Genomic DNA, 72,089 nt, shown 5'->3' on the forward strand with positions numbered 1-72,089 from the left:
CACTACCTGTATGTCTCCTCTGTCTAGGATCAGTAACCCACACTAACCCACTACCTGTATGTCTCCTCTGTCTAGGATCAGTAACCCACACTAACCCACTACATGTATGTCTCCTCTGTCTAGGATCAGTAACCCACTACCTGTATGTCTCCTCTGTCTAGGATCAGTAACCCACTACCTGTATGTCTCCTCTGTCTAGGATCAGTAACCCACTACCTGTATGTCTCCTCTGTCATGGATCAGTAACCCACACTAACCCACTACCTGTATGTCTCCTCTGTCTAGGATCAGTAACCCACTACCTGTATGTCTCCTCTGTCTAGGATCAGTAACCCACTACCTGTATGTCTCCTCTGTCTAGGATCAGTAACCCACACTAACCCACTACCTGTATGTCTCCTCTGTCTAGGATCAGTAACCCACTACCTGTATGTCTCCTCTGTCTAGGATCAGTAACCCACTACCTGTATGTCTCCTCTGTCTAGGATTAGTAACCCACACTAACCCACTACCTGTATGTCTCCTCTGTCTAGGATCAGTAACCCACACTAACCCACTACCTGTATGTCTCCTCTGTCTAGGATCAGTAACCCACACTAACCCACTACCTGTATGTCTCCTCTGTCTAGGATCAGTAACACACACTAACCCACTACCTGTATGTCTCCTCTGTCTAGGATCAGTAACCCACTACCTGTATGTCTCCTCTGTCTAGGATCAGTAACCCACACTAACCCACTACCTGTATGTCCCCTCTGTCTAGGATCAGTAACCCACACTAACCCACTACCTGTATGTCCCCTCTGTCTAGGATCAGTAACCCACACTAACCCACTACCTGTATGTCCCCTCTGTCTAGGATCAGTAACCCACACTAACCCACTACCTGTATGTCCCCTCTGTCTAGGATCAGTAACCCACACTAACCCACTACCTGTATGTCTCCTCTGTCTAGGATCAGTAACCCACACTAACCCACTACCTGTATGTCCCCTCTGTCTAGGATCAGTAACCCACTACCTGTATGTCTCCTCTGTCTAGGATCAGCAACCCACACTAACCCACTACCTGTATGTCTCCTCTGTCTAGGATCAGTAACCCACACTAACCCACTACCTGTATGTCTCCTCTGTCAATCGGTTTTCTACTCAGAGAATGATGTATAGTTATTAGCTAGTATGTTTCCACTGATACAAACTGTTTTTGTGTAACTTAGTAATGCGGTTAAGAGCAGTTTGGGTGTGACCACAGTAAGTGACATATCCTGTTTGTTGGTATCTGCAAAGGGCACAGCTGGGTGGAGACATGTCAGAGAACAGAAACCAGCTGGAGCAGCAGCACCTAAATATCAGCAGAGAAGAGTACAGACACAGGCAGTTATCACTGGTCTCCACTCTATGTCTCCACCCATGTCTTCACACAGCAGCACCTAAATATCAGCAGAGAAGAGTACAGACACAGGCAGTTATCACTGGTCTGCATTCTATGTCTCCACCCATGTCTTCACACAGCAGCACCTGAATATCAGCAGAGAAGAGTACAGACACAGGCAGTTATCACTTATCTGCACTCTATGTCTCCACCCATGTCTTCACACAGCAGCACCTGAATATCAGCAGAGAAGAGTACAGACACAGGCAGTTATCACTGGTCTCCACTCTATGTCTCCACCCATGTCTTCACACAGCAGCACCTGAATATCAGCAGAGAAGAGTACAGACACAGGCAGTTATCACTGGTCTGCACTCTATGTCTCCACCCATGTCTTCACACAGCTGATAACTGCCATGCAGACAAAGAGGTTGTCCTTTTCTATAAAAGCTGAGACCCAACCCTGTTTGTTGGGCTTTAGACTCTGCACTGTTGAGTGATGGTCAACTGATCCAGACGTTCAAATCTGATAATAAAGTTGCTGTTTGAAGAATCTACCGTCTCTCTCCCTATTGGTTAGAATTTCCATGACAGGCTTCCTGAGTGGTCGGTGTTCTAAGGCACTGCATCGTACTGCTAGCTGTGCCACTAGAGATCCTGGTTTGAGTCCAAGCTCTGTTGCAGCCGGCCGTGACCCGGGAGACCCTTGGGGCGGTGCAAAATTTGCCCAGCGTTGTCCGGGTTAGGGGAGGGTTTGGCCGGCAGGGATGTTCTTGTGCCAATGCACACGAGCGACTCCTGTGGCGGGCCGGGCGCAGTGCACGCTGACACGGTCGCCACATGTACGATGTTTCCTCTGACACATTGGTGCGGCTGGCTTCCGGGTTAAGAGGGCATTGTGTCAAGAAGCAGTGCGGCTTGGTTGGGTTGTGTTTCGGAGGACGCACGGCTCTCGACCTTCGCCTCTCCAGAGTCCTTACAGGAGTTGCAGCGATGAGACAAGATTGTAACTACCAGGAAACCAGGAAAAAAGGGTTAAAAATAAAAGTATTTAGGATTTTTTTTTTTTATACAAAATACATTGGAGTGCAGTTCAGCCCAGTGTAATTCAAACGACAAAATACCCAGAAGTAATTAAAATATTATTTCAAATACATTTAACATAAGTACTGACCAGCTCTGTCTACTACCCAACACACTGTCATACTTCCTTATCAAAGAAACCACACCCCCAGTCCAGTAGGAAGCCACTCCCTGTCCTCTGGTGTAGATTTCCATGAAACAGAAAGTCATCTTTCACACTGCCATTGCTTAACCTACGGGAGAGAGCACCAAAATGGCAGAGAATCAGGAACTGTTCTGTTGCTCCATCTGTCTGGGTCTACTGAAGGATCCGGTGACTACTGCCTGTGGACACAGTTACTGTATGGGATGTATTAAAGAATGCTGGGATCAGGATGATCTGAAAGGTTTCTACAGCTGTCCACAGTGCAGACAGACCTTTAACCCAAGGCCTGTTCTGAACAGGAGCACTGTGCTGGCTGAGGTGGTGGAGAAACACCGCTATGCTGGACCTGGAGATGTGGCGTGTGATGTCTGCACTGGGACCAGAAAGCAGAAAGCCCTCATGTCCTGTCTGGCGTGTCTGGCCTCTTACTGTGAGACTCACCTCCAACCTCACTATGAATCTCCTGCTTTCAAGAAGCACAAGCTGGTCAAAGCCACCGCACAACTACAGGAGAAGATCTGCTCTCATCATGACAAACTGCTGGAGGTTTACTGTCGTACCGATCAGCAGTGTATCTGTATGCTGTGTACAATGGATGAACATAAAGGCCATGATACAGTGTCAGCTGCAGCAGAGAGGACTGAGAAACAGGTAAGACCAGAACAACTTGTTGGTTACTGTCTGATAAACATACCTTTATTTAACTAGGCAAGTTGTTTAAGAACACATTCTTATTTACAATGACAGCCTACCAGGGAACAGCAGGTTAACTGTCTTGTTCAGGGGAGGAACAACAGATATTTACTTTGTCAGCTCAGGGATTCGATCCAGCAACCTTTCAGTTACTGTCCCAACGCTCTAACCACTAGGCTACCTGCCAAACCGATGACGGCCTACTACCGGCCTAACCCTAACTCAGACAATGCTGGGCCAATTGTGCGCCTCCCTTTGGAATGCCCTATCACGGCCGGTTTTGATACAGCCTGGAATCAAACCAGGGTCTGAAGTGATGCTTCTAGCACTGAGATGCAGTGCCTTAGATCACTGTGCCACTCGGGAGATATGATAACCCAGATTCTCCAAATGTATCACATTTTCTAAAGTCCAACACATTATCATATGTTATCAAACACCCAATCAGCTCCCTGACTTGTGTTCTGTTAAAACTATAATAATTCACATCAAATTTCATGTTATTGGTCACAAATATTTAGCAGATGTTATTGAGGGTGTAGCGAAATGCTTGTGTTCCTGGCTCCAACAGTGCAGTAATATCTAACAATGCTTGTGTTCCTGGCTCCAACAGTGCAGTAATATCTAACTAAATGCTTGTGTTCCTAGCTCCAGCAGTGCAGTAATATCTAACTAAATGCTTGTGTTCCTGGCTCCAACAGTGCAGTAATATCTAACTAAATGATTGTGTTCCTGGCTCCAACAGTGCAGTAATATCTAACTAAATGCTTGTGTTCCTGGCTCCAACAGTGCAGTAATATCTAACTAAATGATTGTGTTCCTGGCTCCAACAGTGCAGTAATATCTAACTAAATGATTGTGTTCCTGGTCCAACAGTGCAGTAATATCTAACATTGCTTGTGTTCCTGGCTCCAACAGTGCAGTAATATCTAACATTGCTTGTGTTCCTGGCTCCAACAGTGCAGTAATATCTAACTAAATGCTTGTGTTCCTAGCTCCAACAGTGCAGTAATATCTAACTAAATGATTGTGTTCCTGGCTCCAACAGTGCAGTAATATCTAACATTGCTTGTGTTCCTGGCTCCAGCAGTGCAGTAATATCTAACTAAATGCTTGTGTTCCTAGCTCCAGCAGTGCAGTAATATCTAACTAAATGCTTGTGTTCCTGGCTCCAACAGTGCAGTAATATCTAACATTGCTTGTGTTCCTAGCTCCAACAGTGCAGTAATATCTAACTAAATGCTTGTGTTCCTGGCTCCAACAGTGCAGTAATATCTAACATTGCTTGTGTTCCTGGCTCCAGCAGTGCAGTAATATCTAACTAAATGCTTGTGTTCCTGGCTCCAACAGTGCAGTAATATCTAACTAAATGCTTGTGTTCCTGGCTCCAACAGTGCAGTAATATCTAACATTGCTTGTGTTCCTGACTCCAACAGTGCAGTATAATCTAACTAAATGCTTGTGTTCCTGGCTCCAACAGTGCAGTAATATCTAACAATGCTTGTGTTCCTGGCTCCAACAGTGCAGTAATATCTAACAATGCTTGTGTTCCTGGCTCCAACAGTGCAGTAATATCTAACTAAATGCTTGTGTTCCTGGCTCCAACAGTGCAGTAATATCTAACTAAATGCTTGTGTTCCTGGCTCCAACAGTGCAGTAATATCTAACATTGCTTGTGTTCCTGGCTCCAACAGTGCAGTAATATCTAACAATGCTTGTGTTCCTGGCTCCAACAGTGCAGTAATATCTAACTAAATGCTTGTGTTCCTGGCTCCAACAGTGCAGTAATATCTAACATTGCTTGTGTTCCTGGCTCCAACAGTGTAGTAATATCTAACAATGCTTGTGTTCCTGGCTCCAACAGTGTAGTAATATCTAACAATGCTTGTGTTCCTGGCTCCAACAGTGCAGTAATATCTAACTAAATGCTTGTGTTCCTGGCTCCAACAGTGCAGTAATATCTAACATTGCTTGTGTTCCTGGCTCCAACAGTGCAGTAATATCTAACATTGCTTGTGTTCCTGGCTCCAACAGTGCAGTAATATCGAACAATGCTTGTGTTCCTGGCTCCAACAGTGCAGTAATATCTAACATTGCTTGTGTTCCTGGCTCCAGCAGTGCAGTAATATCTAACATTGCTTGTGTTCCTGGCTCCAACAGTGCAGTAATATCTAACAATGCTTGTGTTCCTGGCTCCAACAGTGCAGTAATATCTAACATTGCTTGTGTTCCTGGCTCCAACAGTGCAGTAATATCTAACAATGCTTGTGTTCCTGGCACCAACAGTGCAGTAATATCTAACTAAATGCTTGTGTTCCTGGCTCCAACAGTGCAGTAATATCTAACATTGCTTGTGTTCCTGGCTCCAGCAGTGCAGTAATATCTAACTAAATGCTTGTGTTCCTGGCTCCAACAGTGCAGTAATATCTAACTAAATGCTTGTGTTCCTGGCTCCAACAGGACAGTAATATCTAACATTGCTTGTGTTCCTAGCTCCAGCAGTGCAGTAATATCTAACTAAATGCTTGTGTTCCTGGCTCCAACAGTGCAGTAATATCTAACATTGCTTGTGTTCCTGGCTCCAGCAGTGCAGTAATATCTAACAATGCTTGTGTTCCTGGCTCCAGCAGTGCAGTAATATCTAACTAAATGCTTGTGTTCCTGGCTCCAACAGTGCAGTAATATCTAACTAAATGCTTGTGTTCCTAGCTCCAACAGTGCAGTAATATCTAACTAAATGCTTGTGTTCCTGGCTCCAACAGTAATATCTAACATTGCTTGTGTTCCTGGCTCCAACAGTGCAGTAATATCTAACTAAATGCTTGTGTTCCTAGCTCCAGCAGTGCAGTAATATCTAACTAAATGCTTGTGTTGCTGGCTCCAGCAGTGCAGTAATATCTAACTAAATGCTTGTGTTCCTAGCTCCAACAGTATTTATAATAATAATAATAATATCTAACAATTCATAGAATAAACACAAATCTAAAGGTGAAAGATTCGAATTAAGAAATATTTCAATTTTAGATCGATGTCGGAGTGGCATTGACTAAAATATAGTAGAATCACATACCAACATTCTAATATAATTTCACACAGTCACTATCTCAACATTTGAATCCCTATCTTCTATGGGTCCTATGTCACATTACTATACTATTGATCTACTGGACTAATAAAGCTTGATAGCTCATTGAAGAGTGATTCTCCACAGAGGCAGCTGGGGATGAGTCAGCAGAAGGTCCAGCAGAGATTCCAGGAGAGAGAGAAGGAGCTGAAGGAGCTCCAACAGGCTGTGGAGTCTTTCAAGGTGAGTATTGTTGACCAGAGGAGACACACCATTTCCCTTCTCTCCTCCAATCAGAGAGAGGGAGAGGGGCCCCTATCCAATCCCACTGACCCCACTGTTGTGAACAGGCTGTCTGGACCCCTTTCAGAGAATAGACTGTTTAATGTAACTGATGGGATATGAACCCAGGTCTACCGTGGGAGAAACCAACATCTTGACCGTTACACCAAGAGGACATTCCCTATTGGACCGACACTGATTTAGAAGTAGCAGGCGGGGCTACCTCATCACATAACCATGAGTAACCATGACTGACTCATGTCCCCTATACATTAACATGGAAATCTTTCTCTATTCAATTCAATTCAAACCGACTCATATTACAGTCATGTTGCAGCAGTTTGTAGGAGGGAGACTCCAAGATGTGGGAAGTGTGCAGGAGGTCATGGGATAGAGGATTATGTAGTTTCAGTGGATAAAGTTGTGTCAACTGTAGGGGTACCCATGTTGCTGGGGATCAGAAGTCTCCGGTGAGAGAGAGGCAGGTTGAGGTGGCTAGAGTCAGAGTAGTGCAGAAGGTGTCGTATGCTGAGGCAGTGAAGAAAGTAGAGGAGGAGGGGTCAAGGGTGAGGGATCCTGAGAGGATCCCTTTGAGTAGTAGATCTGTGCAGCACAGAGGGAAAGGCCAACGAGTGATATATGCTTCAGTAAGGTTGGCTTCTTAGCGTTCATAGCAATGGTTATCAACTGTACCACAGAAATGGAACCTAAATCACAGACAATAGATGTTGTGGTGGCAGCTGCAGAGAAGTATTTGGTCATACGATATTTGACATCAGAAGAGTTACAGGGTGTGTTGAGTGGTGGTGTCCCGTCCTCCCAGGTCGTTGGCATGGTGCAGGAGCAGATAGGGTCAAAGTAGTGGAATGGGGTAGTGGGTTTTTAATGAGTGTAGGGTTAGTTGGCATGGTGCAGGAGCAGATAGGGTCAAAGTAGTGGAATGGGGTAGTGGGTTTTTAATGAGTGTAGGGTTAGTTGGCATGGTGCAGGAGCAGATAGGGTCAAAGTAGTGGAATGGGGTAGTGGGTTTTTAATGAGTGTAGGGTTAGTTGGCATGGTGCAGGAGCAGATAGGGTCAAAGTAGTGAAATGGGGTAGTGGGTTTTTAATGAGTGTAGGGTTAGTTGGCATGGTGCAGGAGCAGATAGGGTCAAAGTAGTGGAATGGGGCAGTGGGTTTTTAATGAGTGTAGGGTTAGTTGGAATGGTGTTACTTAGTATTATCATAATTTCCCCTTTTCCCATTTTGTATCACAAAGTCAAATAGATTTATATTATAGTCCAGTTGGGGGCGATAATGCAACATATTGGATGCCAACCACCGTTAAACTCCAAAGAAGAAGAAACGTTATATTATGTCTATGTACAGTGTTGTAACGATGTCTCTCTCTCTCTCATTCCATCACTTTCGTGGTAGTTGGTTGTGTGGGTCTCTGGTTATGAATGGGGTGCTGACAGACAATCGTTGATGGATATTTATAGAGCTCTGATCAGGACAACAATTGATTACAGGTGTATAGTTTATGGAACAGCAGCAAAGACTTGTCTTCAGAAGCTGGACAGAATCCAGTATATAGCTTTACGGATATGTGTTGGTGCATTTAAATCAACATCTGTATGTGTTTTACTAGTGGAGGCAGGTGAGATGCCTTTGGATATACAACGTAATAAATTGTCATTAGCTTATTGGGTTGAAAGGCTGTGAGGTTGAGCATCCCACTGCTACTGTTCTAGATGACTGTTGGGAATATACTAGTAGACAAGGCAGTGGTTTTGGTTGGCCAGTTGTAGGTATCAATGTTATTATGGAGAAATGAGAGAATGGGTGTAGTAGTGAGATTCTGCTGGGTCCCAGCACATTCAGGTGTGGAAGGAAATTAAATTGTAGACCAGTTTGCTAAAAGAGCCCAGTTATATAATATTACGATATGTCCCAGCTGTTTGCCGTAGTTTTGAAGTAAACTCGAAAAAGCTTTGCCTATTTTAGGTGATGTTTCACCCTGCCAGCTCCTATTAGTTGTATTAAAAAACAGGTCCTATTAGTTGTATTGAAAAAACAGGTCTTATTTTAGGTCATGTTTCACCCTGACAGCTCCTATTAGTTGTATTGAAAAAAACAGTTCTTATTTTAGGTCATGTTTCACACTGACAGCTCCTATTAGTTGTATTGAAAAAACAGGTCTTATTTTAGGTCATGTTTCACCCTGCCAGCTCCTATTAGTTGTATTGATAAAACAGGTCTTATTATAGGTCATGTTTCACCCTGCCAGCTCCTATTAGTTGTATTGAACAAACAGGTCTTATTTTAGGCCATGTTTCACCCTGCCAGCTCCTATTAGTTGTATTGATAAAACAGGTCTTATTTTAGGCCATGTTTCACCCTGCCAGCTCCTATTAGTTGTATTGATAAAACAGGTCTTATTTTAGGTGATGTTTCACCCTGCCAGCTCCTATTAGTTGTATTGATAAAACAGGTCTTATTTTAGGTGATGTTTCACCCTGCCAGCTCCTATTAGTTATATTGATAAAACAGGCCTTATTTTAGGTCATGTTTCACCCTGCCAGGTCCTATTAGTTGTATTGATAAAACAGGTCTTATTATAGGTCATGTTTCACCCTGCCAGCTCCTATTAGTTGTATTGATAAAACAGGTCTTATTATAGGTCATGTTTCACCCTGCCAGCTCCTATTAGTTGTATTGAACAAACAGGTCTTATTTTAGGTCTTGTTTCACCCTGCCAGCTCCTATTAGTTGTATTGATAAAACAGGTCTTATTATAAGTCATGTTTCACCCTGCCAGCTCCTATTAGTTGTATTGAGCAAACAGGTCTTATTTTCGCCATGTTTCACCCTGCCAGCTCCTATTAGTTGTATTGATAAAACAGGTCTTATTTTAGGTGATGTTTCACCCTGCCAGCTCCTATTAGTTGTATTGATAAAACAGGTCTTATTATAGGTCATGTTTCACCCTGCCAGCTCCTATTAGTTGTATTGATAAAACAGGTCTTATTTTAGGTCATGTTTCACCCTGCCAGGTCCTATTAGTTGTATTGATAAAACAGGTCTTATTTTAAGTGATATTTCACCCTGCCAGCTCCTATTAGTTGTATTGATAAAACAGGTCTTATTTTAGGTGATGTTTCACCCTGCCAGCTCCTATTAGTTGTATTGATAAAACAGGTCTTATTATAGGTCATGTTTCACCCTGCCAGCTCCTATTAGTTGTATTGATAAAACAGGTCTTATTTTAGGTCATGTTTCACCCTGCCAGGTCCTATTAGTTGTATTGATAAAACAGGTCTTATTTTAGGTGATGTTTCACCCTGCCAGGTCCTATTAGTTGTATTGATAAAACAGGTCTTATTATAGGTCATGTTTCACCCTGCCAGCTCCTATTAGTTGTATTGATAAAACAGGCCTTATTATAGGTCATGTTTCACCCTGCCAGCTCCTATTAGTTGTATTGATAAAACAGGTCTTATTATAGGTCATGTTTCACCCTGCCAGGTCCTATTAGTTGTATTGATAAAACAGGTCTTATTTTAGGTCATGTTTCACCCTGCCAGCTCCTATTAGTTGTATTGATAAAACAGGTCTTATTTTAGGTCATGTTTCACCCTGCCAGCTCCTATTAGTTGTATTGATAAAACAGGTCTTATTATAGGTCATGTTTCACCCTGCCAGCTCCTATTAGTTGTATTGATAAAACAGGTCTTATTATAGGTCATGTTTCACCCTGCCAGGTCCTATTAGTTGTATTGATAAAACAGGTCTTATTATAGGTCATGTTTCACCCTGCCAGGTCCTATTAGTTGTATTGATAAAACAGGTCTTATTTTAGGTCATGTTTCACCCTGCCAGCTCCTATTAGTTGTATTGATAAAACAGGTCTTATTATAGGTCATGTTTCACCCTGCCAGCTCCTATTAGTTGTATTGAACACTGTGGCACCAACTCACCTTCTGAAAGTTCTATTCCCAGTCCATTGTTCTGCGTCACAATGTCAGCTTCACTATTGTTATCAATGAGACCAGCCTGCGTTAACCTTGTAGGTTTACCTCAGGTAACTTATTATTAACTAGGTTACAGCTACTTGGTGAGGAAGCTCACTGTTCACCTGGTTACACGTTGTAGTGACCTACAGTGTTAGTGAGTAGAAGAGATGGTTGGTGCAAAGCCATCAAACGTTAAACATGTTTAACCATATTTTTTTTCAGAAAAAGGTTTAAAACCTAAACAAAACGTATGTCCCTGTCCTCTTTTTCAAGATGTGGCCGATTTAAACAGACAGAAAAATAAACAAATTTTAATGAAGAAAAAACATTTTTTTTATATATGTTGTTTCTGTGTGGCTGCTAGGTAATTTGATAGTTGTTGAAATCTGTTGGTTCGTAGGCATCAAATAGAGAGAACGCTGCGCAGGTTCACTGAGTTGTAAACCAAATGGAAAGGTGGAGCTCATTGATTTGTAGCTCTGACGCAGTTGCTACCTCAGATTAGGAGTCTATCAAGTGTCGTGAATGAGGTATGTAGTACCCACAGAAGACCACAGGGAGGAGCAAGAGAGCTATAAACCCATACAGTTGTTCTCTTTAAATACCCTGAACCTAACAATCAATCAAATGTATTTATGAAGCCCTTTTTACATCAGCAGATGTCACAAAGTGCTGTACAGAAACTCTAACCCTACGTATAACCTATTTTATCCTGAACCCTAATTCTAGGGTAGGGTAGCCTAGAACTATTTTAGTAATAATATTATGTTAGTAAATACCATTTTAGTACTAAATAACATTTGTTATTTTTTAAATAAAACCTATGTAAGCATTTGCTTTTTATTAGTTATTTTATTATATTTATTATTGCAAGGCAGAACACTTGATAAACAAGACTCATTTGTTTTATTTTTTAAATGTGGTTTGAACTAGGTGACATAGTAACCTCTATGTGAAAGTCCAGCAATTGGCGTGGGACAGGTGGGGCAGGTTTGAGACTGATCTCTGGAATTAAATACACTATATTTCTCATCTGCCTCACCAATGTCTTTACGTGAATTAATAACGTTTAATTGGTCAATATTTCTAATAGATGGCAGCATAAGACCACAAAGCATCAGTTATAGACTACAAGCAGCAATATGATTGACATAAAATAGCATGCAACCAAAGACTATATGTCCCATGATTTTCTAAAATCATCACTCATTACTTTACAGTTAGCTATATATCTGGTATTAGTCCTGTGTTGCTTTTGGGAGAACAAAACACTATTCACTACTGGGTAGTTCAGAAAGGTTAACCCCAGACCTCGCTGCCATAAAGTACAATTGGTTCAATGACACATTCAATTAGTTTTAGCCAAATTTTTATAGGTATTTCAATTTGAATTAGCTTTTTAATGGCGTAGAATGCCCTGCGTGCTTTCTCTCTTTCATTCTCAGTTCATTCACTGCCTCATTAAGGTGTCCAGTTGAGCTTATGTTTAAACCTAAGTAGTGTGTACAGGACTCTATATATTTTGTACCAATTGAGAACTTTGGTCTAATTCCCTGAGATCTGGATCTTCTCTGGAAAATCATTATTTAGTCTTTTTGGGGTTTACTGCCAGGGCCCAGGTCTGGCAGTACTGCTCTAGCAGGTCCAGGCTCTGCTGTAGGCCATGTGCTGTGGGTGACAGCGGGCATAGGTCATCTGCGAAGAGTAGGCATTTAACTTCTGAATTGTGTAGAGTAACACCAGGGGCTGAGTATTTTTCTAGAATAGTGGCCAATTCGTTGATGTAAATATTGAAGAGTGCAGGGCTCAGATTGCAACCCTGGCGAAGACCCCGCCCCTGGTTAAAGAATTCTGTTATTTTCTTGCCAATTTTAATGCTGCACATAGTGCCACGTATTGATTTAATTAAGTCATATGTTTTATCCCCTACATCAGTTTCAATAACTTTGTAGAACAGTCCTGTATGCCAAATAGAATCAAATGCTTTTTGGAAGTCGATAAAGCAAGTGTATATTTTGGTATTATTTTGGTGGACATGTTTATCTGTCAGGGTGTGTAGGGTGTAAATATGATCAGTTGTGTGATGTTTTGGTATAAATCCAATTTGGCATTTACTCAAGACATTGTGCTTATTAAGGAAGTTTAGAACTCTTACATTTATGATAGTACAGAAAACCTTCCCCAGGTTACTGTTCACGCAAATGCCTCTGTAATTGTTAGGGTCAAATTTGTCTTCGTTCTTAAAGATTGTGGTTATGAGTCCTTGATTCCAGATGTCAGGGAAATAACCTACACTCAGGATCAAATTAAACAGTTTTAATATAGCCAATTGAAATTTTGCACTAGTAAGTTTGAGCATCTCATTTAGGATGCCATCAAGTCCGCATGCTTATTTAAATTTGAGAGCCTAAAGTTTCTTATAGAGCTCCTGGTCAGTAATTGGGGAGTCCAATGGATTTTGATTGTCCTTTATTGTCATCCTGTCTCTCTCTCTGTCTCTCTCTCTCTCTCTCTCTCTGTCTCTGTCTCTCTCTCTCTCTGTCTCTGTCTCTCTCTGTCTCTCTCTCTCTCTCTCTCAACAGCGCTCTGCACAGTCAGCAGTGGAGGACAGTGATCAGATCTTTACTGAGCTGATCCGCTCCATTGAGAAAAGGAGCTCTGAGGTGAAGGAGCTGATCAGAGCCCAAGAGAAGTCTCAAGTGAGTCAAGCTGAAGAACTCCTGGAGCAACTGAAGCAGGAGATAGCTGAGCTGAGGAAGAGAAGCACTGAGCTGGAGCAGCTCTCACACACAGAGGATCACATCCATTTCCTCCAGGTAACTAAACTGTCTTGTTACATGTGATATGAAATTACGTGAAACTATTCATCTACATCATTATGTTGTCCTGTCTCTCTCTCTGTCCCTGTCTCTCTCTCTGTCTGTCCCTCTCTCTCTGTCTGTCCCTCTCTCTCTGTACTTCCTTCTCTCTCTGTCCGTCCCCCTCTCTCTGTCCGTCCCTCTCTCTCTGTCCGTCCCTCTCTCTCTCTATGTTCGTCCCTCTCTCTCTCTCTATGTCCGTCCCTCTCTCTCCCTCTCTCTCTCTCTCTGTCCCTCTCTGTCCCTCTCTCTCTCTCTCCAGAGTTATCAGTCTCTCTCCAGTATCAGTGTATCTTCAGACTTACCCAGCATTGTTGTCCGTCCTCTTCAGTACTTTGGAGATGTGAGTAAGACTGTGTCTGAACTGAGAGAGAAACTAGAAGACTTCCTTAAAGGAGAATGGACCAAGATCTCCACTACAGGTGTGTTGAAAACAATAAGAACATCAACTTTAGACCATTGAAAGTTCCCTACTAGTCATATACATGTGGAATATGGTCTGATGATAACATTCCCCCTCTCTGTCAATGTGTTTGTGTGTCTGTAGTGAATATAGTGGATGTTGTACTGCCTCCAGAGCCCAAGACCAGAGAACAGTTGTTACAATGTGAGTCTCTTTATTGTGAAGTAACTAACAGTCCCTTTTTACTGACACTCCTAACAATCCCTCTAGTAATATATAGCAATAGTAGATCTAATCAAAGACTGGGTATCTATCTGACTCCTCATATTTCTCTGATTTTATCTCTGCTGTGCTCTAATCAAAGACAGGGTAGATACAGTATCTGACTTAACTTATTGTTCTGACTCCCCTCATTGGTCTCTGCTCTGCTCTTCTCCCAGATTCCTGTCAGCTCACACTGGACCCAAACACAGCAAACACACTCCTCTCTCTGTCTAAAGGGAACAGAAAGGTGACACGTACAGACCAAGTGCAACCATATCCTGACCATCCAGACAGATTCACATACTACAGACAACTTCTGTGTAGAGAGGGTCTGTCTGGACGCTGTTACTGGGAGGTGGAGAGGACTGGGGATTGGGTTGAAACAGCAGTCTCATATAAAGACATCAGCAGAACAGGGACAGATAGTGGATTTGGATTCAATAACAAGTCCTGGAGTTTACTGTACTATAGTGGTGGTCATTGTTTCAGACACAATAATGTTGGGACTAAAGTATCAGGCCCTCAGTCCTCCAGAGTAGGAGTGTACCTGGATCACAAGGCAGGTACTCTGTCCTTCTACAGTGTCTCTGACACAATGACCCTCCTCCACAGAGTCCAGACCACATTCACTCAGCCCCTCTATCCTGGGTTTTGGTTCCGACTAATAGGCACTGCTGAGCTGGTTAAACTGTAGTAGGGTCCACATAGATACTAGTCATGCTGGTGTAGTCTATAGCTGAGCTGGTTAAACTGTAGTAGGGTCCACATAGATACTAGTCATGCTGGTGTAGTCTATAGCTGAGCTGGTTAAACTGTAGTAGGGTCCACATAGATACTAGTCATGCTGGTGTAGTCTATAGCTGAGCTGGTTAAACTGTAGTAGGGTCCACATAGATACTAGTCATGCTGGTGTAGTCTATAGCTGAGCTGGTTAAACTGTAGTAGGGTCCACATAGATACTAGTCATGCTGGTGTAGTCTATAGCTGAGCTGGTTAAACTGTAGTAGGGTCCACATAGATACTAGTCATGCTGGTGTAGTCTATAGCTGAGCTGGTTAAACTGTAGTAGGGTCCACATAGATACTAGTCATGCTGGTGTAGTCTATAGCTGAGCTGGTTAAACTGTAGTAGGGTCCACATAGATACTAGTCATGCTGGTGTAGTCTATAGCTGAGCTGGTTAAACTGTAGTAGGGTCCACATAGATACTAGTCATGCTGGTGTAGTCTATAGCTGAGCTGGTTAAACTGTAGTAGGGTCCACATAGATACTAGTCATGCTGGTGGTGATGGTCCCCAGATGTGATGATTCATTCTGCTCTGTTTTATCTACAATGATTTAACTGATTTGATCTTCAGAGATTTAAATACAATGTTTTCATATTTGATCAAATACAATGTTTTAATCTTGTACATTTCCATGAATCATGATGTCTGGTGTTGATGTATATTGGTTGTCATTCAGAACCATTGATATGTTTTCTCAGTTGGTTCTCTGTCTCTATGTAATTCTCCTCAGTATCATTGATCAGCTTGTTGGTCCTAATTGATGTGTTCTCTGTCACCTGGAGCTGCATGGAAAATGGTCCAGGAACTAAAGGACAATTCAGGACTAGTCAGCCCACTACAAGCTGGTATCACTTACTTTCTACTAAACTATATGGACTGGTTTCCCAGACACAGATTAATCCTAGTCCTGGACTAAAAAGTATGTTCAATGTAGATGTCCAGGAAACCGTCCCTAAATGTGTCATCTTTCATCCTCCCATACTGCTCAGTCCAGCAACATTAAACCTGTCCAGCAGGTGGTGCTATTGACCAAACAATAAAACCAGCAGATATCTTGACTTGCCACTCAGTATATCAGTAATGTTCAGAATAGTACTTTAATATCATTGGAGATTGATGGTCTTTTTAATCCACTATCCAGAGTCAGGAACAGATGAAGTTAGGTCTGCTACTGTTCAGTGATTAAATATGATTTATGGTGATGGGAAATAATAAAAAACACTAAACTTCATCTAGTAATAGTTTTCCTTTGTTATTTATTCCAAGGTGTGTCTTTAACTTGTAAATGTATTGGGTGGAGGTGAGCTAGTGGTGTGGCTGATAGAATAGAATGAAAAGGGAGGAGGGGAGGAAGAGGGGAGGAGTGAAGGGCTGTTCAAGAATCCAGATGAGGAAGAGGAAGATGTTCAGGGGAATTACTGTCTCTGTTCCAAATGGTTCCCTATTCCCTCCGTAGTGCACTACGATGCTTCTGACTAGGTCTAAAGTAGTGTTCTACGTAGGGAATAGGGTGTAGATTTATTACAATGTCATGCTTTAGTGTTTGGCACAACAATATATTAGATCTCCACCCCCCCACTTCCTGTCTGTCATCCCCCAGTTCTGTTAAGACTTCCTCTCATTGACCTGGACCTCATTCTAAATGGTCACTTTGTATTGATAGTCCAGACTGGTCTTTACTATGGTTCTACATACAGTACCATATATACAGTGGGGCAAAAAAGTATTTAGTCAACCACCAATTGTGCAAGTTCTCCCAATTAAAAAGATGAGAGGCCTGTAATTTTCATCATAGGTACACTTCAACTATGACAGACAAAATGAGAAAAAAAATCCAGAAAATCACATTGTAGGATTTTTTATGAATTTATTTGCAAATTATGGTGGAAAATAAGTATTTGGTCACCTACAAACAAGCAAGATTTCTGGCTCTCACAGACCTGTAACTTCTTCTTTAAGTTGCTCCTCTGTCCTCCACTCTTTACCTGTATTAATGGCACCTATTTGAACTTGTTATCAGTATATAATACACCTGTCCACAACCTCAAACAGTCACACTCCAAACTCCACTATGGCCATGACCAAAGAGCTGTCAAAGGACACCAGAAACAAAATTGTAGACCTGCACCAGGCTGGGAAGACTAAATCTGCAATAGGTAAGCAGCTTGATTTGAAGAAATCAACTGTGGGAGCAATTATTAGGAAATGGAAGACATACAAGACCACTGATAATCTCCCTCGATCTGGGGCTCCACGCAAGATCTCACCCCGTGGGGTCAAAATGATCACAAGAACGGTGAGCAAAAATCCCAGAACCACACGGGGGGACCTAGTGAATGACCTGCAGAGAGCTGGGATCAAAGTAACAAAGCCTACCATCAGTAACACACTACGCCGCCAGGGACTCAAATCCTGCAGTGCCAGACGTGTCCCCCTGCTTAAGCCAGTACATGTCCAGGCCCGTCTGAAGTTTGCTAGAGAGCATTTGGATGATCCAGAAGAAGATTGGGAGAATGTCATATGGTCAGATGAAACCAAAATAGAACTTTTTGGTAAAAACTCAACTCGTCGTGTTTGGAGGACAAAGAATGCTGAGTTGCATCCAAAGAACACCATACCTACTGTGAAGCATGGGGGTGGAAACATCATGCTTTGGGGCTGTTTTTCTGCAAAGGGACCAGGACGACTGATCCGTGTAAAGGAAAGAATGAATGGGGCCATGTATCGTGAGATTTTGAGTGAAAACCTCCTTCCATCAGCAAGGGCATTGAAGATGAAACGTGGCTGGGTCTTTCAGCAGGACAATGATCCCAAACACACCGCCCGGGCAACGAAGGAGTGGCTTCGTAAGAAGCATTTCAAGGTCCTGGAGTGGCCTAGCCAGTCTCCAGATCTCAACCCCATAGAAAATCTTTGGAGGGAGTTGAAAGTCCGCGTTGCCCAGCAACAGCCCCAAAACATCACTGCTCTAGAGGAGATCTGCATGGAGGAATGGGCCAAAATACCAGCAACAGTGTGTGAAAACCTTGTGAAGACTTACAGAAAACGTTTGACCTCTGTCATTGCCAACAAAGGGTATATAACAAAGTATTGAGATAAACTTTTGTTATTGACCAAATACTTATTTTCCACCATAATTTGCAAATAAATTCATTTAAAATCTTACAATGTGATTTTCAGGATTTTTTTTTCTCATTTTCTGTCATAGTTGAAGTGTACCTATGATGAAAATTACAGGCCTCTCTCATCTTTTTAAGTGGGAGAACTTGCACAATTGGTGGCTGACTAAATACTTTTTTGCCCCACTGTATATATATATATATTAATATTAATATTATAAGAGTCATTGAAGTGTTGGATGAGACCCTGCCTTCACAGGGGGATATTTGTTGGATCTGTCACAACAGGTGATGAGGGCCTCATCCTCAAGCTGCAGACTGGTCTTTACTATGGTTCTACATACAGTACCTGTATTGATAGTCCATACTGGTCTTTACTATGGTTCTACATACAGTACCTGTATTGATAGTCCATACTGGGCTTTACTATGGTTCTACATACAGTACCTGTATTGATAGTCCATACTGGGCTTTACTATGGTTCTACATACAGTACCTGTATTGATAGTCCATACTGGGCTTTACTATGGTTCTACATACAGTACCTGTATTGATAGTCCATACTGGTCTTTACTATGGTTCTACATACAGTACCTGTATTGATAGTCCATACTGGGCTTTACTATGGTTCTACATACAGTATCTGTATTGATAGTCCATACTGGGCTTTACTATGGTTCTACGTACAGTACCTGTATTGATAGTCCATACTGGGCTTTACTATGGTTCTACATACAGTATCTGTATTGATAGTCCATACTGGTCTTTACTATGGTTCTACATACAGTACCTGTATTGATAGTCCATACTGGGCTTTACTATGGTTCTATATACAGTACCTGTATTGATAGTCCATACTGGTCTTTACTATGGTTCTACATACAGTATCTGTATTGATAGTCCATACTGGGCTTTACTATGGTTCTACGTACAGTACCTGTATTGATAGTCCATACTGGGCTTTACTATGGTTCTACATACAGTATCTGTATTGATAGTCCATACTGGGCTTTACTATGGTTCTACATACAGTACCTGTATTGATAGTCCATACTGGGCTTTACTATGGTTCTACATACAGTATCTGTATTGATAGTCCATACTGGTCTTTACTATGGTTCTACATACAGTACCTGTATTGATAGTCCATACTGGACTTTACTATGGTTCTACATACAGTACCTGTATTGATGAGGGCCTCATCATCCGGCTGCACAAAGAAAGCCAGGGACTGCAGTGTGCTCCAGTCTCCAGCAGGGGGCAGTAAAACCCAATGGACCTGAAAGGGACTGCAGTGGTCTCCAGTCTCCAGCAGGGGGCAGTAAAACCCTATGGACCTGAAAGGGACTGCAGTGTGCTCCAGTCTCCAGCAGGGGGCAGTAAAACCCTTTGGACCTGAAAGGGACTGCAGTGGTCTCCAGTCTCCAGCAGGGGGCAGTAAAACCCTACGGACCTGAAAGGGACTGCAGTGTGCTCCAGTCTCCAGCAGGGGGCAGTAAAACCCTATGGACCTGAAAGGGACTGCAGTGTGCTCCAGTCTCCAGCAGGGGGCAGTAAAACCCTATGGACCTGAAAGGGACTGCAGTGTGCTCCAGTCTCCAGCAGGGGGCAGTAAAACCCTATGGACCTGAAAGGGACTGCAGTGTGCTCCAGTGTCCAGCAGGGGGCAGTAAAACCCTATGGACCTGAAAGGGAAAGTGAGGAGTAAAAATCAAAGGTGAATTTACATTGATGTTTCCACGGAGACCTGAATCATATCCATGAGGCACCAAACTGAAGAAAATGAACTGAAACAGGGAGGGACTAACTGAACTAAAATAATTATGTTGCTAAATGTTTTGCTACAGTGTTCTCTAAAGAATACGACCCTGGATTCAAATTCTATTTGAAATCTTACAAATACTTTGAGCATTTCCCTTAGTCCTCCAGGTGGGCGGGGTTTGTTTGTACTTTTAGGACGTTTCTATTGGTTCCATTACAACAAACTCAATCAAACACTGCTTATTAAATATTCAACATTATTTTAACGCAGGTCTGTTTCCACGTGCAATAAGCCTGTAACGTCTTGTATGATCTCATCAGGTAAAGGTGTGTCAAATGGAAGGGCAAGTCTCACCACTGAGAGGAAAACATCACTGGTCCACCTCTGCATCAGGTCAGCTATGTTGATCAGTACTGTCCCAGGGATGCTGGGAGCAGAGATGAACTCCCCTGACCTGGTACCACCTATGGAGTTGTCATTTTAATATCAGTTTAACCCCATTAATGCTATAACACATAAACCATGTTAATGGAATGAAATGGATCCGGGTTCCATTTATTCTACAATAGATTTACTGCCTGTGGAACACTTCTCCAAAGTGTCTGAAATGAAGATGACTGCAGGTCTGAATCCCAAACTAATGGGGGGAAATGGCTCCATCTAATGAGATGGTATTTAGAGATATGAACCTTTCTATTGGGGTGAACCATCCCCTTAACATACAGGACCAGTCAAAAGTCTGGACACATCTACTCATTCAAGGGTTTTTCTTTATTTTTACTATTTTCTACATTGTAGTGAAGACATAGTGACATCAAAACTATGAAATAACACATATGGAATCATGTAGTAACCAAAAACGTGTTAAACAAATCAGGTGGAGGCCAGGTCATCACTCTCCTTCTTGGTCAAATAGCCCTTACACAGCCTGGAGGTGTGTTGGGTCATTGTCCTGCTGAAAAACAAATGATAGTCCCACTAAGCTCAAACCAGATGGGATGGCGTATCACTGCAGATCGCTGTGGTAGCCATGCTGGTTAAGTGTGCCTTGAATTCTAAATAAATTACAGACAGTGTCACCAGCAAAGCACCATCACACCTCCTCCATGCTTCACGGTGGAAATACACATGCAGAGATCATCTGTTCACCTACTCTGCGTCTCACAAAGACACGGCTGTTGGAACCAGAAATCTTAAATTTGGACTCATCAGACCAAAGGACAGATTTCCACCAGTCTAATGTCCATTGATCGTGTTTCTTGGCACAATCAAGTCTCTTCTTATTATTGATGTCCTTTAGTAGTGGTTTCTTTGCAGCAATAGATAGTAATTCACATTTCACTTGATAAGAGGTGGTGTGATGGTGTGGGGGTGCTTTGCTGGTGACACTGTCTATGATGTATTTAGAATTCAAGGCACACTTAACCAGCATGTCTACCACAGCATTCTGCAGCGATACGCCATCCCATCTGGATTGAGCTCAGTGGGACTGTCATGTTCTCACCTGATTGTCTATGTCAGGTGTGTCCCAGTGAGCTCAGTGGGACTATCATATGTTCTCACCTGATTGTCTATGTCAGGTGTGTCCCAGTGACCTCAGTGGGACTATCATATGTTCTCACCTGATTGTCTATGTCAGGTGTGTCCCAGCTTTTGATTGGTCCTGTAGTTTGTGTAGAGCAGAAAGTGTGATGCTGTCGTAGTTGTGCTCTGTGTTCCTGCTCCAAGGAAAGACTCATCTCTGGACACTCTCACATCCCCTGTTACCTGGTGCACCAGGTACCTGGTACCTAGCCAGCAGCTAGCAGCTAGCCAACGTCTACCGTCTACCGAATAGCAGCACTGTTGGAGCGAGTGGTCGCATTTCGCTCCGCAGGTAGTATTACATCTCATTACAGTACAACGGTTTGACTTGTCTGATCTTAGCTAGCTACATAGCCGTCTTTGTATCAAAGATAATTGTGTAGTTTAGAGTAATTATCGTAATTACCGAGGTTAGCTAGTCAGCTATTTTCGTCCTAGTCAACACTGCTAGCTAGCCAGCAGCTAGCAGCTAGCCAACGTCTACCATCTACCGAATAGCAGCACTGTAGAAACTATTACATTAGTTTCTACATTACAACGGAACGACTTGATTAGTGTAGTGTTAGCTAGCTACATAGTTGTCATTGCTGTCTTTGTATCCAAGGTAATTGTGTAGTTTAGAGTAATTATCGTAATTACCGAGGTTAGCTAGCCAGCTATTTTCGTCCTAACGTAGGCAACACTGCTAGCAAGCCAGCAGCTAGCCAACGTCTACCGTCTACCGAATTGCAGCACTGTAGAAACTATTACATTACAACGGAACGACTTGATTAGTGTAGTGTTAGCTAGCTACATAGTTGTCTTTGCTGTCTTTGTATCCAAGATAATTGTGTAGTTTAGAGTAATTGTCAAGGTTACCTAGCCAGTTACCGAGGCTACCTAGCCAGCTACACTTTCAAACTAAGTCAACAACGCAGCCACTGCTAGCTAGCCTACTTCACCAGTCAGCAGTACTGTATCATTTTAGTCAATAAGATTTTTTGCAACGTAAGCTTAACTTTCTGAACATTCGAGACGTGTAGTCCACTTGTCATTCCAATCTCCTTTGCATTAGCGTAGCCTCTTCTGTAGCCTGTCAACTATGTGTCTGTCTATCCCTCTTCTCTCCTCTCTGCACAGACCATACAAACGCTTCACACCGCGTGGCCGCCGCCACTCTAACCTGGTGGTCCCAGCACGCACGACCCACGTGGAGTTCCAGGTCTCCGGCAGCCTCTGGAACTGCCGATCTGCGGCCAACAAGGCAGAGTTCATCTCAGCCTATGCTTCCCTCCAGTCCCTCGACTTCTTGGCACTGACGGAAACATGGATTACCACAGATAACACTGCTACTCCTACTGCTCTCTCCTCGTCTGCCCACGTGTTCTCGCACACCCCGAGAGCTTCTGGTCAGCGGGGTGGTGGCACTGGGATCCTCATCTCTCCCAAGTGGACATTCTCTCTTTCTCCCCTGACCCATCTGTCTATCGCCTCCTTTGAATTCCATGCTGTCACAGTTACCAGCCCTTTCAAGCTTAACATCCTTATCATTTATCGCCCCCCAGGTTCCCTTGGAGAGTTCATCAATGAGCTTGACGCCTTGATAAGTTCCTTTCCTGAGGATGGCTCACCTCTCACAGTTCTGGGTGACTTTAACCTCCCCACGTCTACCTTTGACTCATTCCTCTCTGCCTCCTTCTTTCCACTCCTCTCCTCTTTTGACCTCACCCTCTCACCTTCTCCCCCTACTCACAAGGCAGGCAATACGCTTGACCTCATCTTTACTAGATGCTGTTCTTCCACTAATCTCATTGCAACTCCCCTCCAAGTCTCCGACCACTACCTTGTATCCTTTTCCCTCTCGCTCTCATCCAACACTTCCCACACTGCCCCTACTCGGATGGTATTGCGCCGTCCCAACCTTCGCTCTCTCTCCCCCGCTACTCTCTCCTCTTCCATCCTATCATCTCTTCCCTCTGCTCAAACCTTCTCCAACCTATCTCCTGATTCTGCCTCCTCAACCCTCCTCTCCTCCCTTTCTGCATCCTTTAACTCTCTATGTCCCCTATCCTCCAGGCCGGCTCGGTCCTCCCCTCCTGCTCCGTGGCTCGACGACTCATTGCGAGCTCACAGAACAGGGCTCCGGGCAGCCGAGCGGAAATGGAGGAAAACTCGCCTCCCTGCGGACCTGGCATCCTTTCACTCCCTCCTCTCTACATTCTCCTCTTCTGTCTCTGCTGCTAAAGCCACTTTCTACCACTCTAAATTCCAAGCATCTGCCTCTAACCCTAGGAAGCTCTTTGCCACCTTCTCCTCCCTCCTGAATCCTCCTCCCCCTCCCCCCCTCCTCCTCCCTCTCTGCGGATGACTTCGTCAACCATTTTGAAAAGAAGGTCGACGACATCCGATCCTCGTTTGCTAAGTCAAACGACACTGCTGGTTCTGCTCACACTGCCCTACCCTGTGCTTTGACCTCTTTCTCCCCTCTCTCTCCAGATGAAATCTCGCGTCTTGTGACGGCCGGCCGCCCAACAACCTGCCTGCTTGACCCTATCCCCTCCTCTCTTCTCCAGGCCATTTCCGGAGACCTTCTCCCTTACCTCACCTCGCTCATCAACTCATCCTTGACCGCTGGCTACGTCCCTTCCGCCTTCAAGAGAGAGAGAGTTGCACCCCTGCTGAAAAAACCTACACTCGATCCCTCCGATGTCAACAACTACAGACCAGTATCCCTTCTTTCTTTTCTCTCCAAAACTCTTGAACGTGCCGTCCTTGGCCAGCTCTCCTGCTATCTCTCTCAGAATGACCTTCTTGATCCAAATCAGTCAGGTTTCAAGACTAGTCATTCAACTGAGACTGCTCTTCTCTGTGTCACGGAGGCGCTCCGCACTGCTAAAGCTAACTCTCTCTCCTCTGCTCTCATCCTTCTAGACCTATTGGCTGCCTTTGATACTGTGAACCATCAGATCCTCCTCTCCACCCTCTCCGAGTTGGGCATCTCCGGCGCGGCCCACGCTTGGATTGCGTCCTACCTGACAGGTCGCTCCTACCAGGTGGCGTGGCGAGAATCTGTCTCCGCACCACGTGCTCTCACCACTGGTGTCCCCCAGGGCTCTGTTCTAGGCCCTCTCCTATTCTCGCTATACACCAAGTCACTTGGCTCTGTCATATCCTCACATGGTCTCTCCTATCATTGCTATGCAGACGACACACAATTAATCTTCTCCTTTCCCCCCTCTGATAACCAGGTGGCGAATCGCATCTCTGCATGTCTGGCAGACATATCAGTGTGGATGACGGATCACCACCTCAAGCTGAACCTCGGCAAGACGGAGCTGCTCTTCCTCCCGGGGAAGGACTGCCCGTTCCATGATCTCGCCATCACGGTTGACAACTCCATTGTGTCCTCCTCCCAGAGCGCTAAGAACCTTGGCGTGATCCTGGACAACACCCTGTCGTTCTCAACTCACATCAAGGCGGTGACCCGTTCCTGTAGGTTCATGCTCTACAACATTCGCAGAGTACGACCCTGCCTCACACAGGAAGCGGCGCAGGTCCTAATCCAGGCACTTGTCATCTCCCGTCTGGATTACTGCAACTCGCTGTTGGCTGGGCTCCCTGCCTGTGCCATTAAACCCCTACAACTCATCCAGAACGCCGCAGCCCGTCTGGTGTTCAACCTTCCCAAGTTCTCTCACGTCACCCCGCTCCTCCGCTCTCTCCACTGGCTTCCAGTTGAAGCTCGCATCCGCTACAAGACCATGGTGCTTGCCTACGGAGCTGTGAGGGGAACGGCACCTCCGTACCTTCAGGCTCTGATCAGGCCCTACACCCAAACAAGGGCACTGCGTTCATCCACCTCTGGCCTGCTCGCCTCCCTACCTCTGAGGAAGTACAGCTCCCGCTCAGCCCAGTCAAAACTGTTCGCTGCTCTGGCACCCCAATGGTGGAACAAACTCCCCCACAACGCCAGGTCAGCGGAGTCAATCACCACCTTCCGGAAACACCTGAAACACCACCTCTTTAAGGAATACCTAGGATAGGATAAAGTAATCCTTCTAACCCCCCCCCCCCCCTTAAAAGAGTTAGATGCACTATTGTAAAGTGGTTGTTCCACTGGATATCATAAGGTGAATGCACCAACTTGTAAGTCGCTCTGGATAAGAGCGTCTGCTAAATGACTTAAATGTAAATGTAATGTAAATGTGCACTGCTCCCCGCCTGCCCTGGTCTGTCTCTCCCAGTCTGGTACAGGTGTCCTCTCCTGCTCTGGCCTGTCTCTCCCAGTCTGGTACAGATGTCCTCTCCTGCTCTGGTCTGTCTCTCCCAGTCTGGTACAGGTGTCCTCTCCTGCTCTGGTCTGTCTCTCCCAGTCTGGTACAGGTGTCCTCTCCTGCTCTGGTCTGTCTCTCCCAGTCTGGTACAGGTGTCCTCTCCTGCTCTGGTCTGTCTCTCCCAGTCTGGTGCAGGTGTCCTCTCCTTTTTTTTGTTTTTTGTTGTAGAGCATGAACCAGGGCGCTGACAGTGCACCTCCTTGCACAAAGGCGGAGGTAGCGGTCCTGCTGCTGGGTTGTTGCCCTCCTACGGCCTCCTCCACGTCTCCTGATGTACTGGCCTGTCTCCTGGTAGCGCCTCCATGCTCTGGACACTACGCTGACAGACACAGCAAACCTTTTTGCCACAGCTCGCATTGATGTGCCATCCTGGATGAACTGCACTACCTGAGCCACTTGTGTGGGTTGTAGACTCCGTCTCATGCTACCACTAGAGTGAGAGCACCGCCAGCATTCAAAAGTGACCAAAACATCAGCCAGGAAGCATAGGAACTGAGAAGTGGTCTGTGGTCACCACCTGCAGAATCACTCCTTTTTGGGGGGTGTCTTGCTAATTGCCTATAATTTCCACCTTTTGTCTATTCCATTTGCACAACAGCATGTGAAATTTATTGTCAATCAGTGTTGCTTCCTAAGTGGACAGTTTGATTTCACAGAAGTGTGATTGACTTGGAGTTACATTGTGTTGTTTAAGTGTTCCCTTTATTTTTTTTGAGCAGTGTATATCATAGAAGATTGTAATTGTTTTTAGGCCAGCTGTTTTTAGTCAAGATGTTTGTGTTTTTAATGTTGTACTGTATGTGTTGTTTAATGTTGTGTTAAATAAAGGTAAAATAAAAACTATAATAAAAAATCTATACAGGTACTGTATGTAGAACCATAGTAAAGACCAGTATGGACTATCAATACAGGTACTGTATGTAGAACCATAGTAAAGACCAGTATGGACTATCAATACAGGTACTGTATGTAGAACCATAGTAAAGACCAGTATGGACTATCAATACAGGTACTGTATGTAGAACCATAGTAAAGACCAGTATGGACTATCAATACAGGTACTGTATGTAGAACCATAGTAAAGACCAGTATGGACTATCAATACAGGTACTGTATGTAGAACCATAGTAAAGTCCAGTATGGACTATCAATACAGGTACTGTATGTAGAACCATAGTAAAGACCAGTATGGACTATCAATACAGGTACTGTATGTAGAACCATAGTAAAGTCCAGTATGGACTATCAATACAGGTACTGTATGTAGAACCATAGTAAAGACCAGTATGGACTATCAATACAGGTACTGTATGTAGAACCATAGTAAAGACCAGTATGGACTATCAATACAGGTACTGTATGTAGAACCATAGTAAAGACCAGTATGGACTATCAATACAAAGTGACCATTTAGAATGAGGTCCAGTTCAATGAGAGGAAGTCTTAATAGAACTGGGGGATGACAGACAGGAAGTGGGGGGGTGGAGATCTAATATATTGTTGTGCCAAACACTAAAGCATGATATTGTAATAAATCTACACCCTATTCCCTACGTAGAACACTACTTTAGACCTGGTCAGAAGCACCGTAGTGCACTACGTAGGGAATAGGGAACCATTTGGAACAGAGACAGTAATTCCCCTGAACATCTTCCTCTTCCTCATCTGGTTTCTTGAACAGCCCTTCACTCCTCCCCTCTTCCTCCCCTCCTCCCTTTTCATTCTATTCTATCAGCCACACCACTAGCTCACCTCCACACAATACATTTACAAGTTAAAGACACACCTTGGAATAAATAACACAGGAAAACTATTACTAGATGAAGTTTAGTGTTTTTTTATTATTTCCCATCACCATAAATCATATTTAATCACTGAACAGTAGCAGACCTAACTTCATCTGTTCCTGACTCTGGATAGTGGATTAAAAAGACCATCAATCTCCAATGATATTAAAGTACTATTGTGAACATTACTGATATACTGAGTGGCAAGTCAAGATATCTGCTGGTTTTATTGTTTGGTCAATAGCACCACCTGCTGGACAGGTTTAATGTTGCTGGACTGAGCAGTATGGGAGGATGAAAGATGACACATTTAGGGACGGTTTCCTGGACATCTACATTGAACATACTTTTTAGTCCAGGACTAGGATTAATCTGTGTCTGTGAAACCAGTCCATATAGTTTAGTAGAAAGTATGTGATACCAGCTTGTAGTGGGCTGACTAGTCCTGAATTGTCCTTTAGTTCCTGGACCATTTTCCATGCAGCTCCAGGTGACAGAGAACACATCAATTAGGACCAACAAGCTGATCAATGATACTGAGGAGAATTACATAGAGACAGAGAACCAACTGAGAAAACATATCAATGGTTCTGAATGACAACCAATATACATCAACACCACACATCATGATTCATGGAAATGTACAAGATTAAAACATTGCAATTACAAAAATATGAAAACATTGAATTATAATTCATAACATCTTCTGAAAATCAAATCAGTTAAATCATTGTAGATAAAACAGAGCAGAATGAATCATCACATCTGGGGACCATCACCACCAGCATGACTAGTATCTATGTGGACCCTACTACAGTTTAACCAGCTCAGCTATAGACTACACCAGCATGACTAGTATCTATGTGGACCCTACTACAGTTTAACCAGCTCAGCTATAGACTACACCAGCATGACTAGTATCTATGTGGACCCTACTACAGTTTAACCAGCTCAGCTATAGACTACACCAGCATGACTAGTATCTATGTGGACCCTACTACAGTTTAACCAGCTCAGCTATAGACTACACCAGCATGACTAGTATCTATGTGGACCCTACTACAGTTTAACTAGCTCAGCTATAGACTACACCAGCATGACTAGTATCTATGTGGACCCTACTACAGTTTAACCAGCTCAGCTATAGACTACACCAGCATGACTAGTATCTATGTGGACCCTACTACAGTTTAACCAGCTCAGCAGTACCATTGAGCCAAAACCCAGGATAGAGGGGCTGAGTGAATGTGGTCTGGACTCTGTGGAGGAGGGTCCTTGTGTCAGAGACACTGTAGAAGGACAGAGTACCTGCCTTGTGATCCAGGTACACTCCTACTCTGGAGGACTGAGGGCCTGATACTTTAGTCGCAACATTATTGTGTCTGAAACAATAATCACCTCTATAACACTCTAAACTCCAGGACTTGTTATTGTATCCAAATCCACCATCTCTCTCTGTTCTGCTGATGTCTTTATATGAGACTGCTGTAACAACATAATCACCAGTCCACTCCACCTCCCAGTAACAGCGTCCAGACAGACCCTGTCTACACAGAACCTGGTACCGGTTGGTGAATCTGTCTGGATGGCCAGGATATGGTTGGACTTGGTCTGTACAGGTCACCTTTCTGTTCCCTTCAGACAGAGAGAGGTGTGTGTGTGCTGTGTTTGGGTCCAGTGTGAGCTGACAGGAATCTGGGAGAAGAGCAGAGCAGAGACCAATGAGGGGAGTCAGAACAATAAGTTAAGTCAGATACTGTATCTACCCTGTCTTTGATTAGAGCACAGCAGAGATCAAATCAGAGAAATATGAGGAGTCAGATAGATACCCAGTCTTTGATTAGATCTACTATTGCTATATATTTCTAGAGGGATTGTTAGGAGTGTCAGTAAAAAGAGACTGTTAGTTACTTCACAATAAAGAGACTCACATTGTAACAACTGTTCTCTGGTCTTGGGCTCTGGAGGCAGTACAACATCCACTATATTCACTACAGACACTCAAACACATTGACAGAGAGAGGGAATGTTATCATCAGACCATATTCCACATGTATATGACTAGTAGGGAACTTTCAATGGTCTAAAGTTGATGTTCTTATTGTTTTCAACACACCTGTAGTGGAGATCTTGGTCCATTCTCCTTTAAGGAAGTCTTCTAGTTTCTCTCTCAGTTCAGACACAGTCTTACTCACATCTCCAAAGTACTGAAGAGGACGGACAACGATGCTGGGTAAGTCTGAAGATACACTGATACTGGAGAGAGACTGATAACTCTGGAGAGAGAGTGAGAGAGTGAGAGAGAGAGAGAGAGAGAGAGAGAGAGAGAGAGACAGAGAGAGAGAGAGAGAGGAACAGACAGAGAGAGAGGGACAGAGAGAGAGGGGGACAGAGAGAGAGAGAGGGACAGAGAAGGACAAAGAGGGGGATGGACAGAGATGGACAGAGACAGAGGGACAGAGACAGAGGGAGAGAGAGGGACCGACAGAGGGAGAGAGAGGGACGGACAGAGGGAGAGAGAGGGACCGACAGAGGGAGAGAGAGGGACCGACAGAGGGAGAGAGAGAGACAGACAGAGGGAGAGAGAGAGAGAGGGAGAGAGAGGGACAACAGAGGGAGAGAGAGGGACAGACAGAGAGAGAGAGAGGGACGGACAGAGGGAGAGAGAGAGACAGACAGAGGGAGAGAGAGGGACCGACAGAGAGAGAGAGGGACAGACATAGAGAGAGAGGGACCGACAGAGAGAGAGGGACGAACAGAGAGAGAGAGATAGAGGGACGGACAGAGAGTGAGAGGGACCGACAGAGAGAGAGGGACGAACAGAGAGAGAGAGATAGAGGGTCGGACAGAGAGAGATAGAGGGACGGACAGAGAGAGATAGAGGGACGGACAGAGAGAGAGAGAGGGACAGACAGAGAGAGAGAGAGGGACAGACAGAGAGAGAGGGACAGACAGACAGAGAGAGAGGGACAGACAGAGAGAGAGGGACAGACAGAGAGAGAGGGACAGACAGAGAGAGAGGGACAGACAGAGAGAGAGGGACAGACAGAGAGAGAGGGACAGACAGAGAGAGAGGAACAGACAGAGAGAGAGGGACAGACAGAGAGAGAGAGGGACGAACAGAGAGAGAGAGAGAGGGTCGGACAGAGAGAGATAGAGGGACGGACAGAGAGAGATAGAGGGACGGACAGAGAGAGATAGAGGGACGGACAGAGAGAGAGGGACAGACAGAGAGAGAGGGACAGACAGAGAGAGAGGGACAGACAGAGAGAGAGGGACAGACAGAGAGAGAGGGACAGACAGAGAGAGAGGGACAGACAGAGAGAGAGGGACAGACAAAGAGAGAGGGACGGACAGAGAGAGAGAGACGGACAGAGAGAGAGAGACGGACAGAGAGAAAGAAGAACGGACAGAGAGAGAGAAGAACGGACAGAGAGAGAGAAGAACGGACAGAGAGAGAGAGAGACGGACAGAGAGAGAGAGACGGACAGAGAGAGAGGGACGGACAGAGAGAGAGAAGAACGGACAGAGAGAGAGAAGAACGGACAGAGAGAGAGAAGAACGGACAGAGAGAGAGAAGAACGGACAGAGAGAGAGAAGAACGGACAGAGGGAGAGAAGAACGGACAGAGAGAGAGAAGAACGGACAGAGAGAGAGAAGAACGGACAGAGAGAGAGAAGAACGGACAGAGAGAGAGAAGAACGGACAGAGAGAGAGAAGAACGGACAAAGAGAGAGAAGAACGGAAAGAGAGAGAGAAGAACGGACAGAGGGAGAGAAGAACGGACAGAGGGAGAGAGACGGACAGAGAGAGAGAAGAACGGACAGAGAGAGAGAAGAACGGACAGAGAGAGAGAAGAACGGACAGAGAGAGAGGGGGACAGAGAGAGAGAGGGACAGAGAAGGACAAAGAGGGGGATGGACAGAGATGGACAGAGACAGAGGGACAGAGACAGAGGGAGAGAGAGGGACGGACAGAGGGAGAGAGAGGGACGGACAGAGGGAGAGAGAGGGACCGACAGAGGGAGAGAGAGAGACAGACAGAGGGAGAGAGAGAGAGAGGGAGAGAGAGGGACAACAGAGGGAGAGAGAGGGACAGACAGAGAGAGAGAGAGGGACGGACAGAGGGAGAGAGAGAGACAGACAGAGGGAGAGAGAGGGACCGACAGAGAGAGAGAGGGACAGACATAGAGAGAGAGGGACCGACAGAGAGAGAGGGACGAACAGAGAGAGAGAGATAGAGGGACGGACAGAGAGAGAGAGGGACCGACAGAGAGAGAGGGACGAACAGAGAGAGAGAGATAGAAGGTCGGACAGAGAGAGATAGAGGGACGGACAGAGAGAGATAGAGGGACGGACAGAGAGAGAGAGAGGGACAGACAGAGAGAGAGAAAGGGACAGACAGAGAGAGAGGGACAGACAGAGAGAGAGGGACAGACAGAGAGAGAGGGACAGACAGAGAGAGAGGGACAGACAGAGAGAGAGGGACAGACAGAGAGAGAGGGACAGACAGAGAGAGAGGGACAGACAGAGAGAGAGGGACAGACAGAGAGAGAGGGACAGACAGAGAGAGAGGAACAGACAGAGAGAGAGGGACAGACAGAGAGAGAGAGGGACGAACAGAGAGAGATAGAGGGACGGACAGAGAGAGATAGAGGGACGGACAGACAGAGAGAGAGGGACAGACAGAGAGAGAGGGACAGACAGAGAGAGAGGGACAGACAGAGAGAGAGGGACAGACAGAGAGAGAGGGACAGACAGAGAGAGGGGGACAGACAGAGAGAGAGGGACAGACAAAGAGAGAGGGACGGACAGAGAGAGAGAGACGGACAGAGAGAGAGAGACGGACAGAGAGAGAGAGACGGACAGAGAGAGAGAAGAACGGACAGAGAGAGAGAAGAACGGACAGAGAGAGAGAGAGACGGACAGAGAGAGAGAGACGGACAGAGAGAGAGAAGAACGGACAGAGAGAGAGAAGAACGGACAGAGAGAGAGAAGAACGGACAGAGAGAGAGAAGAACGGACAGAGAGAGAGAAGAACGGACAGAGAGAGAGAAGAACGGACAGAGGGAGAGAAGAACGGACAGAGGGAGAGAGACGGACAGAGAGAGAGAAGAACGGACAGAGAGAGAGAGAGACGGACAGAGAGAGAGAAGAACGGACAGAGAGAGAGAGACGGACAGAGAGAGAGAAGAACGGACAGAGAGAGAGAAGAACGGACAGAGAGAGAGAAGAACGGACAGAGAGAGAGAAGAACGGACAGAGAGAGAGAAGAACGGACAGAGAGAGAGAAGAACGGACAGAGAGAGAGAAGAACGGACAGAGAGAGAGAGACGGACAGAGAGAGAGAGACGGACAGAGAGAGAGAAGAACGGACAGAGAGAGAGAGACGGACAGAGAGAGAGAGGGACGGACAGAGAGAGAGAAGAACGGACAGAGGGAGAGAGACGGACAGAGAGAGAGAAGAACGGACAGAGAGAGAGAGACGGACAGAGAGAGAGAGACGGACAGAGAGAGAGAAGAACGGACAGAGAGAGAGAAGAACGGACAGAGGGAGAGAGACGGACAGAGAGAGAGAAGAACGGACAGAGGGAGAGAGACGGACAGAGAGAGAGAAGAACGGACAGAGAGAGAGAAGAACGGACAGAGAGAGAGAAGAACGGACAGAGGGAGAGAAGAACGGACAGAGAGAGAGAAGAACGGACAGAGAGAGAGAAGAACGGACAGAGAGAGAGAAGAACGGACAGAGGGAGAGAGACGGACAGAGAGAGAGAAGAACGGACAGAGGGAGAGAAGAACGGACAGAGGGAGAGAAGAACGGACAGAGAGAGAGAAGAACGGACAGAGGGAGAGAAGAACGGACAGAGAGAGAGAAGAACGGACAGAGGGAGAGAAGAACGGACAGAGAGAGAGAGACGGACAGAGAGAGAGAAGAACGGACAGAGAGAGAGAGACGGACAGAGAGAGAGAAGAACGGACAGAGAGAGAGAAGAACGGACAGAGGGAGAGAGACGGACAGAGAGAGAGAAGAACGGACAGAGAGAGAGAAGAACGGACAGAGAGAGAGAAGAACGGACAGAGAGAGAGAAGAACGGACAGAGAGAGAGAAGAACGGACAGAGAGAGAGAAGAACGGACAGAGGGAGAGAGACGGACAGAGAGAGAGAAGAACGGACAGAGGGAGAGAGACGGACAGAGAGAGAGAAGAACGGACAGAGAGAGAGAAGAACGGACAGAGAGAGAGAAGAACGGACAGAGAGAGAGAAGAACGGACAGAGAGAGAGAAGAACGGACAGAGAGAGAGAAGAACGGACAGAGAGAGAGAAGAACGGACAGAGAGAGAGAGAGACGGACAGAGAGAGAGAAGAACGGACAGAGGGAGACAGAGATTGCCACAAGAAAAGGGCAACCAGTGAAGAACAAACACCATTGTAAATACAACCCATATTTATGCTTATTTATTTTAACTTGTGTGCTTTAACCATTTGTACATTGTTACAACACTGTATATATATAATATAACATTTGTAATGTCTTTATTGTTTTGAAACTTCTGAATGTGTAATGTTTACTGTTAATTTTTATTGTTTATTTCACTTTTGTATAATATCTACCTCACTTGCTTTGGCAATGTTAACACATGTTTCCCATGCCAATAAAGCCCATTGAATTGAAATTGAATTGAATTGACAGAGAGAGAGACAGGGACAGAGAGAGAGAGACAGGGACAGAGAGACAGACAGGACAACATAATGATTGAGATGAATAGTTTCACATGAAGTTAATTTCATATCACATGTAACAAGACAGTTTAGTTACCTGGAGGAAATGGATGTGATCCTCTGTGTGTGAGAGCTGCTCCAGCTCAGTGCTTCTCTTCCTCAGCTCAGCTATCTCCTGCTTCAGTTGCTCCAGGAGTCCTTCAGCTTGACTCACTTGAGCCTTCTCTTGGGCTCTGATCAGCTCCTTCACCTCAGAGCTCCTTCTCTCAATGGAGCGGATCAGCTCAGTAAAGATCTTATCACTGTCCTCCACTGCTGCCTGTGCAGAGCGCTGTTAAGAGAGAGAGAGAGAGAGAGAGAGAGAGAGAGAGAGAGAGAGAGAGAGAGAGAGACAGAGAGCGAGAGAGAGAGAGCGAGAGAGCGAGAGAGAGAGAGAGAGAGAGACAGAGAGACACAGAGAGAGAGACAGTAGGTACAGTAGCCTCTCTGCACCTCATTGAGTCAGAACGCTGCCACCCTGCTCTCCAGGTCCACCAGGCCTTGTCCTCCCTCCTGGACAGACAGGTACAGAACACCTCTTGGTCCTGCTCTACTCTCCTCCCTCCTGGACAGACAGGTACAGAACACCTCTTGGTCCTGCTCTACTCTCCTCCCTCCTGGACAGACAGGTACAGAACACCTCTTGGTCCTGCTCTACTCTCCTCCCTCCTGGACAGACAGGTACAGAACACCTCTTGGTCCTGCTCTACTCTCCCTCCTCCTGGACAGACAGGTACAGAACACCACTTGGTCCTGCTCTACTCTCCTCCCTCCTGGACAGACAGGTACAGAACACCTCTTGGTCCTGCTCTACTCTCCTCCCTCCTGGACAGACAGGTACAGAACACCTCTTGGTCCTGCTCTACTCTCCTCCCTCCTGGACAGACAGGTACAGAACACCTCTTGGTCCTGCTCTACTCTCCTCCCTCCTGGACAGACAGGTACAGAACACCTCTTGGTCCTGCTCTACTCTCCTCCCTCCTGGACAGACAGGTACAGAACACCTCTTGGTCCTGCTCTACTCTCCTCCCTCCTGGACAGACAGGTACAGAACACCTCTTGGTCCTGCTCTACTCTCCTCCCTCCTGGTACCCCCTCCAGTAGCCTGCCCCGTAGCAGAGCTAGACCCAGCCTCTGCCCCCTGAGTCCTAGTAGGCTGGACAATAGAACGAGTCCAAACGGCCAAAGAACGTTGTCTGAGCTGGAACACTAGCGAGGCCATAGCAAATGAATTGAAACGAACCTTCACAGAGCCTCTTCTGACTGGAATGATCCTTAGAATTCAGTTTCCCCTAACTGGCACCAAAAAATGTCTCCCTTTTTATTTGACCACTAAAACCTGTTCTTAGGACGGAACTGGAAAATAACAACTTGTCTCCCCTCCTGGACCGCTTGGTGTTAAGTAGCAGACGAGGTGAAAAATCTGTAAATCGCCTTTTTTAGGCAGATTTAGGCACTTAACCCTAGTGGCTCTGGATAAGAGTGTCTGCTAAATGACTCACATGGAAACTTAAATACAAAGTTAAAGGTGCATGGCGCCACCTACTGTGCTGGAGTGTGTTCAATCACGGTTTACACCATTTCTAAATCCACTCTAAAACCTTGTGAAGACTTACAGAAAACGTTTGACCTCTGTCATTGCCAACAAAGGGTATATAACAAAGTATTGAGATAAACTTTTGTTATTGACCAAATACTTATTTTCAACCATAATTTGCAAATAAATTCATTAAAAATCCTACAATGTGATTTTCTGGATTTTTTTTCTCGTTTTGTCTGTCATAGTTGAAGTGTACCTGTGATGAAAATTACAGGCCTCTCTTATCTTTTTAAGTGGGAGAACTTGCACAATTGGTGGCTGACTAAATACTTTTTTGCCCCACTGTAAATGCTGTCCCTTGTGCTCAGAGTCCCATCTCTTCTGCCTCACATCTATCAAAATGTCTCTGATCTTACATTTGGCTTCACCTCTACCCAGTGGAACATTAATATCAATTATATCTTGTTTCAAAGCTCTTTTAGCTAACTGGTCTACAATTTAATTTCCTTCCACACCTGAATGTGCTGGGACCCAGCAGAATCTCACTACTACACCCATTCTCTCATTTCTCCATAATAACATTAATACCTCCAATAGTATGGTAGCTGCTCGGCCTCCGACTACAAGGCACTACAGAGGGTAGTGCGAATGGCCCAGTACATCACTGGGGCCAAGCTTCCTGCCATCCAGGACCTCTATACCAGGCGGTGTCAGAGGAAGGCCCTAAAAATTGTCAAAGTCTCCAGCCACCCTAGTCATAGACTGTTCTCTCTGCTACTGCACGGCAAGCGGTACCGGAGCGCCAAGTCTGGGTTCAAGAGGTATCTAAACAGCTTCTACCCCCAAGCCATAAGACTCCTGAACATCTAATCAAATGGCTACCCAGACTATTTGCATTGCCCCCCCCCCCCTTTTACACTGCTGCTACTCTCTGTTGTTATCATCTATGCATAGTCACTTTAATAACTCTACCTACATGTACATATTACCTCAACTAACCAGTGTCCCTTCACAATGACTCTGTACCGGTACCCCCTGTATATAGTCTCACTATTGTTATTTTGCTGCTGCTCTTTAATATCTTGTTAATTTTATTTCTTATTCTTATCTGTATTTTTTAAAACTGCATTGTTGGTTAGGGGCTCTTAAGTAAGCATTTCACTGTTTGGTCTACACCTGTTGTATTCAGTATTTCACTGTAAGGTCTACACCTGTTGTATTCAGCATTTCACAGTAAGGTCTACACCTGTTGTATTCAGCATTTCACTGTAAGGTCTACTACACCTGTTGTATTCAGCATTTCACTGTGAGGTCTACTACACCTGTTGTATTCAGCATTTCACAGTAAGGTCTACACCTGTTGTATTCAGCATTTCACGGTAAGGTCTACACCTGCTGTATTCAGCATTTTACAGTAAGGTCTACACCTGTTGTATTCGGCGCATGTGACAAATACAATTTGATTTGATTTAGTAGGTCACTCCTACTAGATTTACCAGATGATAAACTATTCAATACAGACAGAGAATCTGAGCATCCTATAATTCTAACAGGTTGTACGTCCTCCACCCACTGGAGGGCAACTATTATCACCAACAGTTCAACTGAGGGTACTGACAGTTCATCTGTTAGTCGTCTACATATCTGCACATCAAATTCAGGAAGGTAAACACCTGCTCCTGTGTGCCCACTATCTGGGTCCTTGGATCCATCTGGGAAAAGAGGTCAAAAAGCATAGAAACTTCTACCAATGTAATTATCAACCAGTTTCCCTTCATCACTGACTTCTGACCAATCTTTCCTTTTGTCTACCAGGGTTAGATCAACAACAGGATCTGGGAGTAACCATGGAGGAACATCCCCTATCACCACAGAAGGGCCAACCTCCAACTCCCTCAAACCACTCTCATCAGCAAGCTTTCCAACTGTCCAACCAAAACCACTGCCTTGTCTACTAGTATATTCCCAACAGTCATCTAGAACAGTAGCAGTGGGATACTCAACCTCACAGCCTTTCAACCCAATAAGCTAATGACAATTTATTATGCCGTATACCCAAAGGCATCTCACCTGCCTCCACTAGAAAGACACATACAGATGTTGATTTAAATGCACCAATACATATCCTTAAAACTATATACTGGATTCTGTCCAGCTTCTGAAGACAAGTCTTTGCTGCTGTTCCATAAATTATACACCTGTAATCAATTGTTGTCCTGATCAGAGCTCTATAAATATCCATCAACGATTGTCTGTCAGCACCCCATTCACAACCAGAGACCCACACAACCGGTGCTCCTGCACCATTCCAACTAACCCTACACTCATTAAAAACCCACTACCCCATTCCACTACTTTGACCCTATCTGCTCCTGCACCATGCCAACTAACCCTACACTCATTAAAAACCCACTACCCCATTCCACTACTTTGACCCTATCTGCTCCTGCACCATGACAACTAACCCTACACTCATTAAAAACCCACTACCCCATTCCACTACTTTGACCCTATCTGCTCCTGCACCATGACAACTAACCCTACACTCATTAAAAACCCACTACCCCATTCCACTACTTTGACCCTATCTGCTCCTGCACCATGACAACTAACCCTACACTCATTAAAAACCCACTACCCCATTCCACTACTTTGACCCTATCTGCTCCTGCACCATGCCAACTAACCCTACACTCATTAAAAACCCACTACCCCATTCCACTACTTTGACCCTATCTGCTCCTGCACCATGCCAACTAACCCTACACTCATTAAAACCCACTACCCCATTCCACTACTTTGACCCTATCTGCTCCTGCACCATGCCAACTAACCCTACACTCATTAAAAACCCACTACCCCATTCCACTACTTTGACCCTATCTGCTCCTGCACCATGCCAACTAACCCTACACTCATTAAAAACCCACTACCCCATTCCACTACTTTGACCCTATCTGCTCCTGCACCATGCCAACTAACCCTACACTCATTAAAAACCCACTACCCCATTCCACTACTTTGACCCTATCTGCTCCTGCACCATGCCAACTAACCCTACACTCATTAAAAACCCACTACCCCATTCCACTACTTTGACCCTATCTGCTCCTGCACCATGCCAACTAACCCTACACTCATTAAAAACCCACTACCTCATTCCACTACTTTGACCCTATCTGCTCCTGCACCATGCCAACTAACCCTACACTCATTAAAAACCCACTACCCCATTCCACTACTTTGACCCTATCTGCTCCTGCACCATGCCAACTAACCCTACACTCATTAAAAACCCACTACCCCATTCCACTACTTTGACCCTATCTGCTCCTGCACCATGCCAACTAACCCTACACTCATTAAAAACCCACTACCCCATTCCACTACTTTGACCCTATCTGCTCCTGCACCATGCCAACTAACCCTACACTCATTAAAAACCCACTACCCCATTCCACTACTTTGACCCTATCTGCTCCTGCACCATGCCAACTAACCCTACACTCATTAAAAACCCACTACCCCATTCCACTATGTTGACCCTATCTGCTCCTGCACCATGCCAACTAACCCTACACTCATTAAAAACCCACTACCTCATTCCACTACTTTGACCCTATCTGCTCCTGCACCATGCCAACTAACCCTACACTCATTAAAAACCCACTACCCCATTCCACTACTTTGACCCTATCTGCTCCTGCACCATGCCAACTAACCCTACACTCATTAAAAACCCACTACCCCATTCCACTACTTTGACCCTATCTGCTCCTGCACCATGCCAACTAACCCTACACTCATTAAAAACCCACTACCCCATTCCACTACTTTGACCCTATCTGCTCCTGCTCCATGCCAACTAACCCTACACTCATTAAAAACCCACTACCCCATTCCACTACTTTGACCCTATCTGCTCCTGCACCATGCCAACTAACCCTACACTCATTAAAAACCCACTACCCCATTCCACTACTTTGACCCTATCTGCTCCTGCACCATGCCAACTAACCCTACACTCATTAAAAACCCACTACCCCATTCCACTACTTTGACCCTATCTGCTCCTGCACCATGCCAACTAACCCTACACTCATTAAAAACCCACTACCCCATTCCACTACTTTGACCCGATCTGCTCCTGCACCATGCCAACTAACCCTACACTCATTAAAAACCCACTACCCCATTCCACTACTTTGACCCTCTCTGCTCCTGCACCATGCCAACTAACCCTACACTCATTAAAAACCCACTACCCCATTCCACTACTTTGACCCTATCTGCTCCTGCACCATGCCAACTAACCCTACACTCATTAAAAACCCACTACCCCATTCCACTACTTTGACCCTATCTGCTCCTGCACCATGCCAACTAACCCTACACTCATTAAAAACCCACTACCTCATTCCACTACTTTGACCCTCTCTGCTCCTGCACCATGACAACTAACCCTACACTCATTAAAAACCCACTACCCCATTCCACTACTTTGACCCTATCTGCTCCTGCACCATGACAACTAACCCTACACTCATTAAAAACCCACTACCCCATTCCACTACTTTGACCCTATCTGCTCCTGCACCATGCCAACTAACCCTACACTCATTAAAAACCCACTACCCCATTCCACTACTTTGACCCTATCTGCTCCTGCACCATGCCAACTAACCCTACACTCATTAAAAACCCACTACCCAATTCCACTACTTTGACCCTATCTGCTCCTGCACCATGCCAACTAACCCTACACTCATTAAAAACCCACTACCCCATTCCACTACTTTGACCCTATCTGCTCCTGCACCATGCCAACTAACCCTACACTCATTAAAAACCCACTACCCCATTCCACTACTTTGACCCTATCTGCTCCTGCACCATGCCAACTAACCCTACACTCATTAAAAACCCACTACCCCATTCCACTACTTTGACCCTATCTGCTCCTGCACCATTCCAACTAACCCTACACTCATTAAAAACCCACTACCCCATTCCACTACTTTGACCCTATCTGCTCCTGCACCATGCCAACTAACCCTACACTCATTAAAAACCCACTACCCCATTCCACTACTTTGATCCTATCTGCTCCTGCACCATGACAACTAACCCTACACTCATTAAAAACCCACTACCCCATTCCACTACTTTGACCCTATCTACTCCTGCACCATTCCAACTAACCCTACACTCATTAAAAACCCACTACCCCATTCCACTACTTTGACCCTATCTGCTCCTGCACCATGCCAACTAACCCTACACTCATTAAAAACCCACTACCTCATTCCACTACTTTGACCCTATCTGCTCCTGCACCATGCCAACTAACCCTACACTCATTAAAAACCCACTACCCCATTCCACTACTTTGACCCTATCTGCTCCTGCACCATTCCAACTAACCCTACACTCATTAAAAACCCACTACCCCATTCCACTACTTTGACCCTATCTGCTCCTGCACCATGCCAACTAACCCTACACTCATTAAAAACCCACTACCCCATTCCACTACTTTGACCCTATCTGCTCCTGCACCATGCCAACTAACCCTACACTCATTAAAAACCCACTACCCCATTCCACTACTTTGACCCTATCTGCTCCTGCACCATGCCAACTAACCCTACACTCATTAAAAACCCACTACCCCATTCCACTACTTTGACCCTATCTGCTCCTGCACCATGCCAACTAACCCTACACTCATTAAAAACCCACTACCCCATTCCACTACTTTGACCCTATCTGCTCCTGCACCATGACAACTAACCCTACACTCATTAAAAACCCACTACCCCATTCCACTACTTTGACCCTATCTGCTCCTGCACCATGCCAACTAACCCTACACTCATTAAAAACCCACTACCCCATTCCACTACTTTGACCCTATCTGCTCCTGCACCATGCCAACTAACCCTACACTCATTAAAAACCCACTACCCCATTCCACTACTTTGACCCTATCTGCTCCTGCACCATGCCAACTAACCCTACACTCATTAAAAACCCACTACCCCATTCCACTACTTTGACCCTATCTGCTCCTGCACCATGCCAACTAACCCTACACTCATTAAAAACCCACTACCCCATTCCACTACTTTGACCCTATCTGCTCCTGCACCATGTCAACTAACCCTACACTCATTAAAAACCCACTACCCCATTCCACTACTTTGACCCTATCTACTCCTGCACCATGCCAACTAACCCTACACTCATTAAAAACCCACTACCCCATTCCACTACTTTGACCCTATCTGCTCCTGCACCATGCCAACTAACCCTACACTCATTAAAAACCCACTACCCCATTCCACTACTTTGACCCTATCTACTCCTGCACCATGCCAACTAACCCTACACTCATTAAAAACCCACTACCCCATTCCACTACTTTGACCCTATCTGCTCCTGCACCATGCCAACTAACCCTACACTCATTAAAAACCCACTACCCCATTCCACTACTTTGACCCTATCTGCTCCTGCACCATGCCAACTAACCCTACACTCATTAAAAACCCACTACCCCATTCCACTACTTTGACCCTATCTGCTCCTGCACCATGCCAACTAACCCTACACTCATTAAAAACCCACTACCCCATTCCACTACTTTGACCCTATCTGCTCCTGCACCATGCCAACTAACCCTACACTCATTAAAAACCCACTACCCCATTCCACTACTTTGACCCTATCTGCTCCTGCACCATGCCAACTAACCCTACACTCATTAAAAACCCACTACCCCATTCCACTACTTTGACCCTATCTGCTCCTGCACCATGCCAACTAACCCTACACTCATTAAAAACCCACTACCCCATTCCACTACTTTGACCCTATCTGCTCCTGCACCATGACAACTAACCCTACACTCATTAAAAACCCACTACCCCATTCCACTACTTTGACCCTATCTGCTCCTGCACCATGCCAACTAACCCTACACTCATTAAAAACCCACTACCCCATTCCACTACTTTGACCCTATCTGCTCCTGCACCATGCCAACTAACCCTACACTCATTAAAAACCCACTACCCCATTCCACTACTTTGACCCTATCTGCTCCTGCACCATGCCAACTAACCCTACACTCATTAAAAACCCACTACCCCATTCCACTACTTTGACCCTATCTGCTCCTGCACCATGCCAACTAACCCTACACTCATTAAAAACCCACTACCTCATTCCACTACTTTGACCCTATCTGCTCCTGCACCATGCCAACTAACCCTACACTCATTAAAAACCCACTACCCCATTCCACTACTTTGACCCTATCTGCTCCTGCACCATGCCAACTAACCCTAAACTCATTAAAAACCCACTACCCCATTCCACTACTTTGACCCTATCTGCTCCTGCACCATGCCAACTAACCCTACACTCATTAAAAACCCACTACCCCATTCCACTACTTTGACCCTATCTGCTCCTGCACCATGCCAACTAACCCTACACTCATTAAAAACCCACTACCCCATTCCACTACTTTGACCCTATCTGCTCCTGCACCATGCCAACTAACCCTACACTCATTAAAAACCCACTACCCCATTCCACTACTTTGACCCTATCTGCTCCTGCACCATGACAACTAACCCTACACTCATTAAAAACCCACTACCCCATTCCACTACTTTGACCCTATCTGCTCCTGCACCATGACAACTAACCCTACACTCATTAAAAACCCACTACCCCATTCCACTACTTTGACCCTATCTGCTCCTGCACCATGCCAACTAACCCTACACTCATTAAAAACCCACTACCCCATTCCACTACTTTGACCCTATCTGCTCCTGCACCATGACAACTAACCCTACACTCATTAAAAACCCACTACCCCATTCCACTACTTTGACCCTATCTGCTCCTGCACCATGCCAACTAACCCTACACTCATTAAAAACCCACTACCCCATTCCACTACTTTGACCCTATCTGCTCCTGCACCATGCCAACTAACCCTACACTCATTAAAAACCCACTACCCCATTCCACTACTTTGACCCTATCTGCTCCTGCACCATGCCAACTAACCCTACACTCATTAAAAACCCACTACCCCATTCCACTACTTTGACCCTATCTGCTCCTGCACCATGCCAACTAACCCTACACTCATTAAAAACCCACTACCCCATTCCACTACTTTGACCCTATCTACTCCTGCACCATGCCAACTAACCCTACACTCATTAAAAACCCACTACCCCATTCCACTACTTTGACCCTATCTGCTCCTGCACCATGCCAACTAACCCTACACTCATTAAAAACCCACTACCCCATTCCACTACTTTGACCCTATCTGCTCCTGCACCATGCCAACTAACCCTACACTCATTAAAAACCCACTACCCCATTCCACTACTTTGACCCTATCTGCTCCTGCACCATGCCAACTAACCCTACACTCATTAAAAACCCACTACCCCATTCCACTACTTTGACCCTATCTGCTCCTGCACCATGCCAACTAACCCTACACTCATTAAAAACCCACTACCCCATTCCACTACTTTGACCCTATCTGCTCCTGCACCATGCCAACTAACCCTACACTCATTAAAAACCCACTACCCCATTCCACTACTTTGACCCTATCTACTCCTGCACCATGCCAACTAACCCTACACTCATTAAAAACCCACTACCCCATTCCACTACTTTGACCCTATCTGCTCCTGCACCATGCCAACTAACCCTACACTCATTAAAAACCCACTACCCCATTCCACTACTTTGACCCTATCTACTCCTGCACCATGCCAACTAACCCTACACTCATTAAAAACCCACTACCCCATTCCACTACTTTGACCCTATCTGCTCCTGCACCATGACAACTAACCCTACACTCATTAAAAACCCACTACCCCATTCCACTACTTTGACCCTATCTGCTCCTGCACCATGCCAACTACCTGGGAGGACGGGACACCACCACTCAACACGCCCTGGAACTCTTCTGAAGTCAAATCTCATATGACCAAATACTTCTCTGGTTCTGAACTCTTCACCACACCTTCTACCTCACTTAACTCTCCCTCATTCATTTCCATTTCACCTCCAGAACTCAGTCTGGCGCACGACTCACTCTGTTTGCACTTGAATTATAACATTTGAAATGTCTCTATTCCTTTAAAACTTTTGTGAGTGTAATGTTTACTGTTCATTTCTGATTGTTTATTTCACTTTTGTTTATGGTTTATTTCACTTGCTTTAGCAATGTAAACGTATATTTCCATGCCAATAAAGCCCTATGAATTAAATTCAATTGAGAGTGAGAGACAGCTCCATTTTAATGTATCGGGGACATGAGTCAGTCATGGTTACTCATGGTTATGTGATGAGCTAGCCCGTCAGTTACATGAACCAGTCTATTCTCTGAAAGGGGTCCAGACAGCCTGTTCCCAACAGTGGGGTCAGTGGGATTGGACCCCTCTCCCCCTCTCACTCTCTCTGACTGGAGGAGAGAAGTGAAATGGTGTGTCTCCTCTAGTCAACAATACTCACCTTGAAAGACTTCACAGCTTTTTGGAGATTCTTCAGCTCCTTCTCTCTCTCCTGGAATCTCTGCTGGACCTTCTTCTGACTCATCCCCAGCTGCCTCTGTGGAGAATCACTCTTCAATGAGCTATCAAGCTTTATTAGTCCAGTAGATCAATAGTATAGTAATGTAACATAGGACCCATAGAGAGTAACGTCTACAATCCTGAGGAAGTCCCTTTACAATATGATATTATGTTGCTATGTGAATGATTATAGTTTTATGGTAGGCCTACATGTATCAAGGGGTTGAGACTGAACTTTGGACTCATAAAAGGCCATTCAGAATGATAATAGTGTTTGACTTTAGAAAATGGTGATACATTTGGAGAATCTGGGTTAACATATCTATATACTCAAGGTTTGTGTTCATATTTGTGGATCCATTTCATTTGAATGATCTCATATTCAAACAGATTTAGTTCCTACTGTATCTTTAATTCTTTGTTTATCAGACAGTCACCAACAAGTTGTTCTGGTCTTACCTGTTTCTCAGTCCTCTCTGCTGCAGCTGACACTGTATCATGGCCTTTATGTTCATCCATTGTACACAGCATACAGATACACTGCTGATCGGTACGACAGTAAACCTCCAGCAGTTTGTCATGATGAGAGCAGATCTTCTCCTGTAGTTGTGCGGTGGCTTTGACCAGCTTGTGCTTCTTCAAAGCAGGAGATTCATAGTGAGGTTGGAGGTGAGTCTCACAGTAAGAGGCCAGACATGCCAGACAGGACATGAGGGCTTTCTGCTTTCTGGTCCCAGTGCAGACATCACACGCCACATCTCCAGGTCCAGCATAGCACAGAGCAGGAGGGGGAGCAGCCTGGAGTCCTGTCTTCCTCAGTTTCTCCACCAGCTCAGCCAACATGTTATTTTTCCTCAGTGTAGGCCTTGGTGTGAAGGTCTCTCTGCACTGAGGACAGCTATAGACCCCTTTCAGAACATCCTGATCCCAGCAGCCCTCAATACAGATTCTACAGTAATTGTGTCCACAGGCAGTAGTGACCGGCTCCTTCAGTAGATCCAGACAGACAGAACAACAGAACTGGTCCTGGTCCAGCAGATCTCCCTGTTGAGCCATTTGGACGGTTGTTCACTCTCACACAGACAGACGACAAAGAGACTCAGATCAGTTTCGTTTCCTCAGAAGAGAGTTTGTGAAGGGGAGGGACTTCCTGCTTCTGCCAGAGGGCTGGTGTTAGAGGGAGGGAAGGAGGGAGTGAGAGAGGGAGGGGTTAGAGGAAGGGAGGGAGAGAGAGAGAGGGAGGGGTTAGAGGGAGGGAGGGAGAGAGAGAAAACTGCAGGCAAAGTTGAGAAGGAGACAAATATTTTAGTTCCTAGGTTAGGACCCTTAATATGGAATAAATGAAATAGAGTGGTTAGAATAAAGGGTAACAGTTTCTATGAAGTACATATCTATAATGCTTTTAATGAATGTTGTAATGTCTTAAACTGATATGCTGTGATACTAACTATAAGCGTCCATAATAACTCATACGTGGTTGTAAAACTGTACAATGTGTTCTAGATAATTAGCTACAATGGGGGGAGGGGGGACTTGAAATGGATACAATGTACTGTAGGTGAAATGAATACTGGATGTATAGACTGATCATTGAGAATGATGTAACACTTTACATTACAGTGCGTTTATTGGTGTGTAATTGGTCCTGTTAGTACAGTGGTGTAACAGGTACTGTGATGCCTCATTCTTCCACTGTACCAGCAGCAGTAACCCTAACCAGTAATAAGGCTACTGTCATGGAAAGTGGTACTGCAAATATAAAGTAAGGATTTATACATGTCATCTGGATATACTGTATGTAATGATATGTCTTCTAGATGGTGTTCTATACTGTATGTAATGATATGTCTTCTAGATGGTGTTCTATACTGTATGTAATGATATGTCTTCTAGATGGTGTTCTATACTGTTGTCGTGTCTTTGCTATCGTTAAATTGAAGACTTATAGTTTTTATCATAGATTCCTATAATTAGGGATTACGCGATCACTTGAGTAATAACGTAATTAATTAACTATGAATTCGAGGGCACCAGGGAAAGTTATTAGATTACAAAGTTATAATTTCCCAATATAACCTTTCATATATTTTCATATCTGATCAATGGTCTTCTAATTAATGATTTATTTACTCTACCTTACGTCAGTCTCATTCCAAACGTCGTAAATCGCTGATCTGCACGAACCCAGTCTTCACTATGAGTCATCCATACATCAATTGTCTTAAATCATTTATTTATTACTAACTAATTAATTCACAGAAATGCATAAACAAACAAACAAACCCAAAATAGTTACATGAAATGATAGGAGGAAATATGCCCTAGTGGGCTAAACCGGCATGGCGGCTGTTAGACAAAAGGGAAGTGGGGGGTCGATTCAGAAGTCACTACAGAGTCCATAATTATAACAATTGACATGCTAATCTTACACATGAACGCTCACTCATTCGGGAACAATTGCAATCAATATATATATAGTTACGTTCAGTGTGTGTGTCGCCTTGGTCGTTGGAGAGAAGTTCGTTTTGGTTGGAGTGAAGTTCTGTCTCGGTTGTGGATTGTTCAGAGTGTCATTCGTTAGAGAATGGATGTTTCGGCGGTTGTCTTTCTTCGCGTTCAATGATACCGAATTCCTAGCTGCAGACTAGTAATTCATATCAAAGACTTGTTCTTATTCTGTCGGTATCGATAGTCTAAGAGTTTAACCACGTGGGATGGTTAAAAGATTCAGCAGTCTGGTCTCAAACCTTGGCCCTCTCTTCATCGAGGTAAGCTGGTCTGCAACCTTTGTCCTCTCGTGATTGAGAGAAACATGGTCTAAATTGGTAATTTCTTAAAGTTGGCTTTTATTCAGATAGCAGAGAGGGGTGGTCCCATGGTCTCTGACCCATACTGGGCTCAGGGCGGTCCTTGGATTTAGTTCAAATACAACAGGGAGTTGTATTTTCCTTCATTAAACAGTTCAAAATCATATTACACACTTATACAAACAGTATCATACTCACTCATTCATTTTATACAACACACAGATGTAAACCTCATATCTGAGGTTATTATATAAACAGCGGTATGGTAATGTGGTCCCACAGTCTCACGTGAGTTTCACACGTGGTGACCAATGGACATGTTAATAGCTGGATTGTCCACCGATCTTTCCTACTTGTGCAGGAATATGAAATATGTTCGTACCTCAAGTTCTGTGAGGTGGAAGAGAATTCCTTTGTCCTGAAAGTTTACCCTCTCTCTTAATACTGTTTGTGGTGGGGGGATTCTCAGGAATTTACGACATCTCTCTGTGATCACCGCATGGGTTGTGGTGGAAAGGGAGAGGCAGGGAGAGGGGGATGGGGTTTGCAGTACCCAAGCAGGCAACATCATGACACTGTATGTAATGATATGTCTTCTAGATTGTGTTCTATACTGTATGTAATGATATGTCTGTCTTCTAGATGGTGTTCTATACTGTATGTAATGATATGTCTCTGTCTTCTAGATGGTGTTCTATACTGTATGTAATGATATGTCTCTGTCTTCTAGATGGTGTTCTATACTGTATGTAATGATATGTCTTCTAGATGGTGTTCTATACTGTATGTAATGATATGTCTTCTAGATGGTGTTCTATACTGTATGTAATGATATGTCTTCTAGATGGTGTTCTATACTGTATGTAATGATATGTCTTCTAGATGGTGTTCTATACTGTATGTAATGATATGTCTTCTAGATGGTGTTCTACACTGTATGTAATGATATGTCTCTGTCTTCTAGATGGTGTTCTATACTGTATGCAATGATATGTCTTCTAGATGGTGTTCTATACTGTATGTAATGATATGTCTCTGTCTTCTAGATGGTGTTCTATACTGTATGTAATGATATGTCTTCTAGATGGTGTTCTATACTGTATGTCATGATATGTCTCTGTCTTCTAGATGGTTTTCTATACTGTATGTGATGATATGTCTCTGAGCTTCATGAACGGAAAGGCACTGGGGCAACGAACCGCCCTTGCTGTCTCTGCCTGGCCGGTTCCCCTCTCTCCACTGGGATTCTCTGCCTCTAACCCTATTACAGGGGCGGAGTCACTGGCTTACTAGTGCTCTTCCATGCCGTCCCTGGGAGGGGTCTTTGTGGGCTATACTCGGCCTTGTCTCAGGAGGGTAAGTTGGTGGTTGAAGATTTCCCTCTAGTGGTGCGGGGGCTGTGCTTTGGCAAAGTGGGTGGGGTTATATCCTTCCTGTTTGGCCCTGTCCGGGGGTATCATCTGATGGGGCCACAGTGTCTCCCGACCCCTCCTGTCTCAGCCTCCAGTATTTATGCTGCAGTAGTTTATGTGTCGGGGGTCTTGGGTCAGTCTGTTATATCTGGAGTATTGCCCCTGTCTTATCCGGTGTCCATTGTGAATTTAAGTATTCTATCACTATTTCTCTCACTAGTTCTCTCTCTCTCTAAGAAGGGCTTTATAAATACATTTGATTGATTGATTTTTGATATTTTTCAATCATTTCATCCAAACTGCTCGCGCGCGTCTGCCAGGCGCTAAAATAGAACTTGGTTCTATTTTTTGATGCGCTGCAAGTCCCGCCTCTCCCATCTCCTCATTGGTTATTAGGAGCATATACCCACGTGGGTGATTGAAAGCTGAACTGAGGTCCACACTCCAGTCCAGTTGGTGGTGGTGATGCACCTTAAAGTTGGTTACCAACTGAGACACATAAAGTCCACAGAAGAAGAAGAAGAAGAGATTACTAGAAACTACATTTCCCCCGTTTATCTGTGGGTTAATTGTCGGAGTAGAGAACAAGATTTTGTGTGACTCAAAATGGGTCAAAATTCTACAAAAGATCCAGGAAAAAAAGGATCTTGTTTTCAAGTAAAATAACAAACTGTTTATATCCCAGGACAAATGAGCTAGCAACAGCAAGCTAGCGAGCTAAATAGGACAAATGATCTAGCAACAGCAAGCTAGTGAGCTAAATAGGACAAATGAGCTAGCAACAGCAAGCTAGCGAGCTAAATAGGACAAATGAGCTAGCAACAGCAATCTAGCTAGCTAGATAGGACAAATGAGCTAGCAACAGCAAGCTAGCGAGCTAAATAGGAAAAATGAGCTAGCAACAGCAAGCTAGCGAGCTAAATAGGAAAAATGAGCTAGCAACAGCAAGCTAGCTAGCTAAATAGGACAAATGCGCTAGCAACAGCAAGCTAGCGAACTAAATATGACAAATGACCTAGCAACAGCAATCTAGGTAGCTAAATAGGGCAAATGAGCTAGCAACAGCAATATAGGAAGGTAAATAGGACAAATGAGCTAGCAACAGCAATCTAGCTAGCTAAATAGGACAAATGAGCTAGCAACAGCAAGCTAAATAGGACAAGTGAGCTAGCAACAGCAATCTAGCTAGCTAAATAGGACAAATGAGCTAGCAACAGCAAGCTAAATAGGACAAATGAGCTAGCAACAGCAATCTAGCTAGCTAAATAGGACAAATGAGCTAGCAACAGCAAGCTAGCGAGCTAAATAGGACAAATGAGCTAGCAACAGCAAGCTAGCTAGCTAAATATCCATGAACGTTTCATGTGTTTCCACCTGTTCTCAAATGAATATAGTTGGTTAAGAGTTTTGATATTTCAGCCTGCATGTCCTGATCATGTCTGGTGTGGATGGACAACATCAACATCCCGATGTAGACAGCATGTTAGACATACGGTTATTAGTGTGGTTTAAAATCACGTTTTAAGAAGAGAAATTGTATAATTAGACGATGTTTATCACTTTGTGGCTGTGGTAACTAGTGACGACCCAGCTCAGCTGATGCTGCCAGTGAATCTGTGGTGCTGTCACTAAATCACTGAAGCTGGAGACTCATATCTCCCTCACTAACTTGAAGCATCAGCTATCAGAGCAGCTTAGAGATCATTGCACTTGTACATAGCCCATCTGTAAATAGCCCAAATAGCCCATAAATAGTCTACTCTGCCCACCAGGCCAAGCTCCAGGAGAGAGAGGAGGACCAGGAGAAATGGGGAGAGGTGCTGAAACGTTTAGCTAATGTTACAGTCAACGAGCTGCGTAGACCGGAAGCCATCACAACATTTACTTAGATTTGAATACAGACTGTTCATTAGCCTGGTCCCAGATCTGTTTGTGCTGTATTGCAAAATACCAGTTGGTAAGACAGGAGTTGGCAAGGCAGCATAAACTGACCTGGGACCAGGCTAACTATTCATCAGTTTACGGTACCAGGCTAACTATTCATCAGTATAAGGGACCAGATTAACTATTCATCAGTTTAAGGGACCAGATTAACTATTCATCGGTTTAAGGTACCAGGCTAACTATTCATCAGTTTAAGGTACCAGGCTAACTATTCATCAGTTTAAGGTACCAGATGAACTATTCATCAGTTTAAGGGACCAGATTAACTATTCATCAGTTTAACGGACCAGATTAACTATTCATCAGTTTAAGGGACCAGGCTAACTATTCATCAGTTTAAGGTACCAGATTAACTATTCATCAGTTTAAGGGACCAGATTAACTATTCATCAGTTTAAGGGACCAGATTAACTATTCATCAGTTTAAGGGACCAGATTAACTATTCATCAGTTTAAGGGACCAGGCTAACTATTCATCAGTTTAAGGTACCAGGCTAACTATTCATCAGTTTAAGGTACCAGGCTAACTATTCATCAGTTTAAGGGACCAGGCTAACTATTCATCAGTTTAAGGGACCAGATTAACTATTCATCAGTTTAAGGGACCAGATTAACTATTCATCAGTTTAACGGACCAGATTAACTATTCATCAGTTTAAGGGACCAGGCTAACTATTCATCAGTTTAAGGTACCAGGCTAACTATTCATCAGTTTAAGGTACCAGATTAACTATTCATCAGTTTAAGGGACCAGGCTAACTATTCATCAGTTTAAGGGACCAGGCTAACTATTCATCAGTTTAAGGTACCAGGCTAACTATTCATCAGTTTAAGGTACCAGGCTAACTATTCATCAGTTTAAGGTACCAGGCTAACTATTCATCAGTTTAAGGGACCAGGCTAACTATTCATCAGTTTAAGGGACCAGATTAACTATTCATCAGTTTAAGGGACCAGATTAACTATTCATCAGTTTAACGGACCAGATTAACTATTCATCAGTTTAAGGGACCAGGCTAACTATTCATCAGTTTAAGGTACCAGGCTAACTATTCATCAGTTTAAGGGACCAGGCTAACTATTCATCAGTTTAAGGTACCAGGCTAACTATTCATCAGTTTAAGGTACCAGATTAACTATTCATCAGTTTAAGGGACCAGATTAACTATTCATCAGTTTAACGGACCAGATTAACTATTCATCAGTTTAAGGGACCAGATGAACTATTCATCAGTTTAAGGGACCAGATGAACTATTCATCAGTTTAAGGGACCAGATTAACTATTCATCAGTTTAAGGAACCAGATTAACTATTCATCAGTTTAAGGTACCAGATTAACTATTCATCAGTTTAAGGGACCAGGCTAACTATTCATCAGTTTAAGGGACCAGGCTAACTATTCATCAGTTTAAGGGACCAGATTAACTATTCATCAGTTTAAAGGACCAGATTAACTATTCATCAGTTTAACGGACCAGATTAACTATTCATCAGTTTAAGGGACCAGGCTAACTATTCATCAGTTTAAGGGACCAGGCTAACTATTCATCAGTTTAAGGTACCAGATTAACTATTCATCAGTTTAAGGGACCAGATTAACTATTCATCAGTTTAAGGGACCAGATTAACTATTCATCAGTTTAAGGGACCAGATTAACTATTCATCAGTTTAAGGGACCAGGCTAACTATTCATCAGTTTAAGGTACCAGGCTAACTATTCATCAGTTTAAGGTACCAGGCTAACTATTCATCAGTTTAAGGGACCAGGCTAACTATTCATCAGTTTAAGGGACCAGATTAACTATTCATCAGTTTAAGGGACCAGATTAACTATTCATCAGTTTAACGGACCAGATTAACTATTCATCAGTTTAAGGGACCAGGCTAACTATTCATCAGTTTAAGGTACCAGGCTAACTATTCATCAGTTTAAGGTACCAGATTAACTATTCATCAGTTTAAGGGACCAGATTAACTATTCATCAGTTTAAGGGACCAGGCTAACTATTCATCAGTTTAAGGGACCAGGCTAACTATTCATCAGTTTAAGGTACCAGGCTAACTATTCATCAGTTTAAGGTACCAGGCTAACTATTCATCAGTTTAAGGTACCAGGCTAACTATTCATCAGTTTAAGGGACCAGGCTAACTATTCATCAGTTTAAGGGACCAGATTAACTATTCATCAGTTTAAGGGACCAGATTAACTATTCATCAGTTTAACGGACCAGATTAACTATTCATCAGTTTAAGGGACCAGGCTAACTATTCATCAGTTTAAGGTACCAGGCTAACTATTCATCAGTTTAAGGGACCAGGCTAACTATTCATCAGTTTAAGGTACCAGGCTAACTATTCATCAGTTTAAGGTACCAGATGAACTATTCATCAGTTTAAGGGACCAGATTAACTATTCATCAATTTAACGGACCAGATTAACTATTCATCAGTTTAAGGGAAGGATGAACTATTCATCAGTTTAAGGGACCAGATGAACTATTCATCAGTTTAAGGGACCAGATTAACTATTCATCAGTTTAAGGAACCAGATTAACTATTCATCAGTTTAAGGTACCAGATTAACTATTCATCAGTTTAAGGGACCAGGCTAACTATTCATCAGTTTAAGGGACCAGGCTAACTATTCATCAGTTTAAGGGACCAGATTAACTATTCATCAGTTTAAGGGACCAGATTAACTATTCATCAGTTTAACGGACCAGATTAACTATTCATCAGTTTAAGGGACCAGGCTAACTATTCATCAGTTTAAGGTACCAGATTAACTATTCATCAGTTTAAGGGACCAGATTAACTATTCATCAGTTTAAGGGACCAGATTAACTATTCATCAGTTTAAGGGACCAGATTAACTATTCATCAGTTTAAGGTACCAGATTAACTATTCATCAGTTTAAGGGACCAGGCTAACTATTCATCAGTTTAAGGTACCAGGCTAACTATTCATCAGTTTAAGGTACCAGGCTAACTATTCATCAGTTTAAGGGACCAGGCTAACTATTCATCAGTTTAAGGGACCAGATTAACTATTCATCAGTTTAAGGGACCAGATTAACTATTCATCAGTTTAACGGACCAGATTAACTATTCATCAGTTTAAGGGACCAGGCTAACTATTCATCAGTTTAAGGTACCAGGCTAACTATTCATCAGTTTAAGGTACCAGATTAACTATTCATCAGTTTAAGGGACCAGGCTAACTATTCATCAGTTTAAGGGACCAGGCTAACTATTCATCAGTTTAAGGTACCAGGCTAACTATTCATCAGTTTAAGGTACCAGGCTAACTATTCATCAGTTTAACGGACCAGATTAAATATTCATCAGTTTAAGGGACCAGGCTAACTATTCATCAGTTTAAGGTACCAGATTAACTATTCATCAGTTTAAGGGACCAGATTAACTATTCATCAGTTTAAGGGACCAGATTAACTATTCATCAGTTTAAGGGACCAGATTAACTATTCATCAGTTTAAGGTACCAGATTAACTATTCATCAGTTTAAGGTACCAGGCTAACTATTCATCAGTTTAAGGTACCAGATTAAATATTCATCAGTTTAAGGTACCAGATTAACTATTCATCAGTTTAAGGTACCAGGCTAACTATTCATCAGTTTAAGGTACCAGATTAACTATTCATCAGTTTAAGGTACCAGGCTAACTATTCATCAGTTTAAGGTACCAGATTAACTATTCATCAGTTTAAGGTACCAGGCTAACTATTCATCAGTTTAAGGTACCAGGCTAACTATTCATCAGTTTAAGGGACCAGGCTAACTATTCATCAGTTTAAGGGACCAGATTAACTATTCATCAGTTTAAGGTACCAGGCTAACTATTCATCAGTTTAAGGTACCAGGCTAACTATTCATCAGTTTAAGGTACCAGGCTAACTATTCATCAGTTTAAGGTACCAGGCTAACTATTCATCAGTTTAAGGGACCAGATTAACTATTCATCAGTTTAAGGTACCAGGCTAACTATTCATCAGTTTAAGGTACCAGATTAACTATTCATCAGTTTAAGGGACCAGATTAACTATTCATCAGTTTAACGGACCAGATTAACTATTCATCAGTTTAAGGTACCAGGCTAACTATTCATCAGTTTAAGGTACCAGGCTAACTATTCATCAGTTTAAGGAACCAGGCTAACTATTCATCAGTTTAAGGGACCAGGCTAACTATTCATCAGTTTAAGGTACCAGGCTAACTATTCATCAGTTTAAGGTACCAGATGAACTATTCATCAGTTTAAGGGACCAGATTAACTATTCATCAGTTTAACGGACCATATTAACTATTCATCAGTTTAAGGGACCAGGCTAACTATTCATCAGTTTAAGGTACCAGATTAACTATTCATCAGTTTAAGGGACCAGATTAACTATTCATCAGTTTAAGGGACCAGATTAACTATTCATCAGTTTAAGGTACCAGATTAACTATTCATCAGTTTAAGGTACCAGGCTAACTATTCATCAGTTTAAGGGACCAGGCTAACTATTCATCAGTTTAAGGTACCAGATTAACTATTCATCAGTTTAAGGTACCAGGCTAACTATTCATCAGTTTAAGGGACCAGGCTAACTATTCATCAGTTTAAGGGACCAGATTAACTATTCATCAGTTTAAGGGACCAGATTAACTATTCATCAGTTTAAGGGACCAGGCTAACTATTCATCAGTTTAAGGGACCAGATTAACTATTCATCAGTTTAAGGTACCAGGCTAACTATTCATCAGTTTAAGGGACCAGGCTAACTATTCATCAGTTTAAGGGACCAGGCTAACTATTCATCAGTTTAAGGGACCAGATTAACTATTCATCAGTTTAAGGTACCAGGCTAACTATTCATCAGTTTAAGGTACCAGGCTAACTATTCATCAGTTTAAGGTACCAGGCTAACTATTCATCAGTTTAAGGTACCAGGCTAACTATTCATCAGTTTAAGGGACCAGATTAACTATTCATCAGTTTAAGGTACCAGGCTAACTATTCATCAGTTTAAGGTACCAGATTAACTATTCATCAGTTTAAGGGACCAGATTAACTATTCATCAGTTTAACGGACCAGATTAACTATTCATCAGTTTAAGGTACCAGGCTAACTATTCATCAGTTTAAGGTACCAGGCTAACTATTCATCAGTTTAACGGACCAGATTAACTATTCATCAGTTTAAGGTACCAGGCTAACTATTCATCAGTTTAAGGTACCAGGCTAACTATTCATCAGTTTAAGGGACCAGGCTAACTATTCATCAGTTTAAGGAACCAGGCTAACTATTCATCAGTTTAAGGTACCAGATGAACTATTCATCAGTTTAAGGGACCAGATTAACTATTCATCAGTTTAACGGACCAGATTAACTATTCATCAGTTTAAGGGACCAGGCTAACTATTCATCAGTTTAAGGTACCAGATTAACTATTCATCAGTTTAAGGGACCAGATTAACTATTCATCAGTTTAAGGGACCAGATTAACTATTCATCAGTTTAAGGGACCAGATTAACTATTCATCAGTTTAAGGTACCAGATTAACTATTCATCAGTTTAAGGTACCAGGCTAACTATTCATCAGTTTAAGGTACCAGATTAACTATTCATCAGTTTAAGGTACCAGGCTAACTATTCATCAGTTTAAGGGACCAGGCTAACTATTCATCAGTTTAAGGTACCAGGCTAACTATTCATCAGTTTAAGGTACCAGGCTAACTATTCATCAGTTTAAGGGACCAGATTAACTATTCATCAGTTTAAAGGACCAGATTAACTATTCATCAGTTTAAGGTACCAGGCTAACTATTCATCAGTTTAAGGTACCAGGCTAACTATTCATCAGTTTAAGGTACCAGGCTAACTATTCATCAGTTTAAGGTACCAGGCTAACTATTCATCAGTTTAAGGTACCAGGCTAACTATTCATCAGTTTAAGGTACCAGGCTAACTATTCATCAGTTTAAGGTACCAGGCTAACTATTCATCAGTTTAAGGTACCAGGCTAACTATTCATCAGTTTAAGGTACCAGGCTAACTATTCATCAGTTTAAGGTACCAGGCTAACTATTCATCAGTTTAAGGTACCAGGCTAACTATTCATCAGTTTAAGGTACCAGGCTAACTATTCATCAGTTTAAGGGACCAGGCTAACTATTCATCAGTTTAAGGTACCAGGCTAACTATTCATCAGTTTAAGGTACCAGGCTAACTATTCATCAGTTTAAGGGACCAGATTAACTATTCATCAGTTTAAGGTGAAGAATAAATACACAATCAAGTTCAAGATTAAAATTATCTTTTTTAATACAGTATAAAAAGTTTATAAAAAGTAACAATTTATCACCAGAAACAGAGGTATATAAAACATCTGAAACACAAGATATATAATTGAAACACTGTAGAAAAGTGATCAATGTTGAGAGACATATTTCAAACATCTGTGGATGTTATGTTGTGTGGAGTCAAAGTCACGATTGTCCCTGTTTATAACAATAGGAATGGAACATTTTCAATAAAACACATGATTTGATCAAGAAAAAGGTAACAGATGACAAATGCAGACAGGTAACTGACTAAATTAAAGGAAACACGAGTAAATGAGGGATACAACGTATATTGAAAGTAGGTGTTTCCACACAGGTGTGGTTCCTGAGTTAATTAACAAATTAATGGCCAATCAGAGTTGCACACCTCATGTAGCCTAGTCCTATATGTTTTAATAAGGTTAGTATCACACCTCATGTAGCCAAGTCCTATATGTTTTAATAAGGTTAGTATCACACCTCATGTAGCCTAGCCCATAGTCCTATATGTTTTAATAAGGTTAGTATCACACCTCATGTAGCCTAGCCCATAGCCCTATATGTTTTAATAAGGTTAGTATCACACCTCATGTAGCCTAGCCCATAGTCCTATATGTTTTAATAAGGTTAGTATCACACCTCATGTAGCCTAGCCCATAGTCCTATATGTTTTAATAAGGTTAGTATCACACCTCATGTAGCCTAGCCCATAGTCCTATATGTTTTAATAAGGTTAGTATCACACCTCATGTAGCCTAGTCCTATATGTTTTGATAAGGTTAGTATCACACCTCATGTAGCTTAGCCCATAGTCCTATATGTTTTAATAAGGTCTGAACCAAAGTGGCCAAATAACTCCTTCAAATGAAGCACATGAATCCTCTTTATAACCGGTGTAGAGTCTAAGACCCCCATTGTTAGGGCGGAGACATGAGCATCTCATCATTATTTACAGATCTCTGGTTTCAGCTTCTTGTGAAATGGAAAGGAAAGTTAGCACGTTCACAGTGCACAGTTAGGATGCTGCATTGTCCTAAAGTAACGTGATGTTTCACCAACATTATAGAATTACTCCTGTCTAAATAACATTATAAAAATACTTCACCAGGGAGCATCTTAGCCACAGAGGAACATTCACTTCATTAAAAGAAATGCTGTGGATTGTTTCAAATCCCCCCAGTGTGTTTGGGAAGCCTGAGATTTGGGTAGTGGGCGTGGCAGTAGGTGTAGTTGATTGAGTTGCGACTGTCAGTGAAAATCGCCTTAAACATATGTGAAGATAATGAGAATAATGAGAATAAGAATCATGAGAATAATTTAACATTTTGCCTCAAGAAGAAGGTGGAGGTGGTGAAGTTATGGTGTGTCTCTCTCCGGAATGCATTCAGATGTAGGAAAGTGCCCATTTGGCAATGTCTGATTTCTGATTGTCTTAACTCACCATGTACACCACTGGCCTCACAAGTCAACAAAGTCTGTTTTTACATCCATTGCAAATGATACCAGCCCGCTGGACAACATCGCAACAGGCAGTTCTGGGAAACAGATGAACATTTCTGAGAAGTCACACCGCTAACGTGATTGGAACTCTAACCTGGTGGCGCACTGGAACCGCGGTGTGAAGCGTTTGTATGGTCTGTGCAGAGAGGAGAGAAGAGGGATAGACAGACACATAGTTGACAGGCTACAGAAGAGGCTACGCTAATGCAAAGGAGATTGGAATGACAAGTGGACTACACGTCTCGAATGTTCAGAAGTTAAGCTTACGTTGCAAAAAATCTTATTGACTAAAATGATACAGTGCTGCTGGCTGGTGGAGTAGGCTAGCTAGCAGTGGCTGCGTTGTTGACTTAGTTTGAAAGTGTAGCTGACAATTACTCAAAACTACACAATTATCTTGGATACAAAGACAGCAAAGACAGCAAAGACAACTATGTAGCTAGCTAACACTACACTAATCAAGTCGTTCCGTTGTAATGTAATGGTTTCTACAGTGCTGCTATTCGGTAGACGGTAGACGTTGGCTAGCTGGCTAGCTGGCTAGCTGCTAGCAGTGTTGACTACGTTGACTACGTTAGAGGGACTAAAATAGCTGGCTGGCTCGGTAATTACGATAATTACTCTAAACTACACAATTATCTTTGATACAAAGACGGCTATGTAAGATAAGATCAGTAATGAAATGTAATACTACCTGTGAATACTACCAATGCGAAATCGCTCCAAACCGGAAACCGGAAATTTAGCAACATAATGGTTCTACATACAGTACCTGTATTGATAGTCCATACTGGACTTTACTATGGTTCTACATACAGTACCTGTATTGATAGTCCATACTGGTCTTTACTATGGTTCTACATACAGTACCTGTATTGATAGTCCATACTGGTCTTTACTATGGTTCTACATACAGTACCTGTATTGATAGTCCATACTGGTCTTTACTATGGTTCTACATACAGTACCTGTATTGATAGTCCATATTGGACTTTACTATGGTTCTACATACAGTACCTGTATTGATAGTCCATACTGGGCTTTACTATGGTTCTACATACAGTACCTGTATTGATAGTCCATATTGGACTTTACTATGGTTCTACATACAGTACCTGTATTGATAGTCCATACTGGTCTTTACTATGGTTCTACATACAGTATCTGTATTGATAGTCCATACTGGTCTTTACTATGGTTCTACATACAGTACCTGTATTGATAGTCCATACTGGTCTTTACTATGGTTCTACATACAGTACCTGTATTGATAGTCCATACTGGTCTTTACTATGGTTCTACATACAGTACCTGTATTGATAGTCCATACTGGTCTTTACTATGGTTCTACATACAGTACCTGTATTGATAGTCCATACTGGTCTTTACTATGGTTCTACATACAGTATCTGTATTGATAGTCCATACTGGTCTTTACTATGGTTCTACATACAGTATCTGTATTGATAGTCCATACTGGTCTTTACTATGGTTCTACATACAGTATCTGTATTGATAGTCCATACTGGTCTTTACTATGGTTCTACATACAGTATCTGTATTGATAGTCCATACTGGTCTTTACTATGGTTCTACATACAGTATCTGTATTGATAGTCCATACTGGTCTTTACTATGGTTCTACATACAGTATCTGTATTGATAGTCCATACTGGTCTTTACTATGGTTCTACATACAGTACCTGTATTGATAGTCCATACTGGTCTTTACTATGGTTCTACATACAGTATCTGTATTGATAGTCCATACTGGTCTTTACTATGGTTCTACATACAGTATCTGTATTGATAGTCCATACTGGTCTTTACTATGGTTCTACATACAGTATCTGTATTGATAGTCCATACTGGTCTTTACTATGGTTCTACATACAGTACCTGTATTGATAGTCCATACTGGTCTTTACTATGGTTCTACATACAGTATCTGTATTGATAGTCCATACTGGTCTTTACTATGGTTCTACATACAGTATCTGTATTGATAGTCCATACTGGTCTTTACTATGGTTCTACATACAGTACCTGTATTGATAGTCCATACTGGTTACTATGGTTCTACATACAGTACCTGTATTGATAGTCCATACTGGTCTTTACTATGGTTCTACATACAGTACCTGTATTGATAGTCCATACTGGTCTTTACTATGGTTCTACATACAGTACCTGTATTGATAGTCCATACTGGTCTTTACTATGGTTCTACATACAGTACCTGTATTGATAGTCCATACTGGTCTTTACTATGGTTCTACATACAGTACCTGTATTGATAGTCCATACTGGTCTTTACTATGGTTCTACATACAGTACCTGTATTGATAGTCCATACTGGTCTTTACTATGGTTCTACATACAGTACCTGTATTGATAGTCCATACTGGTCTTTACTATGGTTCTACATACAGTACCTGTATTGATAGTCCATACTGGTCTTTACTATGGTTCTACATACAGTACCTGTATTGATAGTCCATACTGGTCTTTACTATGGTTCTACATACAGTACCTGTATTGATAGTCCATACTGGTCTTTACTATGGTTCTACATACAGTATCTGTATTGATAGTCCATACTGGTCTTTACTATGGTTCTACATACAGTACCTGTATTGATAGTCCATACTGGTCTTTACTATGGTTCTACATACAGTATCTGTATTGATAGTCCATACTGGTCTTTACTATGGTTCTACATACAGTACCTGTATTGATAGTCCATACTGGGCTTTACTATGGTTCTACATACAGTACCTGTATTGATAGTCCATACTGGTCTTTACTATGGTTCTACATACAGTACCTGTATTGATAGTCCATACTGGTCTTTACTATGGTTCTACATACAGTACCTGTATTGATAGTCCATACTGGGCTTTACTATGGTTCTACATACAGTACCTGTATTGATAGTCCATACTGGGCTTTACTATGGTTCTACATACAGTACCTGTATTGATAGTCCATACTGGGCTTTACTATGGTTCTACATACAGTACCTGTATTGATAGTCCATACTGGTCTTTACTATGGTTCTACATACAGTACCTGTATTGATAGTCCATACTGGTCTTTACTATGGTTCTACATACAGTACCTGTATTGATAGTCCATACTGGTCTTTACTATGGTTCTACATACAGTACCTGTATTGATAGTCCATACTGGTCTTTACTATGGTTCTACATACAGTACCTGTATTGATAGTCCATACTGGTCTTTACTATGGTTCTACATACAGTATCTGTATTGATAGTCCATACTGGTCTTTACTATGGTTCTACATACAGTACCTGTATTGATAGTCCATACTGGTCTTTACTATGGTTCTACATACAGTATCTGTATTGATAGTCCATACTGGTCTTTACTATGGTTCTACATACAGTATCTGTATTGATAGTCCATACTGGTCTTTACTATGGTTCTACATACAGTATCTGTATTGATAGTCCATACTGGTCTTTACTATGGTTCTACATACAGTATCTGTATTGATAGTCCATACTGGTCTTTACTATGGTTCTACATACAGTACCTGTATTGATAGTCCATACTGGGCTTTACTATGGTTCTACATACAGTACCTGTATTGATAGTCCATACTGGTCTTTACTATGGTTCTACATACAGTACCTGTATTGATAGTCCATACTGGGCTTTACTATGGTTCTACATACAGTACCTGTATTGATAGTCCATACTGGTCTTTACTATGGTTCTACATACAGTACCTGTATTGATAGTCCATACTGGGCTTTACTATGGTTCTACATACAGTACCTGTATTGATAGTCCATACTGGTCTTTACTATGGTTCTACATACAGTACCTGTATTGATAGTCCATACTGGTCTTTACTATGGTTCTACATACAGTACCTGTATTGATAGTCCATACTGGTCTTTACTATGGTTCTACATACAGTACCTGTATTGATAGTCCATACTGGGCTTTACTATGGTTCTACATACAGTACCTGTATTGATAGTCCATACTGGGCTTTACTATGGTTCTACATACAGTACCTGTATTGATAGTCCATACTGGTCTTTACTATGGTTCTACATACAGTACCTGTATTGATAGTCCATACTGGTCTTTACTATGGTTCTACATACAGTACCTGTATTGATAGTCCATACTGGTCTTTACTATGGTTCTACATACAGTACCTGTATTGATAGTCCATACTGGACTTTACTATGGTTCTACATACAGTACCTGTATTGATAGTCCATACTGGTCTTTACTATGGTTCTACATACAGTACCTGTATTGATAGTCCATACTGGTCTTTACTATGGTTCTACATACAGTACCTGTATTGATAGTCCATACTGGGCTTTACTATGGTTCTACATACAGTACCTGTATTGATAGTCCATACTGGGCTTTACTATGGTTCTACATACAGTACCTGTATTGATAGTCCATACTGGGCTTTACTATGGTTCTACATACAGTACCTGTATTGATAGTCCATACTGGTCTTTACTATGGTTCTACATACAGTACCTGTATTGATAGTCCATACTGGGCTTTACTATGGTTCTACATAGAGTACCTGTATTGATAGTCCATACTGGTCTTTACTATGGTTCTACATACAGTACCTGTATTGATAGTCCATACTGGACTTTACTATGGTTCTACATACAGTACCTGTATTGATAGTCCATACTGGTCTTTACTATGGTTCTACATACATTACCTGTATTGATAGTCCATACTGGTCTTTACTATGGTTCTACATACAGTACCTGTATTGATAGTCCATACTGGTCTTTACTATGGTTCTACATACAGTACCTGTATTGATAGTCCATACTGGTCTTTACTATGGTTCTACATACAGTACCTGTATTGATAGTCCATACTGGTCTTTACTATGGTTCTACATACAGTACCTGTATTGATAGTCCACACTGGTCTTTACTATGGTTCTACATACAGTACCTGTATTGATAGTCCATACTGGTCTTTACTATGGTTCTACATACAGTACCTGTATTGATAGTCCATACTGGTCTTTACTATGGTTCTACATACAGTATCTGTATTGATAGTCCATACTGGTCTTTACTATGGTTCTACATACAGTACCTGTATTGATAGTCCATACTGGTCTTTACTATGGTTCTACATACAGTACCTGTATTGATAGTCCATACTGGTCTTTACTATGGTTCTACATACAGTACCTGTATTGATAGTCCATACTGGTCTTTACTATGGTTCTACATACAGTATCTGTATTGATAGTCCATACTGGTCTTTACTATGGTTCTACATACAGTACCTGTATTGATAGTCCATACTGGTCTTTACTATGGTTCTACATACAGTACCTGTATTGATAGTCCATACTGGTCTTTACTATGGTTCTACATACAGTACCTGTATTGATAGTCCATACTGGTCTTTACTATGGTTCTACATACAGTACCTGTATTGATAGTCCATACTGGTCTTTACTATGGTTCTACATACAGTACCTGTATTGATAGTCCATACTGGTCTTTACTATGGTTCTACATACAGTACCTGTATTGATAGTCCATACTGGTCTTTACTATGGTTCTACATACAGTACCTGTATTGATAGTCCATACTGGTCTTTACTATGGTTCTACATACAGTACCTGTATTGATAGTCCATACTGGTCTTTACTATGGTTCTACATACAGTGCCTGTATTGATAGTCCATACTGGTCTTTACTATGGTTCTACATACAGTGCCTGTATTGATAGTCCATACTGGACTTTACTATGGTTCTACATACAGTGCCTGTATTGATAGTCCATACTGGACTTTACTATGGTTCTACATACAGTATCTGTATTGATAGTCCATATTGGTCTTTACTATGGTTCTACATACAGTACCTGTATTGATAGTCCATACTGGTCTTTACTATGGTTCTACATACAGTACCTGTATTGATAGTCCATACTGGTCTTTACTATGGTTCTACATACAGTACCTGTATTGATAGTCCATACTGGTCTTTACTATGGTTCTACATACAGTACCTGTATTGATAGTCCATACTGGTCTTTACTATGGTTCTACATACAGTACCTGTATTGATAGTCCATACTGGTCTTTACTATGGTTCTACATACAGTACCTGTATTGATAGTCCATACTGGTCTTTACTATGGTTCTACATACAGTACCTGTATTGATAGTCCATACTGGTCTTTACTATGGTTCTACATACAGTACCTGTATTGATAGTCCATACTGGTCTTTACTATGGTTCTACATACAGTACCTGTATTGATAGTCCATACTGGGCTTTACTATGGTTCTACATACAGTACCTGTATTGATAGTCCATACTGGTCTTTACTATGGTTCTACATACAGTACCTGTATTGATAGTCCATACTGGTCTTTACTATGGTTCTACATACAGTACCTGTATTGATAGTCCATACTGGTCTTTACTATGGTTCTACATACAGTACCTGTATTGATAGTCCACACTGGTCTTTACTATGGTTCTACATACAGTACCTGTATTGATAGTCCATACTGGTCTTTACTATGGTTCTACATACAGTACCTGTATTGATAGTCCATACTGGTCTTTACTATGGTTCTACATACAGTACCTGTATTGATAGTCCACACTGGTCTTTACTATGGTTCTACATACAGTACCTGTATTGATAGTCCATACTGGTCTTTACTATGGTTCTACATACAGTACCTGTATTGATAGTCCATACTGGTCTTTACTATGGTTCTACATACAGTATCTGTATTGATAGTCCATACTGGTCTTTACTATGGTTCTACATACAGTACCTGTATTGATAGTCCATACTGGTCTTTACTATGGTTCTACATACAGTACCTGTATTGATAGTCCATACTGGTCTTTACTATGGTTCTACATACAGTATCTGTATTGATAGTCCATACTGGTCTTTACTATGGTTCTACATACAGTACCTGTATTGATAGTCCATACTGGTCTTTACTATGGTTCTACATACAGTACCTGTATTGATAGTCCATACTGGTCTTTACTATGGTTCTACATACAGTACCTGTATTGATAGTCCATACTGGTCTTTACTATGGTTCTACATACAGTACCTGTATTGATAGTCCATACTGGTCTTTACTATGGTTCTACATACAGTACCTGTATTGATAGTCCATACTGGTCTTTACTATGGTTCTACATACAGTACCTGTATTGATAGTCCATACTGGTCTTTACTATGGTTCTACATACAGTACCTGTATTGATAGTCCATACTGGTCTTTACTATGGTTCTACATACAGTACCTGTATTGATAGTCCATACTGGTCTTTACTATGGTTCTACATACAGTGCCTGTATTGATAGTCCATACTGGTCTTTACTATGGTTCTACATACAGTGCCTGTATTGATAGTCCATACTGGACTTTACTATGGTTCTACATACAGTGCCTGTATTGATAGTCCATACTGGACTTTACTATGGTTCTACATACAGTATCTGTATTGATAGTCCATATTGGTCTTTACTATGGTTCTACATACAGTACCTGTATTGATAGTCCATACTGGTCTTTACTATGGTTCTACATACAGTACCTGTATTGATAGTCCATACTGGTCTTTACTATGGTTCTACATACAGTACCTGTATTGATAGTCCATACTGGTCTTTACTATGGTTCTACATACAGTACCTGTATTGATAGTCCATACTGGTCTTTACTATGGTTCTACATACAGTACCTGTATTGATAGTCCATACTGGTCTTTACTATGGTTCTACATACAGTACCTGTATTGATAGTCCATACTGGTCTTTACTATGGTTCTACATACAGTATCTGTATTGATAGTCCATACTGGTCTTTACTATGGTTCTACATACAGTACCTGTATTGATAGTCCATACTGGTCTTTACTATGGTTCTACATACAGTATCTGTATTGATAGTCCATACTGGTCTTTACTATGGTTCTACATACAGTATCTGTATTGATAGTCCATACTGGTCTTTACTATGGTTCTACATACAGTATCTGTATTGATAGTCCATACTGGTCTTTACTATGGTTCTACATACAGTACCTGTATTGATAGTCCATACTGGTCTTTACTATGGTTCTACATACAGTACCTGTATTGATAGTCCATACTGGTCTTTACTATGGTTCTACATACAGTATCTGTATTGATAGTCCATACTGGTCTTTACTATGGTTCTACATACAGTACCTGTATTGATAGTCCATACTGGTCTTTACTATGGTTCTACATACAGTGCCTGTATTGATAGTCCATACTGGTCTTTACTATGGTTCTACATACAGTGCCTGTATTGATAGTCCATACTGGACTTTACTATGGTTCTACATACAGTGCCTGTATTGATAGTCCATACTGGACTTTACTATGGTTCTACATACAGTATCTGTATTGATAGTCCATATTGGTCTTTACTATGGTTCTACATACAGTACCTGTATTGATAGTCCATACTGGTCTTTACTATGGTTCTACATACAGTACCTGTATTGATAGTCCATACTGGTCTTTACTATGGTTCTACATACAGTACCTGTATTGATAGTCCATACTGGGCTTTACTATGGTTCTACATACAGTACCTGTATTGATAGTCCATACTGGTCTTTACTATGGTTCTACATACAGTACCTGTATTGATAGTCCATACTGGGCTTTACTATGGTTCTACATACAGTACCTGTATTGATAGTCCATACTGGTCTTTACTATGGTTCTACATACAGTACCTGTATTGATAGTCCATACTGGTCTTTACTTTGGTTCTACATACAGTACCTGTATTGATAGTCCATACTGGTCTTTACTATGGTTCTACATACAGTACCTGTATTGATAGTCCATACTGGTCTTTACTATGGTTCTACATACAGTACCTGTATTGATAGTCCATACTGGGCTTTACTATGGTTCTACATACAGTACCTGTATTGATAGTCCATACTGGTCTTTACTATGGTTCTACATACAGTACCTGTATTGATAGTCCATACTGGTCTTTACTATGGTTCTACATACAGTACCTGTATTGATAGTCCATACTGGTCTTTACTATGGTTCTACATACAGTACCTGTATTGATAGTCCATACTGGACTTTACTATGGTTCTACATACAGTACCTGTATTGATAGTCCATACTGGTCTTTACTATGGTTCTACATACAGTACCTGTATTGATAGTCCATACTGGTCTTTACTATGGTTCTACATACAGTACCTGTATTGATAGTCCATACTGGTCTTTACTATGGTTCTACATACAGTACCTGTATTGATAGTCCATACTGGTCTTTACTATGGTTCTACATACAGTACCTGTATTGATAGTCCATACTGGGCTTTACTATGGTTCTACATACAGTACCTGTATTGATAGTCCATACTGGGCTTTACTATGGTTCTACATACAGTACCTGTATTGATAGTCCATACTGGGCTTTACTATGGTTCTACATAGAGTACCTGTATTGATAGTCCATACTGGTCTTTACTATGGTTCTACATACAGTACCTGTATTGATAGTCCATACTGGACTTTACTATGGTTCTACATACAGTACCTGTATTGATAGTCCATACTGGTCTTTACTATGGTTCTACATACAGTACCTGTATTGATAGTCCATACTGGTCTTTACTATGGTTCTACATACAGTACCTGTATTGATAGACCATACTGGTCTTTACTATGGTTCTACATACAGTACCTGTATTGATAGTCCATACTGGTCTTTACTATGGTTCTACATACAGTACCTGTATTGATAGTCCATACTGGTCTTTACTATGGTTCTACATACAGTACCTGTATTGATAGTCCACACTGGTCTTTACTATGGTTCTACATACAGTACCTGTATTGATAGTCCATACTGGTCTTTACTATGGTTCTACATACAGTACCTGTATTGATAGTCCATACTGGTCTTTACTATGGTTCTACATACAGTATCTGTATTGATAGTCCATACTGGTCTTTACTATGGTTCTACATACAGTACCTGTATTGATAGTCCATACTGGTCTTTACTATGGTTCTACATACAGTACCTGTATTGATAGTCCATACTGGTCTTTACTATGGTTCTACATACAGTACCTGTATTGATAGTCCATACTGGTCTTTACTATGGTTCTACATACAGTATCTGTATTGATAGTCCATACTGGTCTTTACTATGGTTCTACATACAGTACCTGTATTGATAGTCCATACTGGTCTTTACTATGGTTCTACATACAGTACCTGTATTGATAGTCCATACTGGTCTTTACTATGGTTCTACATACAGTACCTGTATTGATAGTCCATACTGGTCTTTACTATGGTTCTACATACAGTACCTGTATTGATAGTCCATACTGGTCTTTACTATGGTTCTACATACAGTACCTGTATTGATAGTCCATACTGGTCTTTACTATGGTTCTACATACAGTACCTGTATTGATAGTCCATACTGGTCTTTACTATGGTTCTACATACAGTACCTGTATTGATAGTCCATACTGGTCTTTACTATGGTTCTACAAACAGTACCTGTATTGATAGTCCATACTGGTCTTTACTATGGTTCTACATACAGTACCTGTATTGATAGTCCATACTGGTCTTTACTATGGTTCTACATACAGTACCTGTATTGATAGTCCATACTGGTCTTTACTATGGTTCTACATACAGTGCCTGTATTGATAGTCCATACTGGACTTTACTATGGTTCTACATACAGTGCCTGTATTGATAGTCCATACTGGACTTTACTATGGTTCTACATACAGTATCTGTATTGATAGTCCATATTGGTCTTTACTATGGTTCTACATACAGTACCTGTATTGATAGTCCATACTGGTCTTTACTATGGTTCTACATACAGTACCTGTATTGATAGTCCATACTGGTCTTTACTATGGTTCTACATACAGTACCTGTATTGATAGTCCATACTGGTCTTTACTATGGTTCTACATACAGTACCTGTATTGATAGTCCATACTGGTCTTTACTATGGTTCTACATACAGTACCTGTATTGATAGTCCATACTGGTCTTTACTATGGTTCTACATACAGTACCTGTATTGATAGTCCATACTGGTCTTTACTATGGTTCTACATACAGTATCTGTATTGATAGTCCATACTGGTCTTTACTATGGTTCTACATACAGTACCTGTATTGATAGTCCATACTGGTCTTTACTATGGTTCTACATACAGTACCTGTATTGATAGTCCATACTGGTCTTTACTATGGTTCTACATACAGTACCTGTATTGATAGTCCATACTGGTCTTTACTATGGTTCTACATACAGTATCTGTATTGATAGTCCATACTGGTCTTTACTATGGTTCTACATACAGTACCTGTATTGATAGTCCATACTGGTCTTTACTATGGTTCTACATACAGTATCTGTATTGATAGTCCATACTGGTCTTTACTATGGTTCTACATACAGTATCTGTATTGATAGTCCATACTGGTCTTTACTATGGTTCTACATACAGTATCTGTATTGATAGTCCATACTGGTCTTTACTATGGTTCTACATACAGTATCTGTATTGATAGTCCATACTGGTCTTTACTATGGTTCTACATACAGTACCTGTATTGATAGTCCATACTGGGCTTTACTATGGTTCTACATACAGTACCTGTATTGATAGTCCATACTGGTCTTTACTATGGTTCTACATACAGTACCTGTATTGATAGTCCATACTGGGCTTTACTATGGTTCTACATACAGTACCTGTATTGATAGTCCATACTGGGCTTTACTATGGTTCTACATACAGTACCTGTATTGATAGTCCATACTGGGCTTTACTATGGTTCTACATACAGTACCTGTATTGATAGTCCATACTGGTCTTTACTATGGTTCTACATACAGTACCTGTATTGATAGTCCATACTGGTCTTTACTATGGTTCTACATACAGTACCTGTATTGATAGTCCATACTGGGCTTTACTATGGTTCTACATACAGTACCTGTATTGATAGTCCATACTGGGCTTTACTATGGTTCTACATACAGTACCTGTATTGATAGTCCATACTGGGCTTTACTATGGTTCTACATACAGTACCTGTATTGATAGTCCATACTGGGCTTTACTATGGTTCTACATACAGTACCTGTATTGATAGTCCATACTGGTCTTTACTATGGTTCTACATACAGTACCTGTATTGATAGTCCATACTGGTCTTTACTATGGTTCTACATACAGTACCTGTATTGATAGTCCATACTGGTCTTTACTATGGTTCTACATACAGTACCTGTATTGATAGTCCATACTGGACTTTACTATGGTTCTACATACAGTACCTGTATTGATAGTCCATACTGGTCTTTACTATGGTTCTACATACAGTACCTGTATTGATAGTCCATACTGGTCTTTACTATGGTTCTACATACAGTACCTGTATTGATAGTCCATACTGGGCTTTACTATGGTTCTACATACAGTATCTGTATTGATAGTCCATACTGGTCTTTACTATGGTTCTACATACAGTACCTGTATTGATAGTCCATACCGGTCTTTACTAT

At 42.5% G+C, this 72,089-nt stretch overlaps 2 protein-coding genes across 2 annotated transcripts; one reads left to right on the forward strand and one right to left on the reverse strand.

The window, feature by feature from the left end:
- Positions 1–2,707: 2,707 nt before the first annotated feature.
- Positions 2,708–15,705, forward strand: LOC120035701 (E3 ubiquitin/ISG15 ligase TRIM25-like). The gene is made up of 5 exons (XM_038982263.1): positions 2,708–3,250; positions 6,504–6,599; positions 13,215–13,448; positions 13,822–13,865; positions 15,675–15,705. The coding sequence occupies exons 1-5, from the start codon at positions 2,708–2,710 to the stop codon at positions 15,703–15,705; spliced, it is 948 nt and encodes a 315-aa protein (XP_038838191.1).
- A 12,911-nt stretch (positions 15,706–28,616) lies between these two features.
- LOC120035724 (tripartite motif-containing protein 16-like) lies at positions 28,617–46,552 on the reverse strand. Its single transcript, XM_038982291.1, has 6 exons — positions 45,894–46,552; positions 45,376–45,471; positions 34,327–34,560; positions 29,626–29,785; positions 29,441–29,500; positions 28,617–29,204 (listed from the first exon to the last, which is right to left on the reverse strand). The coding sequence occupies exons 1-6, from the start codon at positions 46,488–46,490 to the stop codon at positions 28,693–28,695; spliced, it is 1,659 nt and encodes a 552-aa protein (XP_038838219.1). The 5' UTR covers positions 46,491–46,552; the 3' UTR covers positions 28,617–28,692.
- Between the last annotated feature and the right edge of the window lie 25,537 nt (positions 46,553–72,089).

Source organism: Salvelinus namaycush, unplaced genomic scaffold, assembly GCF_016432855.1.
Source record: "Salvelinus namaycush isolate Seneca unplaced genomic scaffold, SaNama_1.0 Scaffold11, whole genome shotgun sequence".
Taxonomy (NCBI): domain Eukaryota; kingdom Metazoa; phylum Chordata; class Actinopteri; order Salmoniformes; family Salmonidae; genus Salvelinus; species Salvelinus namaycush.

What these genes read in the sequence shown, in the direction of transcription:
- LOC120035701 (XM_038982263.1), top strand. Translation starts at nt 2,708, where the DNA reads ATGGCAGAGAATCAGGAACTGTTCTGTTGCTCCATCTGTCTGGGTCTA. An exon ending in CAGAGAGGACTGAGAAACAG is followed by an intron (nt 3,251 to 6,503) that starts GTAAGACCAGAA and finishes GATTCTCCACAG; the next exon opens with AGGCAGCTGGGGATGAGTCA. An exon ending in GTGTCTGAACTGAGAGAGAA is followed by an intron (nt 13,866 to 15,674) that starts ACTAGAAGACTT and finishes AATTCTCCTCAG; the next exon opens with TATCATTGATCAGCTTGTTG.
- LOC120035724 (XM_038982291.1), bottom strand. Translation starts at nt 46,490, where the DNA reads ATGGCTCAACAGGGAGATCTGCTGGACCAGGACCAGTTCTGTTGTTCT. An exon ending in GACCAAGATCTCCACTACAG is followed by an intron (nt 29,501 to 29,625) that starts GTGTGTTGAAAA and finishes GAGTGTCTGTAG; the next exon opens with TGAATATAGTGGATGTTGTA. An exon ending in CAGAGAACAGTTGTTACAAT is followed by an intron (nt 29,205 to 29,440) that starts GTGAGTCTCTTT and finishes CTCTTCTCCCAG; the next exon opens with ATTCCTGTCAGCTCACACTG.